Source organism: Apium graveolens, chromosome 4 (assembly GCF_009905375.1).
Source record: "Apium graveolens cultivar Ventura chromosome 4, ASM990537v1, whole genome shotgun sequence".
Taxonomy (NCBI): Eukaryota; Viridiplantae; Streptophyta; class Magnoliopsida; order Apiales; family Apiaceae; genus Apium; species Apium graveolens.
In genome coordinates this window covers 243,534,891-243,606,979 of record NC_133650.1, presented here as the reverse complement: position 1 = coordinate 243,606,979, position 72,089 = coordinate 243,534,891, and the positions used below count along the sequence as shown (strand labels likewise).

Here is a 72,089-nt window from a genome sequence, read left to right as displayed (position 1 = left end):
AGTATTAAAATTTATACTTGAAACGAGTATTAAATAACCAAAGATATACTTATGTGAAAGTATTATCTTTATTTGAATAATCGAAAATAAGTTTGATTATTTACACCTTATTCTTTAATAAAATAAAGAATATATCTCAGCAAATAATCGGAGTCATAGATCCTCAAATGAATATTCAAATAATATTCAATAAATAATATAAACTGAGTCATAATACCTCGAATGAATATTATAAATAATATTCATTAAATAAAATAAAGGAGTCATACATCCTCAAATGAATATTCAAATAATATTCATTAAATAATATAAACTGAGTCATAAGCCCTCGAATGAATATTCAAATAATATTCAATAAATAATAAAAGGAGTCATACGCCTTCGAATAATATTCGAAATAATATTCAATAATAAATAAAGTTTAAAGTTATCGAATAAACCTTATTCGATTAATAGTTTTGAAAACTATGACCATATATATGTATATATATATAAATATATATATATATATCCATATCCATATATATACAAAATCTACTCGGGATCCTCGACTCCCGGTTTTAGAAAATATTTTCACCTTTGGGTCCCTATACTAAGGGTATAAGCAAGTTACCGCTATCCTCTAGCATAGGTATTATCAAATGAACCAACAGATATATATTTCAAGAATATGAAACAGGCATGCATATATACCATATCACATGCTACAATATATCGCAAGAATTTGCTAAATAACCAACATGCATCTATCGCAAGATAATGCATATACATATATACATCACAACAACAGTATAACGGGTAGAAAACTTGCCTGAGTGCTCCCGGATAGACTTACGCTTAGAGTGGGTCCGATAACCTATGAACAACAACATAAGTCGGAATTAAACCCCGGTCGCTTAAGAAACTAGACTTTAACCATTTAGAGTCCTAATGTTCGCTTTCGCGCTTAACGGTTTACTTAAGTCGCTCGAGTACTCTCGGCTCCACCATTTTTAATAAATTAACCATTAAGGGTTTTATGGAGATTCTTTCGCGAGTACCTTACCAACTACCTAATCCACCTTACATAATTGTTTCATATTCCAATTAGTCCTTTAAGGTCTTTAACCAAGGTTTCAAAGTAAGGCGAGGGGAAATGTTTCGTTCGCGAAACGCCGTTACTTAAAACGGTCGTTTTTCCTAAACCGTACATCGGAATCAAACGAACTACATATCAAAACGAAGCTCGTAACATGAGCTATCTAAACATGGCAGTGGTAATAATCTAGAAGTGGGTTCTCGGGTCCTAATGTTATGCACAAAAACAGTCCAAAGAAAATCGGACATTACGACGGCTATGTTTACGCGATTTCCCAAAATTTTACCAACCAATTCAACCACCAATCAATCCCAATTCACAACCCAATCAAAACTCCATCCATACTTTATCATAACAGCCCCAACAACTCAACATTAACAATTTATACTATTCTTTATCATGAATTTAAACTACACTTAAGTTCATTAATCAACAACCAAGATTTACAACTCCAAAAACAACCCAAAACCAACTAATCTCTACATACACAACCATCAAGCCTCTCATGAACTATATTACCCATATTATGCTCTTAACATCAAATAACAAATCTTGGTTAAGAGATTATACCTTCCTTGAAGCTTTTAATCCATGAAAGATCCTTGGAATGTCCATGGAAGCCTTAATATATGCTTAAGCTACCTTGACCTTGCAAATAAAATCAAGAATCACAAATTTGTTCTTGAAAGTTACTATTCACCCTAAACTAAAATGATTTGTTTGAGATAGAAAACCTTTGATTCAAGCACTCAAACTACTTGCTCTTCTTAGTTATGAAATATAGGATCCAAAGAAACAAACCTTATAATTTTCCATGGAGTATAGCTTGTGTTTTGAATTTCTAATTCACCATTTTGGTGAAAAATTCGAAATGAAGAAGATGAAAAGGGGGGGAGAGAGAAGCTTGCTTTGTTTTCTTGATCTTTGTGCATAAAAAGCTTGGTTGATATCCTTTTGTTTTGTTAATTACCTTTTAACCATGGTAAAATTTGTGTGGCTTGAAATCAACCAACAATACCTTCCCTTTGGTCATGCTTATGTCATCCTCCTATGTCATCTTCCCACACTTGTCATCTTCTTGTTGGTGTGGTGACATCATCATCACTAACCTCTTTGATTAGCTCTTAATTACTTGGCTAATGACCGCTGATCTGTTATACGGTTCACTTAACTTTCGTTCTCGTTTATCGTTTGAGGGATCATACCCGGGATCTTATTACTTGGGTTCCCTTAACCTTTCTCAATACATTATATTCCTTTTTATGATCCTCTCTTATAATCCTTGAATTTAAATCCTTTTAATCATGTTACCTTATACTCAATTCTTTCCGTATCTAGTGGATTTTCGGGAAAAATCAAAGTGTTCGGAATTGGATTCTGACGATCTTTACATACACTTATATACCATATAGAGTACTAATAAAATCTCAGAATATCCATAACAGAACCCCTATATAGTGTGGCATGAAAAGTTTTCTCATTCAGAAAAAACACTATTCATAAGGGTTTCAAAAATTTCCAAAAATTGGGGTTATTACAGTCTCCCCTCCTTAAAAGGATTCCGTCCCGGAATCAGATAGAAAACGAATGGGGATACTTTCTTAGCATTACACTTTCTAACTCTCGAGTCAATTTTCCCACATTGTTGTTCTACCACCAAACTCTGCCTAGTTTGATAATCCTTCTCCTAAGCACTTGTTCCTTTTCACTCTATAACCCTTCCTAGTGCTCCATATTGGTTACGTCGGGTTGCATATTTATGCGCTCATATGCCTCTATTTATCTGGCATCTGAATTACACTTCCTTAACATTGATACGTGAAACACGTTACGACCTGCTACATGTTCGGGGTTAGGGCTAGCTCATATGCTAACTTCCCAAACGTCTTAATATATCCAAGGGTCCAACAAATTGTTGACTTAGCTTTCCTTTCTTTCCGAACCTCATCAATCCTTTCCAAGGGATACCTATAACATTACTAGGTCCCCTATTTCATACTCTTTATCCTTTCGTGTCAAATCAACATACTTATCATGTCCATCTTGGGCTACTACCAGCCGTCCTCTGATTAGATCTATCATATCCTTGGTCCTTTGGACTACTGCGGGTCCGAGCATCTTGCGCTCTACAACTTCATCCTAACATAAGGGAGATCGACATTGTCTTCCCTCAAGGATCTCATAAGGCGACATCTCGATAATGACATATGATCTATTGTCGTGATATAACTAAATCCGCGTTAAGTGATCATTCCAAATTCTTTCAAGTCTATTGCACAGACTCTCATTATAGCGTTTAGCATTAGAGCTTTTGCTTCTCAATACCCATTCTTTTCTAGTTCGTAATCGCTACAACCTTCCGTTCCTAATATTATACTAGTTATACTTTTGCTCGTTAGCGTTCTATAACCTTTTAATGACCATGACAACCTTAGTATCACGAATGTGTTCCCATTCTGCATACTACCACCACTTTATTACTCCTTTTTCAGTTGTTTCTATTTTCCAAAATTTGATCAATCAAATAGAAGTAAAGGAATTTGTTGAGAGATCACTAAGATCATGAACACTTGTTATATCGCATAGTTAGTACAGAAGGTGGCCAGCCTTTAGTACTTGACAAACAATTAAACAATAGATGGTATCCTACTAGGCTTCTATCACACAGATAGATAGTCATTCGGCAATACCTCCCCTTCTGGAAGGGTTGTTCTTCTCAGATTACATGAAATGAAAAGAAGAGAAAAGAACGAACTGAAGAGAATTGTATATATATAAAATATATATATATATATATATACTGCCACAAAATATCTGGCTTGGAACCTACCTCTGAATTATAGAGGTTTGTCATAGGAGAACAAAACATAGACGTATTTATATCAGCATCAAGTATTATAGCATCGTATTTCACGTGCCTAAATATTTTCGCTAACCCGTCCATCATTCTATGGACCCATGCCCTTCCTCGAGCTTATACACAATTACCTTTGAAACTCCCTCGACATCGAAAATCGAACCTGGGATCTCATTCTAGACATCATCGTTACTAGAATTCTTATGCTTGCACCGCAACCTTCCTCGTATAATAATACGACTCTCTATTGATAAGAAAGAATAATAATTCACTAGGTAGATACTCTGCTTAATTAGTCTATCAATGATAACTTATACACTACCACGACCCGATTAGTGATACTCAATCTCAACACCCATTCCAATACAACCCTCACGGTTGTAATCAGCTCATTACTCGCAGAATCATTGCTGCCTTACTATGGTCCACCACTGACCTACTGTAGTCATTCATTTCCATAAAGTCTTAATAGCTAACCATACGGAGTCCATACATCTCGTATCTAATTCTCCTAAGGAGTTAACATAACCACCAATCACAATTCATGAAGAACACTCCAAACTCTGACGTACTTTCATGACATGAAGCAGATAAAATTGCAGAAGAGTTTCAATCAAAGCAATGATAGCAGGTTAATACCATTCTTAATCATATGCCTTAAATAGAAGACTTAACTCAAGGGTTCATCTAGTCCTTTTTGAAACATGGTCCTGGCTTATCTCAAGATAGGACCTTCTAAGATAGACAGCCCGTTCATGGCGATTACACGAATTAAACCTTTACCAACTACTATTACGGTTGGGTATTGCACAGTCATCAGAAGGAATGTCAATCTTCCAAACCATAATTCAACCTTCACACATTTTTTTTTAACCATCATCACTGTATTCTTTTGGCACACGCGCCTATAATTATCCACTTACCTTTAAAGTGTCGGCCACCTCTTTGGCCTTTCCTGATAGTACAATTTCCTTATAGTCAATGTCATTTTAACCACCTCCAAATAATTTTCTACCTCATTTCAATCACAGCTTATGTGAAGATGTTTTCCTTAAAATCTGATGAGTAAAAAAAAATCACCATTTTTCCATAAGTTATTGCCTCAGTCTTTAGAGGTTAATCACTGTCATGACTGACTCTCAATTATACTTAGAGCATCTTCTATCTTAAGTCCTAATTGCCCTGAACAATTTCGACCATTACTGGTTCGATCCATACCTTCTCGTGGTTTAACACGTGCCTCACTTGGCATCAATATAATTACGTCATATTTCCTTTATCAACATTTCTATTCTTGAGAATTTTGAATATTACCTTTTTCCTTATAAAACCTCTAGGGTTATCCTTGAATCGTTCCTCCTGTATTCCTTAGATACAGGGCATATCAAAATACCATTTACTACTACTAGAACCATTGTCTATATACTTCTGAAAAAAATTCTCCACTGATTCTTAAAGGTTGTTATTACCTTAATCCTTTCCAATTCATCCTGTCAAAACTCATACTGTCCCTATTAAGGGTGACATGCCAACCTTTATGCAGTCCCCTAGGATTCATTTTAAGTTACCAATGTTCTATCCTTAATTCCACCTTTAAAAGGTACCTGCATCCTTCTATGGATAACCCAAGTCATATATCCCTGATAAGGGTGTCCTATTCAATCATTCCCACCTCGATAGTCTATACCTAACTTCATAATAACATCCTTATTCAAATTGAGGTCAATCCATATGGCCTCCAAAAGATAACAATGGTCATCCGCTTTTCTTTCCTGATTTGGTAATGATAACATGGATGTTCTGGAAGATATTGGTCATGTTCAACGTGAACCTCTTCTTAATAATTCCTTATTTACTTTTGTTGTTTATCTCCACAGTCATCTCAATGTTGGGATATCTCTCATACCTGGCGTCTCCCTTTCTGGGTATCGAGCCACCGGTCTTACATTTCACATTATTGAAGGTCACTTCCTTCATCCAAATTTTTTTTTTTTCCTGATTTCTTACTTTCTTGTCTCCTCAGTCTATCCGTGTCTCAATATTTATCCTTCGAACTATCTCAAGGTTTCCTCGAATCCTCCCAACTTAAAGGGGGTACAATATATGTATCTCTTATGCCTTCAACCATCAATTTTAACTCATGGTGGATCATCATCATCCTGACGATTACATACTTTTCTATTTCTATTGCTATGAGTCTTTAGGGTTTCCTCATACCCGACTCCCTTATCATACCTCAAACTCTTTTGCCTTTATATCCCTTTCCACTTCAGTCCCTTTTTATTTCCCTTTCTCTTATCATTATTTCATGAACCAACACAACATAAGCATTGATTTCAAACATCCCGTCATTCCGGATTCGTGTCCTTAGAACGAATCTTGACAACTTTTACAACTTAAATTCACAATTCATCATACTCGTCTGCCTTTGTTCTGGCTCTAAAGCTTTTACACTCTCTCCATAACCTTGGGAATTACTTTCCCGAAAACAATTGGCTGAACTTTAATCAGTTTATCATAACCTCTGGCTCCGTACATTTCTTGGTCTTTCACCAGCGGGTGGCCTCTCTCTTAGGAGGGTAAGTGACAAAAACAGTCCTTTGTGGTTCGTCAATCATTTAGAATCTCAAATGATTCCTATATTTCCTTTAGCCAGGCTCTTGCCTCGACTAGGTCAACTTGTTCCTTGGAACTCTGAGAGCTTAACGCTTTAAAGGTCATGAAAGAATTTCCTGCCGCATTATCCCCTCAGGGTGGTGGTTGGGGATAATAGTCTAAGTTCTCTTTAGACAGGTCCATGAATTGCCATATTGGAGTACCGTCTCGGGTCTCCTTTCCTTACTCGACTTTCCATTTCCTTAGTATGGAATGTTTCATCCTTCTCCCATACTTGGGGTTATCTTGTACGTTAAAATCCTCATTTTCCACTTCATTATGTTATGGGTTCCTTCTATCTTGATGGCGTCCTCCCTGACTATCACATTCAGGGTTTGCTCTAACTCTTATTCCTCAAACTAGCTTTCATCTAAGATTTCATCTTTAAGCTCTTAAATATTTCGAACCCCAAATTCTATAGGAATACCTCATTATTCCCTTACCATCTTTCTCGATATTAATCTTTTATCTAATTGTTGGCTCTCTGCCTTCATTCATAACTTTTTCTGGCACAATATGATCTTTTTCAATAATTCGGGCTGTATTGCAATCTCAAACAGCTTTTCGGTACCGGCTCCGGTTACCTTCACTTTTATTTCCATTTTCTCAAAATCTCTTATAAACTCTCCAAAATACATTATCATCTTGAGTCTCTCCTTTTTACTAAGGGCATCAACCACCATATTGGCTTTCCCCGAATGATAAAGAATCTCCCAATCATTATTCTTGATTAGCTCTAACTGCCTCCTCTGGCATATATTGAGCTCTTTCTACGTAAAAAGGTACTAGAGCTCCTATGGTTTGTGTAAATCTTGCACTTCTCTCCATACAAGTAGTGCCTCCAATCTTTAGGGTAAAACTATTGCCACGAGCCTAAGCTCATGGGCGGTGATATCAAATTTCATATTACCTTAATTGTCTTGACGCAGACGCGATTATCTTGCTGTGCTAAGAAGCACCCTAATTCCTTATGCGAAGCGTCACTTACAAATCACAAAATCTCCTTTTTCCCTCCGGCAACGCCAACATAGGGGCCGTCACCAACCTTTGCTTCAGTTCTTAAAAGTTGTTCTCGCATTTCTCTGCCTATTCGAACTTCTCAGTCTTATGAGTAAGCCGCGTTAAAGGGGCTACTGTCTTTACAAACTTGAACGAACCTCTGGTAGTGACCGACCAATCCTACCTCTGGTAGTCGACCTAACCATGGTCATCAATTCATCAGTGGTCCTTTATTCATTCTTGTCAGGATCCTCCACAGGATCCTCCTCAGCAACAATCCCTTCTAGGACAACATCCTCAACCGCTACATCCTCAATATCAACATCATCCGGTCCTGCATTAGGACGCTCTATTGGATCCACAATCTGATCTCCAATTAGTAATAAAACATCATCGCGTTGATGTTCCTCAACTTCAGGGTTCGGAGTCCCGCTACCATATACGATAACGAACTACGCTTCTATCGCTACATTTATAAGGGTTCCCATAAGGGTTTTAACTGTCAGTACTACGTTAGGTAGTCCGACTATGAACTTGGCAAGAGTTCTTATTATCTTAGCGAACTTATTATCTTAACGTCCCATCATCTCTGAGGTTTATAACGCTTAGCTCTGATACCACTTCTGTAACACCCCCAGATCCGGGGTCGGGGATCCGGGTCGTCACGGTCTTTCTTTCCACAATATCACTTCACTTAATTAATAATAAATAACCTTATGCTGTGACCCCACACTAACATACACCACAACCCGTTATAGTCTCAGAGATGAAATTTAAATAAGTACAAGTCTTTGAATCCACAATTTAAAAGTTATTACAACCCGAAATGATTACTTGATAAATTTACAGTTAATTGCCATTATCTGCCACAAGTTATAATTATACATAATTGATTCTCAAAAGTAGATGATCTGATCTACAATAGATCTACCTCTGCAGCTATAGCAGCTACAACATCAACGGGAAGACGCGGGACGCTTCCCACGCGCTTGCGCTGGGTCTGCTGGAGTCTGGCCATCTTTCCTAACTGTTGTTGTGTGATGAAGAAATAAAGCAAGGGTGAGCAGCAAGCCCACCAAAATAATATGTATAATGATTTACAATATATGAGCCTACTCATAATACTCATGAAAGTCTTGGTCAAAAGAAATGAACCAAGTTTGATATCTTAATGCGATGAAGTCGCAAAATATTCAGTATATATACATATATACTTTTCAAAATATTGGAAGTCCTCTTCCATGCATAATATACACAAAGTCCCAGTGTATAACTGTAAAAAAAATATCGTTGCAAGGTGATCTCATATATCTAACCTTGTCTCAACGTTTTTCTGAAAATCTTTGTCATTCATAAGACAATTATTAATTAGATATAAGTTTAAAAGATGAGGTTACCAAATACCCCAATATACTTATATCTTTCCCAATACTACTTGAACTACCACCGTTCAAGTTATAACCAGTTTCAAAAGTTCATCACATAGATGAGACTACAAGACAAGATTTGAATAGATTCAATCTTTGAAATATTATTGAATGAAATAAAGTTACGAGATACTTTATTTAGTCCCGATATATATATATATATCCACATATATATATATCTCTTAAACATTTCCTGGAACCTCTGTTATGTAAAGTATGAACAGAGTTTGAAACATCCAATGAATTTTGGAAAGGAAAAGAATTTTGGCATAAACCCGATATCTCGCTGATCAGGCAAAGATACCAATAAGTAACCTTTTCTACTGTAGATGGATGAATTCCTCACCGGTCATCACCCTGGCCGCATTAGGACCTCGCGCTCGACCGTACCCCGGCCCCTCACGCGTTGATGGACTGCCACCCAGCCACTTACACAATAATACACCGTACCCCGGCCTGTCGCTTATGCCGACTCAATGAGATGGGCTTACTTCCCGAACGTTGGGCAAGTAATCAATTCATTTACCAAATCTGCAACCTCGTTGCGAATATAAAATACACCACAGAGCCGGATTCCCCAGGTTTTGAGCGAGTATTTAAATCCCCTTTAAAAAGGAAGATCTTAAATATAAAAATGAGTTTTGGGATCCGCTCTGACTTTTAAAAATCATTTTGAAGACTCGAAAACACTTTAAAGAGTGTTTGGAGTAAGGCTGATTTAATGAAGTAAATCAGTCCCCAGAAAATTAGAAAATATCTGAATATTATTAATTAAATAATATTCCCATAAAGAATAACCTTTATAAAAATAATTGAAGTAGAAGTATTAAAATTTATACTTGAAACGAGTATTAAATAACCAAAGATATACTTATGTGAAAGTATTATCTTTATTTGAATAATCGAAAATAAGTTTGATTATTTACACCTTATTCTTTAATAAAATAAAGAATATATCTCAGCAAATAATCGGAGTCATAGATCCTCAAATGAATATTCAAATAATATTCAATAAATAATATAAACTGAGTCATAATACCTCGAATGAATATTATAAATAATATTCATTAAATAAAATAAAGGAGTCATACATCCTCAAATGAATATTCAAATAATATTCATTAAATAATATAAACTGAGTCATAAGCCCTCGAATGAATATTCAAATAATATTCAATAAATAATAAAAGGAGTCATACGCCTTCGAATAATATTCGAAATAATATTCAATAATAAATAAAGTTTAAAGTTATCGAATAAACCTTATTCGATTAATAGTTTTGAAAACTATGACCATATATATGTATATATATATAAATATATATATATATATATATCCATATCCATATATATACAAAATCTACTCGGGATCCTCGACTCCCGGTTTTAGAAAATATTTTCACCTTTGGGTCCCTATACTAAGGGTATAAGCAAGTTACCGCTATCCTCTAGCATAGGTATTATCAAATGAACCAACAGATATATATTTCAAGAATATGAAACAGGCATGCATATATACCATATCACATGCTACAATATATCGCAAGAATTTGCTAAATAACCAACATGCATCTATCGCAAGATAATGCATATACATATATACATCACAACAACAGTATAACGGGTAGAAAACTTGCCTGAGTGCTCCCGGATAGACTTACGCTTAGAGTGGGTCCGATAACCTATGAACAACAACATAAGTCGGAATTAAACCCCGGTCGCTTAAGAAACTAGACTTTAACCATTTAGAGTCCTAATGTTCGCTTTCGCGCTTAACGGTTTACTTAAGTCGCTCGAGTACTCTCGGCTCCACCATTTTTAATAAATTAACCATTAAGGGTTTTATGGAGATTCTTTCGCGAGTACCTTACCAACTACCTAATCCACCTTACATAATTGTTTCATATTCCAATTAGTCCTTTAAGGTCTTTAACCAAGGTTTCAAAGTAAGGCGAGGGGAAATGTTTCGTTCGCGAAACGCCGTTACTTAAAACGGTCGTTTTTCCTAAACCGTACATCGGAATCAAACGAACTACATATCAAAACGAAGCTCGTAACATGAGCTATCTAAACATGGCAGTGGTAATAATCTAGCAGTGGGTTCTCGGGTCCTAATGTTATGCACAAAAACAGTCCAAAGAAAATCGGACATTACGACGGCTATGTTTACGCGATTTCCCAAAATTTTACCAACCAATTCAACCACCAATCAATCCCAATTCACAACCCAATCAAAACTCCATCCATACTTTATCATAACAGCCCCAACAACTCAACATTAACAATTTATACTATTCTTTATCATGAATTTAAACTACACTTAAGTTCATTAATCAACAACCAAGATTTACAACTCCAAAAACAACCCAAAACCAACTAATCTCTACATACACAACCATCAAGCCTCTCATGAACTATATTACCCATATTATGCTCTTAACATCAAATAACAAATCTTGGTTAAGAGATTATACCTTCCTTGAAGCTTTTAATCCATGAAAGATCCTTGGAATGTCCATGGAAGCCTTAATATATGCTTAAGCTACCTTGACCTTGCAAATAAAATCAAGAATCACAAATTTGTTCTTGAAAGTTACTATTCACCCTAAACTAAAATGATTTGTTTGAGATAGAAAACCTTTGATTCAAGCACTCAAACTACTTGCTCTTCTTAGTTATGAAATATAGGATCCAAAGAAACAAACCTTATAATTTTCCATGGAGTATAGCTTGTGTTTTGAATTTCTAATTCACCATTTTGGTGAAAAATTCGAAATGAAGAAGATGAAAAGGGGGGGAGAGAGAAGCTTGCTTTGTTTTCTTGATCTTTGTGCATAAAAAGCTTGGTTGATATCCTTTTGTTTTGTTAATTACCTTTTAACCATGGTAAAATTTGTGTGGCTTGAAATCAACCAACAATACCTTCCCTTTGGTCATGCTTATGTCATCCTCCTATGTCATCTTCCCACACTTGTCATCTTCTTGTTGGTGTGGTGACATCATCATCACTAACCTCTTTGATTAGCTCTTAATTACTTGGCTAATGACCGCTGATCTGTTATACGGTTCACTTAACTTTCGTTCTCGTTTATCGTTTGAGGGATCATACCCGGGATCTTATTACTTGGGTTCCCTTAACCTTTCTCAATACATTATATTCCTTTTTATGATCCTCTCTTATAATCCTTGAATTTAAATCCTTTTAATCATGTTACCTTATACTCAATTCTTTCCGTATCTAGTGGATTTTCGGGAAAAATCAAAGTGTTCGGAATTGGATTCTGACGATCTTTACATACACTTATATACCATATAGAGTACTAATAAAATCTCAGAATATCCATAACAGAACCCCTATATAGTGTGGCATGAAAAGTTTTCTCATTCAGAAAAAACACTATTCATAAGGGTTTCAAAAATTTCCAAAAATTGGGGTTATTACAGTCACAATGCATTTAGCATGAACCTAAACTATGATTTATATAGAGCACAACCACTAATGTATAAGGAATCCTATTCTATTAACAATAAGGAAACCTATACTATTGCTTCTGAGATAAAGTCCTCCGCCGAATTGAAATTCCTGTTTCATTTTCCTCTTCAAAGATCAACTAATGTGACAAATACTGATTTCTTCATCCGTTGACATCATTCGTCCAATACCGACATCCGTTCATGTCATCATCATCCGTTGATGCTTATACTCATCATCCATTGATGCTTGTAATCATCATCTGTTGATGTTTCTGATAGTTTCTGTTTGATATCATCAGTTGCTTCTAACAATCTCCCCCTACTTGTTCATTATGGAATCATGGACAAGTTCCAGTTGATGATGTCAAAACTATCTAAATGCAGAAACCAAGTATACATATTCAATGTTGCTTCAGTGAATATCAGACTTTAACTCTTCATCCTCAACTGCTTCTTTAACTTGAGCAATGTCAAAGGTTAACTCCACTTCCTCAGCTCAGAATGCTTCCAGAATTCTTCCTTTAATCACCAGCTTGGATGATTTCTGCTTTGATAAGATTTTCTTCAGTATCAAGAGCTTTAACTACTGTATAGATTAAATCTATCAGAGTTTAAGATTTAAATTCTTAGATACTATCTTCAGCTTTAGCTTTTGACTTTGAAATCTTTGACTTTTCTTCTATCTTCTCCTTTCCTTTAAGCTTCATGTCAGCAGTTCCAATAGCTTGCGATATGAGAGATCTTTCATCTTCTGCCTGACTGATTTCCCTTATAACTATACCTTTGGTTGGTCTGTTAGAAGGATCATCTTCATAAAGCACTTGAGAAACAACAACAATATCAGCATTTGTTGTCTTCATAGAATTTTTAAAGTCTTCCTACGTTTGCCTTAGCTATTCAAGATCAACTCCAGGATTTTCCTTTGCAAATATTCTTCTACTTACTTCAGAATCAAATAATTGAATCTTTGGATCTTTGTAGAATAGAGTTGTCTTTCTTCCTTTAACTTTCGGAGTTTGAATATATTGGCTTGCTTCAGCACCAACTTCTTTCTCCAGAATACCTTGGTCTTCATCAGCAACAGTTGTGACGTGAAGATTTTTGCATTTTAGTAGTCACAGTCAATTCTTCAACTCTTCTTTCATTCCTCTTTCTTTCTCTTTTAATCTCCTTCTATTCCTCCTTATTACCTCTGTTGGGTCCCAATGTGTTTGTAGAAGGGGGGTTGAATACAAACAATACCGAATAATCGAATTAAATGCGGAATAAAAAATGTGAAACAAAATTCAAGTTAAATAAAAATATTATTAAACTTGAAAGGTGTTACAACAACTGTATCGATTACAAGGAATTAATCTCAAATTAATTATCACAAATCTAGAATAAATTCGACATGAACTTTTTCTATTTTTGTAATAAAAAGATTCAAATGCTAAACGCAATTTGAGATTAAGTTCTAGGGATTTTAATCCGCTAGATTGTTACACAAGAACAAGATAAATAATTCTAGTGGTTTGGATTTAACATTAACAAACTAGAAATTGATCTTGAATTTCTGCAGATGAAGAATGTTATATTTCAAAGGCGGCTGCTTTCTTTTTTTTCTTGACTTGTGTGTATATTGATTGAGTTTTTTAAAGAAAAGTCTTCTGCTTCTTTTTAAATCAGCAAAACAATAGAATTGAATTGGCATGACAATCCTATAGCTTGTATGACTTTCGGTAGGACAATTGAATGAACTAGCAAGACAATCTGAATGAACTAGCAAGACAATCAGAATGAACTAGCAAGACAATCACCCTCCTGATGTAACTTTCGGTATGACAATGTAAAATGGCCTAGCATGACAATCGGTATGACAATCCTGATTGTCATGCTAGTTCATTTTCAATTGTCTTGCTGATTTAAGCCTTGAATTTAATCCAATTAAACTTCTGAAAATTCCTAAAATTCCTAGAATTAATTCAGAATTAATTAATCAATTAATTCAATTAATAAATAAATTATTCTTCGCAGATATAATTTATTTTCTTAATTAAATTAGATGACTTTAATTAATTAATAGAGAATTAATTCTAGTCTTGAGCAGCAACCATTCTTCTGCAAATCTTCTGAAAATCACTGAAAATTATGAATCAATTCCACCACTTCAACGTTGACACTCGATGTACTGTCTGGTTCATGAGTGACTAACTTCCGTGACGTTTCTTCATGTCTTGACTCTGACACTTTGATTTTCTTCAGATTAAATCCTTGTAATTAATTGATACTCTGACGAGATCTCTGTCACTTGATTAAATCCACGATCTTGATTTATATCACTGAGGCATGATCAACTTCTTGAACTTCTTCCAGTGAATTAACTCCTCAAGTCTGTAGATGAACATTGTCTCTGAATCCTTTGACAGATATTACTTTGCGAGATCTCTTTGACGGTCGATCCACTATTTACTTATTACATTCTTATTTGAGTTGAGTTGAATCCTCGAATATACAAATAGGTCTATGACATATGACTTACAATCTCCCCCTATTTGTTTGTTAGACAATAACACACAAATACCTAGAGGATAACTCAACTAACAAATAAGAAAAAGATATAAACATACATGCAAAGTAAATAGCAGAAAAGTTCTGGATGAGATTTAACATTTTCCAGATTCCAAGTAGATGTTCCTCTAGACTGAACATATCTTCAAGTAGTTCCATCTTCATTTGTACAACCACATTTCCTGTTGAGAAGCCCATATCTCTTGCTTCTCCCCCTATGAGAATCAACTGATTAAAGAAGATCACCTTCGTTTTACCACCTCTCCCGTACAATAGGATCCGCAGATAAAAATCAATGGTACTCCCCAAACAGCTTCTTCCCTTACTAGAAAATCACCTTGTGTTTACCACCTCTCCCGTACAATAGGATCCGTAGTTACAAACAACAATGGTGTGGTGTAGTGTACATATGATCTTTTTCTTACTCCCTGCTATTTCTCCCCCTTAGTTGAGGAATCCTCCAAACTATTACTTAAGCTTTTATCTCCCTGTTCCATCTTCATTTGTACAACCACATTTCCTGTTGAGAAGCCCATATCTCTTGCTTCTCCCCCTATGAGAATCAACTGATTAAAGAAGATCACCTTCGTTTTACCACCTCTCCCGTACAATAGGATCCGCAGATAAAAATCAATGGTACTCCCCAAACAGCTTCTTCCCTTACTAGAAAATCACCTTGTGTTTACCACCTCTCCCGTACAATAGGATCCGTAGTTACAAACAACAATGGTGTGGTGTAGTGTACATATGATCTTTTTCTTACTCCCTGCTATTTCTCCCCCTTAGTTGAGGAATCCTCCAAACTATTACTTAAGCTTTTATCTCCCCCTTAAAGAAGGAATGTATGCCGTCGTCTGAAGGAGTTCTCATATTTCACTTGGTTGGAAAAGAAATAACAAGTAGTTTCTCTTTCTTCCTCACTGTGAGTGTGTGATTCTATTTTAGTGTACCTCACATGTGTTTCACTCTTCTCTCCACTCGTGTTTACACTCATTCTCACAAGTGTATCACTCTTCTCTCATAGCTCCATAATCCAGCTGTACCTGCAAGGAAAATCACCTTAGCCATCCTTAAGGAGGTCATAGGTGGTGCAATGGGAGTTCGCAAATCCCCATCCTTGTTAAACTCGTCAGATGAATCTGAGTCATAATTTACAAGTTGCTAGTTTCCCTTTTAGGGTTCCAGATTTGAATTCTGGGAAGGTAAACAATGATCCAAAGAATTTAGCATAAAGATCAAAGTTCCCTTCTAATGTCTGTGAAGACACTTCCTTGTGACTTATCAGGTAATATCTGAATCATTGTCAACAAGTTGCCGATCTGCACCTATGTCAGATCCACTATCCGCAGATGCATCCAGGGGATTTAAGCCTGGGGAGGTAGACACTGACCACTGACATATGGCTTTTGGATCAGTATCCTCTCCTAACACCTGTAAAGGCAATTGGTCCACTAACGAACCTTGAACAATCGAATCTGACCTTAAAATGGTCGAAACTCTTGTTTCCGTCAACTCATCCTTTGTGTGTGTAACCTCTCCTTGTGCATCAAGAATTGTTTATGTTTGAAGTGGTGACACTACATCGGATACCTTGGCCGACAGGCAAAATTCAATAGACTCACCCTGTTGAGAGAATGAATCTAGTAACTGTTTTTGTGCCTTTTCAGCCATTACATCTTTTTGAGAAGATGTATGGGGGCTAGCAGTTGTCTCGGTTTAAATACTACTCATCTATGTAGGAGACAGAGCTACTGGGTTGACTACAGAACCTTCCTTATGTGGTGCACTAAGGCACTATCTCCCTCACGCTCATTCATACTATATTTAGTGGTAAGAGAGTGTTGGTTGGTTCTGTTTTTGTGTTTGTCTTTACAGTCTGGGATAGACGTTGTGGATTTTCAACCTCATGACTGTCAATGAAAGAAAGTCATTGGAGACTGAACCTGTAACACAGAATATATGGTAATAGAGAGAAAATGATTTACAATAGTGATTTCAAAATATTTTACATGAAATAAGAAATCACTAATGTAGAAAGAAGTTTAATTTTTGTTTTTCAAAATGAATGAGTTTTTGATAAAACATTGATCACTTAGGGTAAAGTCTAAGTAATTCTCATTCATGTCAAAAGCTTACAAATATCTGCAACATAATGTTAACAAGATATCATTGACCGATACTTGTCAAGTACTTTAGATACTAATTGTTATGTTGCATAATCAATATACCACTGTACATATAAAATAATATGATTGTGCTTAGTGATAAGATAGTTATTAATATGACGACTCTACTTATTCATATAAAATTATAACTTCTGTTAGAGTGCCATACCATGTCCTTGACGATTGCTTGAGCAGTATACTAGTTCATACCAACCTGAAGTGAGATTGTGAAGAAGAGATTGCATAGTCCAATAGATCTGCAGCTGCAAAGTCCATGAACTGTGGTGCACTGACTTCTTCTTTTAACTCACCAATCAGGAGTACACTTGTACACATCTTACTAGAGTACAATTCCAAGTGTAATGTGCAGCAGGTGTCTGATATGTCGTAATATTCTCAAGTCTCGTCACTGGTGCTATATGTTAGATACTGCTTCCTGATAATAACCTAGCACAATATACAAAAATTACAATGATAACATTCCCAGATTGCAAACAGCCATATCCCTCAGATAAACCTTTGCTGTTATCTCCAAAGGTAACCATGGGGCCAGCTTTCTCAACCACATTTGATAGCAGGGCTCTATCTCCGGTCATATGTCTTGATGATCCACTGTCAAGAATCCACACTACCGGTTATACTTGTTTAATGCCCTGCACTTCAAATGGATTAGACCTTCTTCGGAACCCAAACTTGGTTGGGCCCGGCATACTTGTAGAATTGTCCTTTGTCAGGCAAAACAACATTTTTAATTTTAATGGTCTCAACATTCTCAATGACTGAACATTTGACCTTGTAAACAGCCTTAACAAATTTCTGTTTAAGCTTAGGCACAAATGTCTCCTTTCTAGCCTTAGAAGGACTAGCAGTCTTAGACCTATCATGCTTCTTGTTATTCACATGCTGACGAGTAGTACTCTTATCATTAGACACATGCTTACCATTAAAATAAGCATACATCATATTAAAAGCACAAGACACACAATTAGCAACACTACATGCTTTATGAGAGTGATTAACAGCAGGTAATTTATGCATGGTAGACATGGCATTATTGTTATCCAACTCATGTGTGTCTGAGTTAGTCTCAGTTGCTTTCACAACTTTGACTGGAACTTTCGACTCACTTGACTTGGAAACAATCTTCTCATAAGCATGATCCTCAGCACGTATTTCTTCTTGAATAACAGAAGAGGTCGCATCAAATGGTTCAGCAATTGATGCTTTATAGAGGGGTTCATCAACACCCTTAAGCACATGTGGTACTTCCCTCCCTTTAGCATATACATGAGGAGGGGAGTTTATGCCTAATTCTCCAATAGCAGCATTGTAATCATAACCTATTCCAGATGTTTGATTAACAGCTTGCTTACTGTAGAACTCTTTAGCCTTCGAACAAGAATTGAAGTAGGCTCTAACCTTAGTCTCAAGACCGGTGATCTTGTCTTTGAGAATAGTTTCGAGTTTTCTATAACAGTCAACTCTATTCTCTAGAAAAGATACCTGTTCTTTTAATTTGTCTTGATTAATGTGCACAAGTCTTAATTCATTGACCTCTTTCTCAAGGTCTGTGATCTGTAAACTTAACAGTTCATTATCACGACGTGCACAATCTAAGTTACCTCTTAGATGATAAACCATTTCAGCATCAGAAAGTTTTACCTCTATTCTTGACGATGAAGCTTTTCCATCAATAGCCATAAGAGCAAGATTTCCTTCATCTTCATCTTCACTGTCAGTATCATCCCAGCTTCTTCCCTTTGCCAGATAAGCCCTTTCAGAGTTCTTTCTTACTTGCTTTGGCTTCCTACATTCTGTGGCAAAGTGTCCCAACTCATTGCAGTTATAGCATCTAATGGTGCTTCGATCAACCATCCCTGTTTTGTACCCACTACTGCTGGTGTTAGAGGATGAAGATCCACCTTTCTGGAATTTGTTGTAGTTGGACTTGTACTTAAGCTTGGGATTCCTCCTGAATCTGACATGGGAGAATCTCTTGACAATTTGGGCCATTGATTCATCTTCCAATTGCTCCAGCTCTTCCAAGGAATAAAAATCATCACTTGATTGATTTGTAGTAGGAGGATCATATTCTGCTACTAACTCATTTTCCTCACCCTTGGAAAACTGTACCATTCTTTCTAACTGTTGAGATTGTTGTTGTTGTTGACCTTCAGCTACAAGTGCAGTAGATGTGCTGACCATTCTATCCTTCCCGTAGACTTCCTTCTGTTGAATCTGCTCCAACTCATAGGTTTTTAACACTCCATAGAGCCTGTCCAAAGAAATCTCACTCAGATCTCTAGCTTCTCTAATGGCAGTGATTCTATGTTCAAGATGAGCTGGCAGTGTTAAAAGGAACTTTTTGTTGACCTCCCTGATTGAATAATACTTTCCATTGATGTTCAGGTTGTTGATCAACGCATTGTACCTCTCAAACACTTCAGTAATTCCTTCTCCTGGATTTGATTTGAAATGTTCATATTCAGAGGTTAGGATTTCCAACTTGTTCTCCCTAACTTCCTCTGTGCCTTCATTAATCACCTCAATAGTTTCCCACATGTGTTTGGAATTTTTACAGTTCATCACATGTCTGTTCATCAAGGGATCAAGGGAATCAATTAATATTAATTGAAGGCTGGCATCCAAGGAGGCTTCTTCCTTCTCAGCAGGAGTAAAATCTTCAGGCTCTTTTGGATAGGTTCTAGCTTCAGTAGTCACCACACCATCTATTATTACCTCCGGTTCAATAACCATCGGAGTTTTTATACCCTTCTTTAACAAGTTTGAATATTTGGGATTTGCAACTTGTAAAAATAATAGCATCTTCTTCTTCCACATGATATAATTCTCTTTATCAAATTGTGGAATTTTAACGGTTCCAACTTTATGTGAAGTCATTATGAATTTTTGAATAAATAAAAATTCAAGGAGTTGAAAAATCACAAAAGTCTAGGATCTTGATTTGTTCGTTAATCAGAAGGCTCTGATACCAATTGTTGGGTCCCAATGTGTTTGTAGAAGGGGGGTTGAATACAAACAATACCGAATAATCGAATTAAATGCGGAATAAAAAATGTGAAACAAAATTCAAGTTAAATAAAAATATTATTAAACTTGAAAGGTGTTACAACAACTGTATCGATTACAAGGAATTAATCTCAAATTAATTATCACAAATCTAGAATAAATTCGACATGAACTTTTTCTATTTTTGTAATAAAAAGATTCAAATGCTAAACGCAATTTGAGATTAAGTTCTAGGGATTTTAATCCGCTAGATTGTTACACAAGAACAAGATAAATAATTCTAGTGGTTTGGATTTAACATTAACAAACTAGAAATTGATCTTGAATTTCTGCAGATGAAGAATGTTATATTTCAAAGGCGGCTGCTTTCTTTTTTTTCTTGACTTGTGTGTATATTGATTGAGTTTTTTAAAGAAAAGTCTTCTGCTTCTTTTTAAATCAGCAAAACAATAGAATTGAATTGGCATGACAATCCTATAGCTTGTATGACTTTCGGTAGGACAATTGAATGAACTAGCAAGACAATCTGAATGAACTAGCAAGACAATCAGAATGAACTAGCAAGACAATCACCCTCCTGATGTAACTTTCGGTATGACAATGTAAAATGGCCTAGCATGACAATCGGTATGACAATCCTGATTGTCATGCTAGTTCATTTTCAATTGTCTTGCTGATTTAAGCCTTGAATTTAATCCAATTAAACTTCTGAAAATTCCTAAAATTCCTAGAATTAATTCAGAATTAATTAATCAATTAATTCAATTAATAAATAAATTATTCTTCGCAGATATAATTTATTTTCTTAATTAAATTAGATGACTTTAATTAATTAATAGAGAATTAATTCTAGTCTTGAGCAGCAACCATTCTTCTGCAAATCTTCTGAAAATCACTGAAAATTATGAATCAATTCCACCACTTCAACGTTGACACTCGATGTACTGTCTGGTTCATGAGTGACTAACTTCCGTGACGTTTCTTCATGTCTTGACTCTGACACTTTGATTTTCTTCAGATTAAATCCTTGTAATTAATTGATACTCTGACGAGATCTCTGTCACTTGATTAAATCCACGATCTTGATTTATATCACTGAGGCATGATCAACTTCTTGAACTTCTTCCAGTGAATTAACTCCTCAAGTCTGTAGATGAACATTGTCTCTGAATCCTTTGACAGATATTACTTTGCGAGATCTCTTTGACGGTCGATCCACTATTTACTTATTACATTCTTATTTGAGTTGAGTTGAATCCTCGAATATACAAATAGGTCTATGACATATGACTTACAACCTCCATCATGATTTTCATCATCAGTACTTATCAACGACAATTGTTTGCATTTAGATTTAACAATTTTCTCCCCCTTTTTGGCATCATCACAAAGTAGTAAAGAAAGAATCAACTCCATTGAATTATGTACTTCAGTAAGTTGATCAGATATTTGAGCTTGATGAGCTTCCAATCTAGCTTGATTGGCTTCAATTGAAATATGTCTGGTAACTATTGGTGAAATTTGTTTCTGAATTTCCTGATGAGTAAGCAACTTTGAAGCAATCAATGATTCTTTAATCTGATTGATTTGAGTAGTTATTGTTTCATGAGCTATGTGTAAGAATCTGACAACCAAAGTAGATGCTTTCAAATGATCCAGCACATCATGATTTATAATCTTCTGTTCAGCTATTTCCAGAGGTTCAATTGCACGTGTTTTGGAAATAGGATATGTAGTATCTTTCCAATAAGCATTTCAGAGATTATCAGAATAATCCTGCTTCTTCTTAGTATCTAACTCTGTCATTTTCAGTTGTTGAACATGCAAAGGCATATCTTCAGGAAAGAAAAGATCATTATCAAGATCTAACATAGCATTAGATACATGAGTTTCTGTACCATCATTAAATTCTTCAATAGCAGCTGGATCTTGCACTAATTTCTGAATTTTATCTTCAGCTTCAGTATGCAGAATAGAATTAAAAATTGATCCAATGGATTCAGAAGTTTCAACACCTTCAGCAGTTATCTCCACATCTTCAAGTATTGTAGATAAATGAATTGGAGCTTCAATAACTTTCAGAACTTCAGTTTCTGTAAGATGCTGTGGTAATTTTGAAATGGATGAATCTTTATGAATGGACTGTTGTGCTACTACATCTTCAGCAATAACAGGGATGATCTCATTTGATGGAATAGAAGAATAAATGGACTGTTTTTCAACAAAAATAGGGATTATCTCATGTGATGGAATGGTAGAATGTATGGACTGCAAGAAAGTATCAGTACTTAGACTTGCAGGGAGATTAATAGCCTTTGATACATCATAATGTTTCTGAGATACAACAGACTGATGTTCAACATCTGTTCCTTGAGTACTCTGAGCATTTGCAAACATGTAGCAATTTAAACTTAATCTCTTTATTCCCTTAAAGTAGTCTCACTACTCCTCATACCACACATCTCATGACATTTAATAGTCAGAGCTTCCTCACAAGGATTACTAAATTCTATCTCTCATCTACCTCTCCTTTTTCCCGGAAGGATCCTGCCTCTCTTAAATTTTATTTTTCTCTCAATCTATTCACACGTCTCACAGAAAAAGGCTCAGAAAGATTGTCCTACAGAAATAAGAGGTGGCTAAAGAAGGGTGATATGTGATTATACAACTAGAGGTAGTCCTTAGTAAGGTCTAGATGTAATCATATCAACAAGATTTATATCATGAAAAATATACTATAAATGCTGAAAGAACTAAATCAGTATTTAAATTAAATGCTGATAAATTAACACCAGTATTTATACCTTGTGAATCTGAAGATGCATATTCCGTGCGAATATTCAGTTGTGGTACTGAGAGAATATCAGTAGACATTTGAGATATGTGGACTCTGCCTTCAGCATCAATAATAAGAGTCACAATAGCAGGAGTAAGGCTTTCATTGCAACTTTTATGCAATGGTTCTTGTGTAGCTGGAGAATTAGGAGTTGTTGGATGACTTTGACAACCAGATTCTTGTGTACTTTTCTCCGCAATTGCAGTAATAGACTCCTGAGTAGGTTTAACCAGAGGCTCTTGTGCTTTAATATCTGCTACACCACTTTGAGATGTGATACATGACTAATTTATAGTTCTTTTATGTCATGTGAAAGGATATCTTCGATATATTATTTATTTTGGTATTTATACGATTAAACATAAAATTAAGAATATGTAGATCCTCTCCATTAGGACATGAATTTAATTGATCCAAATCAGAGTCAAAAAGTCAAACTAGCAAAATCATGTCTTTTAAACAGATAAAAGAGATATTCCATTTTTGCAAAATATCAAAACTATATCTTTATGGAATGTATCTCTAAAGGCAATATGATCAAAGAAGAAACATCAAGATATGAAATTTCTTAGATCTGTGTTGCAACAGGAATATGGCAGCAAGCTTGAATAAGGAATATATCGGAAATATTCTTTAAAGGTCTCGTGCTATATCAAAAATATTTAACTCTTCGCTCCAAAATATATCTCTACATATATCAACAGAGTTTTTATTCAAATATTATTAATATTCATGATTGGAATATTAATATCCAGTTCTGCAACTCATTCCTGTATACTTACAGTAATTTTCTCTCGTTTCGTAAAATCAGCATTTCTCGGAGAAAATTGTTCAAAAATACTCAAACACATTTCTTATCATCCAAATATATTTTATATATTAGGAAATATATTTTAAGTATTTATACAAGTCAAAATTTTGGTCAAAATATCCATCTCCTTCATTTCAAGACCAACGATATTTTTATTCGGAAGAAAGGCTGACAGAACAGTTTCATTTTTAGATAAAATACTTCCACATGCTAGAATAACTTGAAATTTTATATGGATCATTTAAATGTTATTTTCTAAGTATGGTAAAAAATTTGTAGCATTCAGAGAATTTTTGTCCGGGCACAAAAATCGAGGTAGTTGGTCCCACAGTTGACCATGTTTGACCTAGTTTCCATTGACTAAAATTGACCAAAACTTGCAGGACATCATTTTATATTATTTAAGTATTTATCATATTTTTTATGGTATTTATTTAGGAGTTTTTTAAGGTGGTCATAATTAATGATGTTTAATCCTTAATTAAAATGATTAAACAATGATTAAAAGAAAAGGAAAATATATATTTAATATATATATATATATATCAGCTGAGATTTGAATGAATACTAGCTTGTGTTTCCTTCCCACTTGCAAAAAAACACAACCTACTTGCCATGTCATCAATCCATGTGATACACTCCATCCACCATTCATGTCTTCTCAAATCTCAACCATTCAATCCACCCAACTCCTCCTATAAATAAACCCCCACCCTAACCCATTTTCAAAAAGCTAAAGAGCCACAAAGTTTCTGGGATTTTTTTTTCAAGAAGTGCTTCTCTCCATCTCTTTCAAATTCTATACAGACACTTCTTCTCAAAAACCTTCTCTCTCTCTTCTATATACTTACATATATACAAGGTTTTTGAAACCCAAGCTTAGCTTCACCCAACCAAGCTTTATCCCACCAAGTGTGCTCATCCACTACCACTTTCCGGCCTCTCGAAGGGCTGCCCAAGTTCGACCAAAGTGCAAAAATCCGGCAGAACCTCCGGCTAATTGTTCCGGCGAACTTTTCCGACAGTTTTCCAAAAGTGGTTAGTTTTAGCTTCTTATTTGAGTTCTTTGTATTTAATCTTTGTACTTAACTTCTCTACTACATCTTAAGCTCTAATACAAGCTCTCTTATAAAGGAATTTCTCGGGGAGAACTTAGATTCGAACTCGGAATTCGAATAAGTACTTGATCTTTGTAAAAAATATTCCAACGAGAAGATCTAAAAAGAAAAGTACTTTATCTCCAAGGGGGAGATTATATTTGACACAAGTATGAGTTAGCCAATTATTTCTTGTACTTTAATTGGATCTTGGCTAACATTCATTCGTGCTCATAAAATAATTACGAAGTAAAAGTGTAATCCCTTCTATCATCTTTAGTGTTCTGGGGGATTATTACTTGTCTCATATAAACACTTCGTAATTTGTTAAATCTTAAAACGGATCATACGGGTAGACAATTACTTAACGCTCTTTAATTGGATCTTGTCTAACTAATAACGTACATATAAAATATTACGAAGTAAAAGTGTAATCCCTTCTAACATCTTTAGTCTTCCGGGGGATTATAGCTTGTTCCATATAAACTACTTCGTAATCATCCGTTAAAATTAAGGACGAATTAAATCCACGAGTTAGCCAATTAATTTACGCTATTTAATTGGATCTTGGCTAACACATATCGTGTATATAAACAATTACGAGTCATATCGTATAAGCCCCTTCTAACATCTTTCAGTGTTAAAATACTCGTAATTATTCGTCCAAACTTCAAAAGCACAATCTTAAGCCAATTAATTGCACTTATTTAATTGGATCTTGGCTAAGACTCATAAATCTTATAAACGTGCTTGAAGTTAAGAGAGTATACTTTGACCTTATAATCATCAACATACAAGTGTACCTTAAAACCTTAAGTTGATATACTTAAAGGTAAAATTACAACTCCGAGGTTGTAATTAAAGTATTCTTTGATCTATAAATATATAATCGAAAAAAGAAGAATACTAAAGAAGTCATAAGCCATAAGTGCTTAATATAAAAAGACTTCTTATATTACTCCACCTATCTATTTAATCTATAAAGGAGTAATCATAAAAATACTTGGACTACTATTTATTATCTTAAGTCAAGTATTCTTATTTTGTTTAATATTCTAATTTGAATATTATACTATTTGTGGGCTAGTACAGTAACATACTAGTTCAAAACAAATCTTTTCCTAATTGTTTTATTTCTTGGATTGTCTTATTAGTTTTGTAGTGAGGTGAAGTGACGTGAGGTGATTCTCGTTCTAAAACCCAAGTCCTAGACGTACTAACGGGGAGTTAGTAGTCTTTGCACCGTGAAGAAGAGGAAAGACCCAAGACCGGCAAAAGCTAAGGAAGCCAAGTCCACACAAAGGCTCTACAACAACTTTGAAGAAATAGCGAGGAGTTATTGTCTAAGATAAGTTGTGTAGGTATTACATCTATTTTGAGGTGGTGACCCTTGTGTTACGCACCAAGACAAATACTTGTAAAGGGTATAAAGGCTTCTCCGCCTACTAAAGGAGCGAGTTTATTATAAGGGAAAATCCCGAGTCCGGGAGAGGAGCTCGGGGACTGGACTAGGGGTGAGCGAATCTATTAGAGGTTGCGCTATCGCGAACCAGGATAAAATCACCGTGTGGTATTTTCTTTCCTTGCACTTTATTTTCCCCACATATAAACTGCATAACCACTCGGTAAAGTTTTAAAAAGGGATAAAATATTTTTAAAATGCCACAACAATTTTTTAAATTGGTAATTACGCTATTCAACCCCCCCCCCTTCTAGCTTAAAATAGCCCTCTTACGGGACCTTACATCATGTTATGCTTCTTTTAACCTTGTTTTGTGATGCTTTAGTCCTAAATAATTACTATTAGTTGTTATTTAACTTAGATGGATGCTAAGACTTAATTTTCTATGTTTATAGGGTATTATGGAAGAAGAAGGTGCAAAAGAGAGGAGTACATGATAAAAGAAGAAATTAAGGGAGTTCAGGACCTGAGCTTGGAGATTCAGGGCCTGAAGGAATCTGTGGAGAAAATGCACTTACCTCAGGGCCTGAGCTTGTGAGTTCAGGGCCTGAGAGAAGCAGATTTGAAGAATAAGGAGTTCAAGGCATGAGCTCTTCTGAAGAGGCCCTGAGGACATCATTCAGGACCTGATGATGCTGAAGTTTAGGGCCTGAGCCTGACGAAAATTGTAATTCAAATAGATTTCTACTTTATTTTAAAATCTCTTTTAGTTACCTTGTATGATTGGAAAAAGGTACCATCTGAGTATAAAAACAATTAGTTAGGGTTTATAGAGGGGGGATGTATTGAGAGTGGCTAGAGAGAACTTGAGCAAGGATTGAAGGGATTCACTCCAAGTTTGAGATATTTCATCAAGTTGTATCTTTCTTAACTCTATACTCTTGTAATCATGATTTTGGATATTAATATATGTTTGTTTTCTTCCTTAATTATGAGTAGCTAATTCTTAAATTCGAGAATTAGGTAGTACTCGTTGGTAATATATGTTTGTTTGATTGTAGTGCAAATTCTCTACTTTGCTAATCTATCATTGAGGGCTTAACCCAATTAAAGGAGTCATGAACCTTTAATTGTATCTCTAGGAGTTGTGACGAATTGGGAGATGAGTCATAATTCTTGTTCATGATATGATAGACATAGTTTAATTATTGATTAGGAGATTAATATGCGAGCTATGAAACTTATAATTCTTAGGTCTTAATAGTTTATAGTTATATTTCAATTGGTCATGGGAGTGACATTGGGATATAGTTGTAGGCATTATTTTGTATCTTGGGAGAGAACAATATAAACTTTGGAAGAATTGTTTTTAGCAAAGTAAGAGAAGTAGAGATCGCAATACATCACAATCATTGAACCAATTGAAGAACCCTAGTTCTCAGGTTGTTTTTCCTTATTTATAATCTTTGGTTTGATTACTTGATAGTTTAATTTAGTTAGTAACAAACACCAATTATTTCTATACACATCTAGGCATTAAGAGATCGTATACTTGAATTAATATTGATTTAGTCCTTCCCTGAGAACGAACTTTACAAAAATACACAACAATAAATTGGCGCCACTGCCGGGGAAGGCAGCAATATTAAGTTTAGGTTAATATTTCTTATTGTTTAGATTTTATCATATTTGTTTCTAAGATCTATCTTATTGGTTTTCTCTTTTCAGGTGTTATAACTCTTATATGCGACGTTCTATAAGTGCGGGAAATTTGGAGTTCTATCCAGAAATCGAACGCACTTTTCGAGCTTTAAGGAGAAAGGCAAAGCAAAGAAAAGAAAAAGACAAGATGGGTGAACGCGCACTTATTATTGATAATCAGGATAAACCTTCTATTCGAGATCATGAGACTCCTAATCTTGCAAACTGCATTTATAAGACTCCAGCGATTGGTGCTGCTCAATTTACTATTAATCCGAGCTTGATACAAATGGTGAGCAACTCTGCTTTTGAAGGAGATATTGAGCGATAGGATCCACACCGTCATCTAGAGCACTTTGTGGAGATGTGTGGTTCATTCAAATTCACTGGAGTGATTGCAGATCAAATTCGTCTTCACATGTTCCCTTACTCTATAAAGGGAAGAGCTTTGGAATGGTTTCAACAACTTCCAGATACTATAGTTGCTACTTTGGAAAGTCTCTCGACTGAGTTTTTGTCAAAATATTATCCTTCAGACAAGACTCAACAGATGAGGGCAATCATTATAAGTTTCAAGACTAAACCAGGGTAAGGCTTATATCAGGCATGGGAGAGATACAAGTCATTGTTAAGAAAATGTCCACATTATGGATATTCATAATGGATGCTTCTGAGTACTTTTTATGGGTCTTTGAATAAAGAAGTTCGTTTGAGCTTGGATGTGGCAGCTGGAGGAGACTTTAAAAAATCACCAGTCACCAAGGAAAAAGCACTTCTCGAGGAGTTGGCAGCAAATAACTATGAATGGACACCTAATGGTGCAAACTCGGTAAAGTCAGCACAAGATACTGAGATGATGAACTTGCTCACTCTTAAATTGGATGCTCTGACTCAAGAAGTACGTAGACAAAGGGCTAATGTTAATGCTATCTCTGCTCCAATGAGAGGGTACAATGATTATGGCATTGATCAGTATTCATATGCTCCCCAATTCTCTGAGGAAGCATCTTTTATTCAAGGGAGGCAATCATGGCCAGTGCAAAATAATTTTTATTACAATCCAGATCAGAGGCTGAACAATAATCTCTCTTACAATAATAACCATGCTCAAAATCCAACATATGTTGCACCAAGACAGAACCCACCTCCGAGTTTTTAGCAGCAACAACAATATCAACTTCCACCTAAAGAAAAGAAGGAACCAATTGATTGGGAAGTTGCATTGAACAAGATGATACAAGGAACTATTGGGGCCTTCGCCAATATAGAAACCAAATTTGAAAAGGTCGAGTCAAGGCTTGATCAGATGGCATCATCTCAAAAGATGTTGGAATCGCAAATTGGCCAAATTGCAAATAAGATTGGTATGCGTGAACAAGGAGCACTTCCTAGTCAACCCGATGTGAATATCAAAGAGCAGTGCAAGGCTATCACTTTGAGGAATGGAAGAGAACTACCGGAAATTGTGGCTCCGGCACTTAAAGATGAGAATCTTCCTCCAAAGAAAAGAAAAACACGTCAAGTTAATATGGAGATTTCTGACAGTGTTGACGATGAACCCAACAAGGAGAGGCTCACACATCATGCTCCTATAAAACCATACATCCCTCTAATTCCTTTTCCACAGAGGTTGAAAAATAGCAAGTTAGAGAAGCAGTATGAAAAGTTTTTGAAGATGTTTCTTGAGATTCATATTAGCATTCCGTTTGCTGATGCATTGGCTCAAATGCCCCTTTACGTGAAATTTATGAATGAGGTGTTGTCTAACAGGAAGAAGTTGAAGGAGGTAGAAACAATCACTCTTACCGAAGAGTGCAGTGCTGTTATTCAATGTAAGATTCCTCCTAAACTCAAGGATCCTGGAAGTTTTTCTTTACAATGCACCATTGGTGAATTGGGAATAAGAAAGACCTTGTGTGATCTTGGAGCTAGTGTAAGTTTAATGCCGCACTCTATGTACAAAAGACTTGGCTTTGGAGAGTTAAAGAAGACAAGGATTTCCCTTCAACTCACAGATAGATCAATAAAGTATCCACTAGGTGTACTTGAAGATGTTTTGGTAAAGGTGGATAAATTTGTTATTCCGTGTGATTTTGTTGTGTTGGAGATGAATGAGGATGTTGATATTCCAATTATTTTGGGAAGACCATTCTTGGCGACTGCGGGAACCAACATGAAAGAGATATGTCCTAAGTCCAATCATGTATGAGGATTTAGGAATAACTTTTATGTAATCTGTTTTGATTTCATTGATATTAATAAAAGATTTGTTTTGTTTTTATTGTGGGCTCTATCTATTTAAATGTTTAAATAAGATGTACCACAGTTTAGAGTAAAGCTTTTTATGGATTGTGATGAGATCATAATAATGAGATTTAAAAGATGATAACTCTAAACTTAAATAGTTCCTGGTCGTAGGATTAATAACTGGTAATTAATAATCCGCAAAGATCGGTACATACTATGTTTGCTTCATTATGAAGGATGTTTGTTCTCATAGACATTTGTGTGGTGACACTGTAACACCCCCAAATCCGGGGTCGGGGATCCGGGTTGTCACGAGTTCCAATTTCCTTAACAACTCTTAATCTTAATAAACAACCAACCACTGTGTACCGTGACCCCACAATATACACACACACACACACACCACAAGTTATAGTCTCAGAGATGAATACCAAAAATAACACAAGTCATTTTATTCCACAATTATAAGTCATTACGCCTCAAAAGGGTTTCTGAATAAATTTACATATTCTTTACCATTATTACAATTCATAAATATACATAAGTCTGGTACAACAAAAGTTGAAAGCCTAGCCTATTGGTAGTTCCTACCTCAGCTACAACGGCATCAACGCCTACAGGAAACTGCGGAATGTTTCCTAACTGCTCATGAATTGGGAGCTTGATCCTGTTCATCTTGTCTATCTGTTGTTGTGTGATGAAAGAAGAAAGCAAGGGTGAGCAACAAGCCCACCGAAATAATATGTATTATAATTAACAATATATGAGCATTCTCATAGTACTCATAAAAGTCTTGGTCAAGAAGAAATGAACCAAGTTTGTTATTTTAATGCGACGAAGTCACAAAATATTCAGTATATATATACATATATACTTTTCACAATCTTTGAAATCCTCTGACATGTATAATATACACAGAGTTCCAGTTCATAACTGTATAAAATATCGTTGCAAGGTGATCTCATATATCTAACCTTGTCTCAACGTTTTTCTGAAAATCTTTGTCATGCATAAGATAATCATTTACTAGATATAAGTTGAAAAGAGAAGTTACAAGATACTCCAATATACTTATATCTTTTCCGAATACTACTTGAACTACCACCGTTCAAGTTATAATTAGTTTCGAAAGTTCATCACACAGATGAGACTACAAGATAAGACTTGAATAGATTCAATCTTTGAAATATTATTGAATGAAATAAAGTTACGAGATACTTCATTAAGTCCCGATATATATATATATCCATATATATCTCTCATACATTTCCTGAAAACCTTTGTCATGTAAAGTATGAACAGAGTTGCAATATCCAATGAATTTAGAAAGAAAAGAATTTTGGCATAAACCCGATATCTTGCTGATCAGGCAAAGATACCAATAAGTAACCTTTTCTACTATAGATGGATGAATTCCTCGCCGGTCATCACCCTGGCCGCATTAGGACCTCACGCTAGACCGTTACCCGGCCACTCACGCGTGGATGGACTGTCACCCAGCCTCTTTCACCTTCATAGACCGTACCCCGGCCTGTCGCTTATGCCGACTGAATTAGATGGACTTACTTTTAGAACATTGGGCAAGTAATCAAATTGTTTTCTCAAAACAGCAACCACGTTGCGAATATAAAATACACCACAGAGCCGGATCCCTTAGATTTTTGAGCGAGTATTCAAGTCCCCTTCGAAAGGAAGATCTTAAATTTGAAAACGAGTTTTGGGATCCGCTCTAACTTTAAAAATCATTTTGAAGACTCGAAAACATTTTTAAGAATGTTTGGAGTAATGCTGATTTAACGAAATAAATCAGTCCCGATATATTAGAAAATATCTGAATATTATTATTTAAATAATATTCCCATAAGGAATAATCTTTATAAAAATAATTGAAGTAGAAGTTTTAAAACTCATACTTGAAATGAATAATAAATAACCAAAAATATACTTATGCGAAAGTACGATCTTTATTTGAATAATCGAAAATAAGTTTGATTATCGAAACATTATTCTTTAATAAAATAAAGAATATTATTTAATAAATAAGCGGAGTCATAAGTCCACGAATGAATATTCAAAATAATATTCATTAAATAAAATAAACGGAGTCATAAGTCCTCGAATGAATATTCAACTAATAATATTCATTAAATAAAATAAACAGAGTCATAAGTCCTCGAATGAATATTCAACTAATATTCATTATTTAAAATAAAGTTATCGAATAAACCTTATTCGATTAATAGTTTTGAAAACTATATCTATTTATATATATAATATATTCGGGAACATCGACTCCCGGTTTAGAAAATGTTCACCTTTAGGTCCCCTATACTAAGGGTGTACGCAACTACTGCTTATCTCTATCATAGGTATTATGCAACTTATAAGATTTTGAATCAACAATTAGATATCAAGATTACAAAACAGGCATGCATATAAATATCATATCACATGCTCCAATATATCGCAAGACTTCGCTAATAATAATCATGCACTTATCACAAGATAATGCATATACATATATACATCACAACAACAGTATAACGGGTAGAAAACTTGCCTGAGTGTTCCGGGGTAGACTTAAGCTTAGAGTGGGTTCGGTAACCTATGAACAACAACATAAGCCGGAATTAAACCACGGTCACTTAAGAAACTAGACTTTAACCATTTAGAGCCCTAACGTTCGCTTTCGCGCTTAACGATTCACTTAAGTCGCTCGAGTACCCTCGGCTCCACCATTTTTAATTGGTTTGAAGAACGTCTCGAGATTCAGGCCCATTAAGAGTTTTAAGGCGATTCTTTCGCGAGTACCCTACCAACTGTCTAACCCATTTTACATAATTGTTTCATACCCCAATTAGTCATTTAAAGTCCTTAACCAAGGTTTCAAAGTAAGGCGAGGGGTAATGGTTCGGTCACGAAATGCCGTTACTTAAAACGGTCGTTTCTCCTAAACCGTACATCGGATTCAAGCGAACCACATATCAAAACGAAGCTTGTAACATGAACTATCTAAACATGTCAATGGTCAGAATCTAACAGTGAGTGCACGGGTCCTTAAGTTAAGAACAAAAACAGTCTAAGGAAAATTGGGCATTACGACGGCTATAACTTAGCAATTCCCAAATTTTTACCCAATCAATTCAATATTAAACCACCACCAATCAACACCATTCCACCATGATTCAACCACAAATCAACCATACAACCAAACTTCATCCAAATCCTATTGAATTAGTCCATTACTTCATATTTTATCTATCTTATTCAATCACAACAAGAGCTACTAACTATACTTAAGGTTCATCAACCAACAACCAAGATTTATAACCCAAAATCATTATAATTCCAACCAAACTCTAAACATACAAGAATCATGCTCTCATGAACTATAACAAACAAAACCAAACCTAATATTCAAAGTAAAGTTAGGGTTTGGAGGGGTTATACCTTCTTTGGAGAGTGGAGAATCACTTAGGAAGCCTTAAATAACCACTAACTATCTCTACTAAGCTTGGATCTTGAAGAAAACATAAGAAAACATAAAGTTAGTTTCTTGAAAACACTATTCACCAAGAACTTTAATGAATTCATTAGCTATGCTAAACATGGAATCTTGAGCTTAAACTTATGGCACATCTAAGTTATGAATTATGGAAGTTAAAGAAACAAACCTCTTGATTTTTGAAGGTGTGTAGCTTGAGTTTTGAAAATTTTCCTTTGCTTTTCATGGAAAAGCCGAGAGCAAGAATGAGGGGGGAGAAAAAATGCTTCTTTTTTTGTTGCCTAGGTATTTGTGTGATGATTTGCTTGTTAATTAGGTTATTACCATGGTAAATTTTGTGTGGTTCACAATCAACCAACAACACACTTCTTTTTGTCATGCTTAGGTCATCATTCTTATGTCATCTTCCCATGCTTGTCCTCTTCTTATTGGTTGATGACATCATCATCCCTAACCTCCTTGATTAACTCCTAATTGCTTGCCTAATGACCGCTGATCTGGTATACGGTTCGCTTAACTTACATTCTCATTTTTCGTTTGAGGGATCATACCCGGGATCTTATTACTTGGGTTTCCTTAACCTTTCTCAATACATTATATTCCTTTTATGATCCTCTCTTATAATCCTTGAATTTAAATCCTTTTCATCCTGTTACCTTATACTCAATTCTTTCGGTATCTGGTGGATTTTCGGGAAAAAATCAAAGTGTTCGAATTTGGATTCTGACGATCTTTGCATACACTTATATACCATATAGAGTACAAATAAGATCTCAAAATAACAATATGAGAACCCCCGCATAGTGTGGCATGAAAAGTTTTCTTTTTTTTTCCAACAAAATCAGCAAAAACACTATTCATAAGGGTTACAAAAAGTCCAAATTTTTTGGGGATATTACAGTCTCCCCTCCTTAAAAGGATTCCGTCCCGAAATCAGATAGAAAACAAAATGGGGGTACTTTTCTAGCATTGTGCCTTCTAACTCTCAAGTCAATTTTCCCACATTGTGGTTCTGCCACAAAACTCTGCCTAGTTTGATAACACTTCTCCTAAGCACTTGTTCCTTTTCGATCTATAACCCTTCCCAGTTGCTCCATATAGGTTACGTCTGGTTGCATGTCTATGCGCTCATATGCCCCTATTTGTCTGGCATCCGAATTACACTTCCTTAACATTGATACGTGGAACACGTTATGAATTTGCTACATGTTCGGGGGTAGGGCTAGCTCATATGCTAACTTCCAAATACGTCTTAATATATCCAAGGGTCCAACAATTCGTGGGCTTAACTTTCTTTTCTTTCCGAACCTCATCCATCCTTTCCAAGGGAATACCTATAACAGCACTAGGTCCCCTACTTCCTATTCTTTGTCCTTTCGTGTCAAATCAACATACTTCTTATGTCCATCTTGGGCTACTACCAGCCGTCCTCTTATTAGATCTATTATATCCTTGGTCCTTTGGACTACTGCGGGTCCGAGCATCTTGCGCTCTACAATCTTCATCCTAACATAAGGGAAATCGATATTGTCTTCCCTCAAGGATCTCATAAGGCGATATCCCGAAACTGACAAATGATCTATTGTCGTAAGAAAACTCAATCCTTGCTAAGTGACCATTCCAAATTCTTTCAAGTCTATTGCACAAACTCTCATCATAGCTTTTAGCATTATAGCTTTTGCTTCTCAATACCCATTCTTTTCCAGTTCGTAGTCGTTACTATCTTCCGTACATAATACTATACTGGTTACACTTTTGCTCGTTAGCGTTCTATAACCTTTTAATAACCACGTCAACCTTGGTATCACGAACGTGTTTCCATTCCGAATACCACCATAACTTTACTACTCCTTTTTTAGCTGTTTCTATTTTCCAAAGTTTGATCAATCCTATAGAAGTAAAGGAATTTATTGAGAGATCACTATGATCATGAACACTTGTTCTATTGCATAGTTAGTACAGAAGGTGGCCAGCCTTTAGTACTTGACAAGCAATTAAACAATAGATGGTATCCTACTAGGCTTCTATCACACAGATAGATAGTCATTCGGCAATACCTCCCCTTCTGGAAGGGTTGTTCTTCTCAGCTTATATGAAATGAAAAGGAGAGAAAAGAACGAATTGAAGAGAATTGTATATGTATAAAATATACTGCCACAAAATATCTGGCTTGGAATCTACCTCTGAACTATAGAGGTTTGTCATAGGAGAACAAAACATATATATATATATATATATATCAACATTAAGTATTATAGCATCGTATTTCACGTGTCTGAATATTTACTATTCCGTCCATCATTCTATGGACCCATGTTCTTGCTCGATGTAAGGCATATGTCATAGCCTATTTGTATATTCGAGGATTCAACTCAACTTAAATAAGAATGTAATAAGTAAATAGTGGATCTACCGTCAGAGAGATCTCACAAAGTAACATCTGTCAGAGGATTCAGAAACAAGGTTCATCTACAGACTTGAGGAGTTAATTCACTGGAAGAAGCTCAAGGAATTGATCAAGCCTCAGTGATACAAATCAAGATTGTGGATTTAATCAAGTGACAGAGATCTCGTCAGAGTATCATTAATTACAAGGATTTAATCTAAAGAAAATCAAAGTGTTAAAGTCAAGACATGAAGAAACGTCACGGAAGTTAGTCACTCATGAACCAGACAGTACATCGAGTGTCAACACTGAAGTGGTGGAATTGATTCATATATTTCAGTGATTTTCAGAAGATATACAGAAGAATAGATGCTACTCAAGATTAGTATTAATTCTTTATTAATTAATTAAGTCATATAATTTAATTAAGAGAATAAATTATATCTGTAAAGATTAATTTATTTGATTAATTGAATTAATTGATTAATTAATTCTGAATTAATATTAAGAATTTTCAGAATTTAAATTGGTTTAAAAATCTGTTTTAATTCAACAAGACAACTGATTGTATTAGTATGACAATCGGTATGACAATTAATAGTCATACCGAAAGTCATGCTAATTCAAAAGGATTGTCTTACCAGAATTATTATAGGATTTAAATCTATTTATTTTCAGCAAAAACAATCTGTTTGAACTACTATGACAATCGGTATGACAATTGATTGTCATACCGAAAGTCTTGCTAGTTCATTCTGATTGTCTTGCTAGTTCTAAACAATAGTCCTACCGAAAGTTCTACTGGAATTTGATAGTCCTACCGATAGTCTTGCTGAGCCAAAGAGATCGTCATTCTAGTTCATTTCAGTTCGGCTGTTGATTAAAAAGAAGCAGACAAGCAGCAGTTCATATTATTCAATCAACAATACAGAACCCGAGAACAAAAGAAAAAGAAGCAGAACAATATTTCATCTTCTCTGCAAAACTTCAAGATCAATTTCTAGATTGTAAAGTTAAATCCAATCAACTAGAAATCTTTATCTTGTTCTTGTGTAACAATCTAGTGGATCAAAATCCCTAGAACTTAATCTCAAATCGCCTTTAGCATTTGATTCTAATTATTGCAAAAATAGAAAAAGTTCATGTCGAATTTATTCTAAATTTGTGATAATTAATTTGAGATTAATTCCTTGTAATCGATACAGTTGTTGTAACACCTTTCAAGTTTAATAATATTCTTATTTAACTTGAATTTTGTTTCACATTTTTTATTCCGCATTTATTCGATTATTCGGTACCGTTTGTATTCAACCCCCCTTCTACAAACGCATTGGGACCTAACAATTGGTATCAGTGCCTTCTGATTAACGAACAAATCAAAATCCTAGACTTTTGTGATTTTTCAACTCCTTGAAGTTTTATTCATTCAAAAATTCATAATGACTTCACAAAAAGTTGGAACCGTTAAAATTCCACAATTTGATAAAGAGAATTATATTATGTGAAAGAAGAAGATGCTCTTGTTTTTACAAGTGGCAAATCCCAAATATTCAAACTTGTTAAAGAAGGGGATAAAAACTCCGATGGTTATTGAACCGGAGGTGATAGTAGATGATGTTGTGATCACCAAAGCGAGAACCTATCCTAAAGATCCTGAAGATTTTACTCCTGATGAAAAGGAAGAAGCCTCCTTGGATGCCAGCCTTCAATTAATTTTAATTGATTCCCTTGATCCCTTGATGAACAGACATGTGATGAACTGTAAAAATTCCAAACACATGTGGGAAACTATTGAGGTGATCAATGAAGGCACAGAGGAAGTTAGGGAGAACAAGTTGGAGATCCTAACCTCTGAATATGAACATTTTAAATCAAATCCAGGAGAAGGAATTACTGAAGTGTTTGAGAGGTACAATGCGTTGATCAACAACCTGAACATCAATGGAAAATTTTATTCAATCAGGGAGGTCAACAAAAAGTTCCTTTTAACACTGCCAACTCATCTTGAACATAGAATCACTGCCATTAGAGAAGCTAGAGATCTGAGTGAGATTTCTTTGGACAGGCTCTATGGAGTGTTAAAAACCTATGAGTAGGAGCAGATTCAACAGAAGGAAGTCTACGGGAAGGATAGAATGGTCAGCACATCTACTGCACTTGTAGCTGAAGGTCAACAACAACAACAATCTCAATAATTGGAGAGAATGGTACAGTGTTCCAAGGCTCAGGAAAATATGTTAGTAGCAGAATATGATCCTCCTACTACAAATCAATCAAGTGAAGATTTTTATTCCTTGGAAGAGCTGGAGCAATTGGAAGACGAGTCAATGGCCCAAATTGTCAAGAGATTCTCCCATGTCAGATTCAAGAGGAATCCCAAGTTTAAGTACAAGTCCAACTACAACAAATTCCAGAAAGGTGGATCTTCATCCTCTAACACCAGCAGTGGTGGATACAAAACAGGGATGGTTGATCGGAGCACCATCAGATGCTATAACTGCAATGAGTTGGGACACTTTGCCACAGAATATAGGAAGCCAAAGCAAGTAAGAAAGAACTCTGAAAGGGCTTATCTGGCAAAGGGAAGAAGCTGAGATGATACTGACAGTGAAGATGAAGAAGAAGGAAATCTTGCTCTTATGGCTATTGATGGAAAAGCTTCATCGTCAAGAATAGAGGTAAAACTTTCTGATGCTGAAATGGTTTATCATCTAAGAGGCAACTTAAATAATGCACGTCGTGATAATGAACTGTTAAGTTTACAGATCAAAGACCTTGAGAAAGAGGTCAATGAATTAAGACTTGTGCATATTAATCAAGATAAATTAAAAAAACAAGTATCTTTTCTAGATAATAGAGTTGACTGTTATAGAAAACTCGAAACTATTCTCAAAGACAAGATCACCGGTCTTGAGACTAAGGTTAGAGCCTACTTCAATTCTTGTTCGAAGGCTAAAGAGTTCTACAGTAAGCAAGCTGTTAATCAAACATCTGGAATAGGTTATGATTACAATGCTGCTATTGGAGAATTAGGCATAAACTCCCCTCCTCATGTCTGTGCTAAAGGGAGGGAAGTACCACATGTGTTTAAGGGTGTTGATGAACCCCTCTATAAACCATCAATTGTTGAAGCATTTGATGCGACCTCTTCTATTATCCAGGAAGAAATACGTGCTGAAGATCATGCTAATGAGAAGGTTGTTTCCAAGTCAAGTGTGTCGAAAGTTCCTGTCAAAGTTGTGAAATCAACTGAGACTAACTCAGACACACATGAGTTGGATTACAAAAATGCCATGTCTGCCATGCATAAATTGCCTGCTATTAATTACTCTCATAAAGCATGTGGTGTTTCTAATTGTATGTCTTGTGCTTTTAATATGATGTATGCTTATTTTAATGGTAAGCATGTTTCTAATGATAAGACTACTCCTCGTCAGTATGTGAATAACAAGAAGCATGATAGGTCTAAGACTGCTAGTCCTTCTATGGCTAGAAAGGAGACATTTATGCCTAAGCTTAAACAGAAATTTGTTAAGGCTGTTTACAAGGTCAAATGTTCAGTCATTGAGAAAGTTGAGACAATTAAAATTAAAAATGTTGTTTTGCCTGACAAAGGACAGTTCTACAAGAATGCCGGGCCCAACCAAGTTTGGGTTCCGAAGAAGGGTTAATCCATTTGTGTTGCAGGGCATTAAAACAGGTGAAACCGGGAGTGTGGATTCTTGACAGTGGATCATCAAGACATATGACCGGAGATAGAGCCCTGCTATCAAATGTGGATTGAGAAAGCTGGCCCCCTGGTTACCTTTGGAGATAACAGCAAAGGTTTATCCGAGGGATATGGCTGTTTTCAAGTTGGTAATGTTATCATTAAACTTGTAAATAGTTTCTATATTTTTGCTATATTTATATAAGTTTTTATTTATATTTTCTGTAATTGTAAATATTGTATGATATATGAAATTGAATGTTGATATCTTGTTGATAGATATTTGGTATTTAATTCATTGATATTTATTTTTATTATTATTATTTGTATTGTATTTTTTTTATTTTATTTTAAATTTTATGCAACATAACAATTAGTATCTAAAGTACTTGACAAGTATCGGTCAATGATATGTTGTTAACACTATGTTGCAGATATTTGTAAGCTTTTGACATGAATGAGAATTACTTAGACTTTACCCTAAGTGATCAATGTTTTATCAAAAACTCATTCATATTAAAAAAAACAAAATCAAACTTCTTTCTACATTAGTGATTTTTTTTTATATTTCATGTAAAATCCTTTGAAATCACTATTGTACATCATTTCTCTCAAAAGATTAAATGTATAATTTTCATTCATTATAGATCTTAAGTACATTTTTTTCTCTCTATTACCATATGTTCTGTGATACAGGTTCAGTCTCCAATGACTTTCTTTCATTGACAGTCATGAGGTTGAAAACCCACAACATCTATCCCAGACTGTAAAGACAAACACAGATCAGAACCAACCAACACTCTCTTACCACTAAATGTAGTATGAATGAGCGTGAGGGAGATAGTGCCTTAGTGCACCACATAAGGAAGATTCTGTAGTCAACCCAGTAGCTCTGTCTCCTACAAAGATGAGTAGTATTTAAACCGAGACAACTGCTAACCCCCATACATCTTCTCAAAAAGATGTAATGGTTGAAAAAGCACAAAAACAGTTACTAGATTCATTCTCTCAACAGGGTGCGTCTATTGAAATTTGCCTGTCGGCCAAGGTATCCTATGTAGTGTCACCACCTCAAATATAAACAATTCTTAATGCACAAGGAAAGGTTACACACACAAAGGATGAGTTGATGGAAACAAGAGTTTCGACCATTTTAAGGTCAGATTCGATTGTTCAAGGTTCGTTAATGGACCAATTGCCTTTACAGGTGTTAGGAGAGGATACTGATCCAAAAGCCATATGTCAGTGGTCAGTGTCTACCTCCCCAGGCTTAAATCCCCTGGATGCATCTGCGGATAGTGGATCTGACATAGGCACAGATCGACAACTTGTTGACAATGATTCAGATATTACCTGATGAGTCACAAGGAAATGTCTTCACAGACATTAGAAGGGAACTTTGATCTTTATGCTAAATTCGTTGGATCATTGTTTACCTTCCCAGAATTCAAATCTGGAACCCTAAAAGGGAAACTAACAACTTGTAGATTATGACTCAGATTCATCTGACGAGTTTAACAAGGATGGGGATTTGCGAACTCCCATTGCACCACCTGTGACCTCCTTAAGGATGGCTAAGGTGATTTTCCTTGCAAGTACAGCTGGATTATGGAGCTATGAGAGAAGAGTGATACACTTGTGAGAATGAGTGTAAACACGAGTGGAGAGAAGAGTGAAACACATGTGAGGTACACTAAACAGAATCACACACTCACAGTGAGGAAGAAAGAGAAACTTCTTGTTATTTCTTTTCCAACCAAGTGAAATATGAGAACTCCTTCAGACGACGGCATACATTCCTTCTTTAAGGGGGAGATAAAAGCTTAAGTAATAGTTTGGAGGATTCCTCAACTAAGGGGGAGAAATAACAGGGAGGAAGAAAAAGATCATATGTACACTACACCACACCATTGTTGTTTGTAACTATGGATCCTATTGTACGGGAGAGGTGGTAAACACAAGGTGATTTTCTAGTAAGGGAAGAAGCTGTTTTCAAAAGGAGAGTACCATTGGTTTTTATCTGCGGATCCTATTGTACGGGAGAGGTGGTAAACGAAGGTGATCTTCTTTAATCAGTTGATTCTCATAGGGGAGAAGCAAGTGAGATATGGGCTTATCAATAGGAAATGTGGTTGTACAAAAGAAGATGAAGCTACTTGAAGATATGTTCAGTCTAGAGGAACATCTATTTGGAATCTGGAAAAGGTTAAATGTTATCCAGAACTTTTCTGCTATTTACTTTGCATTTCTGTTTATATCTTTTTCTTATTTGTTAGTTGAGTTATCCTCTAGATATTTGTGTGTTATTATCTAACAAACAAATAGGGGGAGATTGTAAGGCATATGTCATAGCCTATTTGTATATTCGAGGATTCAACTCAACTCAAATAAGAATGTAATAAGTAAATAGTGGATCTACCGTCAGAGAGATCTCGCAAAGTAACATCTGTCAGAGGATTCAGAAACAAGGTTCATCTACATACTTGAGGAGTTAATTCACTGGAAGAAGCTCAAGGAATTGATCAAGCCTCAGTGATACAAATCAAGATTGTGGATTTAATCAAGTGACAGAGATCTCGTCAGAGTATCATTAATTACAGGGATTTAATCTGAAGAAAATCAAAGTGTCGAAGTCAAGACATGAAGAAACGTCACGGAAGTTAGTCACTCATGAACCAGACAGTGCATCGAGTGTCAACATTGAAGTGGTGGAATTGATTCGTATATTTCAGTGATTTTCAGAAGATATACAGAAGAATAGATGTTGCTCAAGATTAGTATTAATTCTCTATTAATTAATTAAGTCATATAATTTAATTAAGAGAATAAATTATATCTGCATAGATTAATTTATTTGATTAATTGAATTAATTGATTAATTAATTCTGAATTAATATTAAGAATTTTCAAAATTTAAATTGGTTTAAAAATCTGTTTTAATTCAACAAGACAACTGATTGTATTAGTATGACAATCGGTATGACAATCAATAGTCATACCGAAAGTCATGCTAATTCAAAAGGATTGTCTTACCAGAATTATTATAGGATTTAAATCTATTTATTTTCAGCAAAAACAATCTGTTTGAACTACTATGACAATCGGTATGACAATTGATTGTCATACCGAAAATCTTGCTAGTTCATTCTGATTGTCTTGCTAGTTCTAAACAATAGTCCTACCGAAAGTTCTAATGGAATTTGATAGTCCTACCGATAGTCTTGCTGAGCCAAAGAGATTGTCATTCTAGTTCATTTCAGTTCGGCTGTTGATTAAAAAGAAGCAGACAATCAGCAGTTCATATTATTCAATCAACAATACAGAACCCGAGAACAAAAGAAAAAGAAGCAGAACAATATTTCATCTTCTCTGCAAAACTTCAAGATCAATTTCTAGATTGTAAAGTTAAATCCAATCAACTAGAAATCTTTATCTTGTTCTTGTGTAACAATCTAGCGGATCAAAATCCCTAGACTTAATCTCAAATCGCGTTTAGCATTTGATTCTAATTATTGCAAAAATAGAAAAAGTTCATGTCGAATTTATTCTAAATTTGTGATAATTAATTTGAGATGAATTCCTTGTAATCGATACAGTTGTTGTAACACCTTTCAAGTTTAATAATATTCTTATTTAACTTGAATTTTGTTTCATATTTTTTATTCCACATTTATTCGATTATTCGGTACTGTTCGTATTCAACCCCCCTTCTACAAACGCATTGGGACCTAACACTCGAGATTATAAACAATCACCTTTGAAACTCCCTCGACATCGAAAATTGAATCTGGGATTTCATTCTAGACGTCATCGTTATTAGAATTCTATGCTTGCATCGCAACCTTCCTCGTATAGTAATACGGCTCTCTATTGATAAGAAGGAATAAGTATTCAATAGGTAGATAATCGACTTAATTAGCCTATCAATGATAACTTATACACCACCATGGCCCGATTAGTGGTACTCACTCTCAACATCCATTCCAATACAACTCTCACGGTTATAAGTAATCGGCTCATTATTCGCAGAATCATTCCTGCATTACTATGGCCCACCGTTGACCTACTGTAGTCATTCATTTTCCATGAAGTTTTAATAGCTAACCATACGGAGCCCATTCATATCAAATCGAATCCTTCTAAGGAGGTAACATAATCACCATTCATGATCCGTGAAGAACATTCATGATCCTGACGTACATACATGACATGAAGCAGATAAAATTGCAGAAGAGTTTCAATCAAAGCAACAATAGCAGGCTAATACCATTATTAACCATATTTCTTTACTGGGAGACATGAATCTCAAAGGTTCATTTAGTCATTTTGTAACATGGTCCTGGCTTATCTTAAGATAGTACATTCTAAGATAGATAGCCCGCTCATGGTGATTTCACGAATTAAACCTTTACCAAACTACTATTACGGTTGAGTATTGCACAGTCATCAGAAGGAATGTCAATCTTCCAAACCATAATACAACCTTCACGAGTTTAACCATCATCACTGTATTCCTCTGGCACGAGCACCTATAATTATCCTCTTATATTTAAAGTGTCGGCCACCTCTTTGGCCTTTCCTGATAGTAAAATTTCCTTACAATCAATGTCATTTTAACCACCTCTAACTAAATTTTCTACCTCATTTCAATCACTGCTTATGTGAAAATGCTTTTCTTAAATCCTGGTGAGAAAAAAAATCACCATTTTTCCATAAGTCATTGCCTTAGTCTTTAAATGTGAACATTGTCATGACTGACTCTCAATCATACTTAGGACGTCTCTTATCTTGGGTCCTTCTCATTTTCACCAATATCGACCTTCATTGGGTCGATCTATACTTTATTATGGTTCAACACGTGCCCACCAGGCATTATTATAATTATGTCATATTTTCTTTATCAAAATTTCTATTCTTGAGAAATTTGAATATTACCCTTTTCCTTGTAAAACCTTCAAGGTTATCCTTAAATTCTTCATCCGGTACTCCATAGGTACATGGCATATCAAGATACCATTTACTAATACTAGAACCATTATTTAAGTACTTTTGAAAAAAATTTCTACTGATCTTTAAAGGTTGTTGTTACCTTAATCATTTCCAATTCATACTGTCAAAACTCATACTGTCCCTATTAAGGGTGAAATGCCAACCTTTATGCATTCCCCTATGGTTCATCTTAAGTTATCGAAGTTATATCCTTAATTCCACCGTTAAAAAGGTACTTGCATCCTTCCATGGATAAATCAAGTCATATATCTTTGATAGATTATCTTATTCAATCATTCCCACCTCGATAGTCTATACCAATTTTACAATAGCATCCTTATTCAAACTGAGGTCAACCCTTTTGGCCTTCAAAAGATAACAATGGTTACCCGCTTTTCTTTCCTAATTTGGTAATGACAACAGGGATGTTCTAGAAGATATTGGTCATGTTCAACGTGAACTTCTTCTTAATAATTCCTCATTTACTTTTGTTGTTTATCTCAACAGTCATCTCAATGTTGGGATATCTTTCATACCTGGCATCTCCCTTTCTGGGTATCATGCCCCCGGTCTTACACTTCACATTTTTGAAGGTCACTTCCTTCATTCAATTTTACTAATTTCTTACTTTCTTACCTCCTCAGTCTATCTGCATCTCATTATTTATCCTTCAAACTATCTCAAGGTTTCCTCGAATCCTCCCAACTTACAGGGGATAAACTATATGTATCTCTTAAGCCTTCAACCATCAACTTTAACTCATGGTGAATTACCCTCATCCTAACGATTACATACTTTTCTATTTCTATTGCTACGAGTCTTTAGGGTTTCCTCATACCCAACTCCCTTATCATTCCTCAAACTCTATTGTCTTTATTTTCCTTTCCACTTCAGTTTCTTTTTTTTTCTTTTTTTTTCTTTTCTATTATAATCATTTCATGAACCCACTACTCATTGACTTCAAACATCACGTCATTCTGGGATTTTTGTTATCAGAACGAATCTTGACAACTTTTACAACTTAGCTTCATAATTCATTATACTCGTCCGCCTTTGTTCTGGCTCTAAAGCTTTTACACTATCTCCATAACCTTGGGAATTACTTTCCCAAAAACAATTGACTGAACTTTAATCAGTTTATTCTAACCTCTGGCTCCGTGCCTTTCTTGGTCTTTTACCAACGGGTGGCCTCTCTCTTAGGAGGGTAAGTGACAAAAACAGTCTTTTGTGATTCGTCCATCATTTAGAATCTCAAATGATTCCTATATTTCCTTTAGCCAGGCTCTCGCCTCTACTGGGTTCGCTTGTTCCTTGGAACTCTGAGAGCTTAGCGACTTAAAGGTCCTGAAAGAATTTCCCACCGCACTGTCTCGTCAGGGTGGTGGTTGGGGATAATAGTCTAAGTTCTTTTTAGACAGGTCCATGAATTGCCGTATAGGAGTACCGTCTCGGGTCTCCTTTCCTTACTCGACTTTCTGTTTCCTTAGTATGAAATGTTTCATCCTTCTCCCATACTTGGCGTTTTCTTATACGTTAAAATCCTTATTTTCCACTTCATTATGTTATGGGCTCCTTCTTTTTTAATGGCAACCTCCCTGACTATCACATTCGGGGTTTGCCCTAAATCTTATTCCTCGAGCTATGGATTTCATCTAAGATCCAATCCTTAAGCTCTTAAACGTTTGGAACCCAAATTCTGTAGGAATACCTCGTTATTCCCTTATCATCTTTCTTGGTATTAATCTCTTCTCCAATCATTGATTCTCTGCCTTCATTCATCACTTTTTCTTGGCACAATATGATCTATTTCGATAATTCGGGCTGTATTGCAATCTCAAACAGTGTTTAGGTACCGGCTCCGGTTACCTTCACTTCTATTTCTATTTTCTCAAAATCTCTTATCAACTCTCCCAAAGACATTTTCATCTTGAGTTTCTCCTTTATACTAAGAGCATTAGCCACCATTTTGGCTTTCCCTGGATGATAAAGAATCTCATAATCGTAATCCTTGATTAGCTCTGACCACCTCCTCTGGCACATGTTGAGCTCTTTCTGTGTGAACATGCACTAGAGCACTTATGGCTTGTGTAAATCTCGCACTTCTCTCCATACAAGTAGTGCCTCCAATCTTTAGGGCAAAACTATTGCCACGAGCCCAAGCTCATGGGTGGGGATGTCGAATTTTATATTCTCTTAATTATCTTGACGCGTACGTGATTACCTTGTTGTGCTGTATAAGAAGCACCCTAATTCCTTATGTGAAGCATCACTATAAATCATAAAATATCCTTTTCCATCCGGAAACGCCAACATAGGAGCCGTCACCAACCTTTGCTTCAGTTTTTGAAAGCTGCTCTCGCATTTCTCTCTCCATTCGAACTTCTCAGTCTTATGAGTAAGCCGCGTTAAAGGGGCTACTATCTTTACGAACTTGAACGAACCTCCGGTAGTGACCGACCAATCCTACCTCTGGTAGTTTCCCTAACCATGGTTATCAATTCCTCACTGGTCCTTTATTCATTCTTGTCAGGATCCCCCACGGGATCCTCCTCAGCACCAATCCCTTCTTGGACAACATCCTCAAATGCTACATCCTCAATATGAACATCATCCGGTCCCTCGTTAGGACGTTCTATCGGATCCATAATCTGATCTCCAATAAGTAATAAAACATCATCGTGTTATTGCTCCTCAACCTCAGGGTTCGGAGTCCCGCTACCATATACGATAACGAACTATGCTTCTATCACGATATTTATAAGGGTTCCTATAAGGGTTTTAACTGTCAGTACTACGTTAGGTAGTCCGACTATGAACTTGGCAAGAGTTCTTATTATCTTAGTGAAATTATTATTTTAACGTCATATCATCTCTGAGGTTTATAACGCTTAGCTCTGATACCATTTCTGTAAAACCCCCAAATCCGGGGTCGGGGATCCGGGTTATCACGAGTTCCAATTCCCTTAACAACTCTTAATCTTAATAAACAACCAACCACTGCGTACCGTGACCCCACAATATACACACACACCACAAGTTATAGTCTCAGAGATTAATACCAAAAATATAAAAAGTTATTTTATTCCACAATTATAAGTCATTACGCCTCAAAAGGGTTTCTGAATAAATTTACATATTCTTTGCCATTATTACAATTCATAAATATACATAAGTCTGGTACAACAAAAGTTGAAAGCCTAGCCTATTGGTAGTTCCTACCTCAGCTACAACGGCATCAACGCCTAGAGGAAACTGCAGAATGTTTCCTAACCGCTCACGAATTGGGAGCCTGATCTTGTTCATCTTGTCTATCTATTGTTGTATGATGAAAGAAGAAAGCAAGGGTGAGCAACAAGCCCACCGAAATAATATGTATTATAATTAACAATATATGAGCATTCTCATTGTACTCATGAAAGTCTTGGTCAAGAAGAAATGAACCAAGTTTGTTATTTTAATGCGACGAAGTCGCAAAATATTCAGTATATATATACATATATACATTTCACAATCTTTGAAATCCTCTGACATGTATAATATACACAGAGTTCCAGTTCATAACTGTATAAAATATCGTTGCAAGGTGATCTCATATATCTAACCTTGTCTCAACGTTTTTCTGAAAATCTTTGTCATGCATAAGATAATCACTTACTAGATATAAGTTGAAAAGAGAAGTTACAAGATACTCCAATATACTTATATCTTTTTCGAATACTACTTGAACTACCACCGTTCAAGTTATAATTAGTTTCGAAAGTTCATCACACAGATGAGACTACAAGATAAGACTTCATTAGATTCAATCTTTGAAATATTATTGAATGAAATGAAGTTACGATATACTTCGTTAAGTCCTGATATATATATATATATATATATCCATATATATCTCTCATGCATTTCCTGAAAACCTCTGTCATGTAAAGTATGAACAGAGTTGCCATATCCAATGAATTTGGAAAGAAAAGAATTTTGGCATAAACCCGATATCTTGCTGATCAGGGAAAGATACGAATAAGTAACCTTTTCTACTGTAGATGGATGAATTCCTCGCCGGTCATCACCCTGGCCGCATTAGGACCTTACGCTAGACCGTTACTCGGCCACTCACGCGTGGATGGACTGTCACCCAGCCTCTTAGACCTTCATAGACCGTACCCCGGCCTGTCGCTTATGCCGACTCAATTAGATGGACTTACTTCTCGAACATTGGGCAAGTAATCAAATTGTTTTCTCAAAACAGCAACCACGTTGCGAATATAAAATACACCACAGAGCCGGATCCCTTAGATTTTTGAGCGAGTATTCAAGTCCCCTTCGAAAGAAAGATCTTAAATTTGAACACGAGTTTTAAAATCATTTTGAAGACTCGAAAACATTTTTAAGAATGTTTGGAGTAATGCTGATTTAACGAAATAAATCAGTCCCAATATATTAGAAAATATCTGAATATTATTATTTAAATAATATTCCCATAAGGAATAATCTTTATAAAAATAATTGAAGTAGAAGTTTTAAAATTCATACTTGAAATGAATAATAAATAACCAAAGATATACTTGTGCGAAAGTACGATCTTTATTTGAATAATCGAAAATAAGTTTGATTATCGAAACATTATTCTTTAATAAAATAAAGAATATTATTTAATAAATAAGCGGAGTCATAAGTCCACGAATGAATATTCAAAATAATGTTCATTAAATAAAATAAACGGAGTCATAAGTCCTCGAATGAATATTCAACTAATAATATTCATTAAATAAAATAAACAGAGTCATAAGTCCTCGAATAAATATTCAACTAATATTCATTATTTAAAATAAAGTTATCGAATAAACCTTATTCGATTAATAGTTTTGAAAACTATATCTATATATATATATATAAATATATATATAATATACCCGGGAACATCGACTCCCGGTTTAGAAAATGTTCACCTTTGGGTCCCCTATACTATGGGTGTACGCAACTACTGGTTATCTCTAGCATAGGTATTATGCAACTTATAAGATTTGGAATCAACAATTAGATATCAAGATTACAAAACAGGCATGCATATAAATATCATATCACATGCTCCAATATATCGCAAGACTTTGCTAATAATAATCATGCACTTATCACAAGATAATGCATATACATATATACATCACAATAACAGTATAACGGGTAGAAAACTTGCCTGAGTATTCCGGGGTAGACTTAAGCTTAGAGTGGGTCCGGTAACCTATGAACAACAATATAAGCCGGAATTAAACCACGATCGATTAAGAAACTAGACTTTAACCATTTAGAGCCCTAACGTTCGCTTTCGCGCTTAACGATTCACTTAAGTCGCTCGAGTACCCTCGGCTCCACCATTTTTAATAAATTAACCATTAAGAGTTTTAAGGCGATTCTTTCGCGAGTACCCTACCAACTGTCTAATACATTTCACATAATTGTTTCATACCCCAATTAGTCATTTAAAGTCCTTAACCAAGGTTTCAAAGTAAGGCGAGGGGTAATGGTTCGGTCGCGAAACACCGTTACTTAAAACGGTCGTTTCTCCTAAACCGTACATCGGATTCAAGCGAACCACATATCAAAACGAAGCTCGTAACATGAACTATCTAAACATGGCAATGGTAAGAATCTACCGGTGAGTGCACGGGTCCTTAAGTTAAGAACAAAAACAGTCTAAGGAAAATTGGGCATTATGACGGCTATAACTTAGCAATTCCCAAATTTTTACCCAATCAATTCAATATTAAACCACCACCAATCAACACCATTCCACCATCATTCAACTACAAATCAACCATACAACCAAACTTCATCCAAATCCTATTGAATTAGTCCATTACTTCATATTTTATCCATCTTATTCAATCACAACAAGAGCTACTAACTATACTTAAGGTTCATCAACCAACAACCAAGATTTATAACCCAAAATCATTATAATTCCAACCAAACTCTAATTTTACAAGAATCATGCTCTCATGAAATATACAAACAAAACCAAACCTAATATTTAAAGTAAAGTTAGGGTTTGGAGGGGTTATACCTTCCTTGGAGAGTGGAGAATCACTTAGGAAGCCTTAAATAACCACTAACTATCTCTACTAAGCTTGGATCTTGAAGAAAACATAAGAAAACACAAAGTTAGTTTCTTGAAAATACTATTCACCAAGAACTTTGATGAATTGATTAGCTATGCTAAACATGGAATCTTGAGCTTAAACTTGTGGCCCATCTAAGTTATGAATTATGGAAGCTAAAGAAACAAACCTCTTGATTTTTGAAGGTGTGTAGCTTGAGTTTTGAAAATTTTCCTTTGCTTTTCATGGAAAAGCCGAGAGCAAGAATGAGGGGGGAGAAGAAATGCTTCTTGTTTTGTTGCCTAGGTATTTGTGTGATGATTTGATTGTTAATTAGGTTATTACCATGATAAATGTTATGTGGTTCACAATCAACCAACAACACACTTCTTTTTATCATGCTTAGGTCATCATTCTTATGTCATCTTCCCATGCTTGTCCTCTTCTTATTGGTTTGATGACATCATCATCCCTAACCTCCTTGATTAACTCCTAATTGCTTGCCTAATGACAGCTGATCTGTTATACGTCTCGCTTAACTTTCGTTCTCGTTTCCCATTTGAGGGATCATACCCGGGATCTTATTACTTGGGTTTCCTTAACCTTTCTCAAAAAGTCCAAAAATTTTGGGGTTATTACAGACACTATAGCTAGTATGTAGGTGCTTATTATAGAATAAGTTCACTGAACATGACTCACACAGCTGAACAACTGATGGAGTTCACTCACATGTCAGCAGTTGTTCACATAGTGATAGTTGTACAAGTATCCTTAGACTTGAGGTCATCATAGTCATCTTGTGTACACTAAACTATGCTTTGGTTTAGTTCTTAGTCTCAAGGGACAATTATAAGGGCTCTACTGGGTATAGGAATATGTACACGAAGATAGTGTATGATCAATAAAGGATCTACCCCTTCCAGTGTAGGAAGAGAATGTTCAATGCTGATATACTTATGTTAGTTCAGGAATCTCTGGCCAGAGTGAATGAAATTAGAAAGGAGTTTCTAATTTACATTAAATAGAACTAAGCATAGTAAATAGGAAAGCAAGTGATTAAATAAGATAGGCTTGACACAAGTTCCATACCTTGTATTTAATCGTGACATTGCAGGGTAGAAGGAATTAATTGTACGGTAACTACTCACTGAATAGGTTCTTGGTATTCTAAGCAGTGAATTCGTATTATCCGGATAGTCGCGATATGCTGAGAAGTATCCCTCACGATGTAGAATAAATATGATTAATTAATTAATCATATTTAATGAATTAGATAATTTATATAAATAATGATAAAATAGTTTTATTATTATTTATTTCTACTACCGGCTTAATATTGAACATACAGGGTCACACCATAAAAGAGAATGATTTAATGGTGGAGAAATTAATTAATAATGGCTGATAATTATTTATTTATGAAATAAATAATTAATTGGAAAATTTAATAATTGATTAAATGAGATTTAATTGATTATAAATTAATTAAGAAAAAGTTCTTAATATTATTAATTAAGAATTTAATTTTTGGAAATTAAATCAAGTAAGAGAATTATTTCTAAAGTGTTTAGAAAAAGGATTAATAATTGAAAGGTGTTTTAATTATTAGTGAGAATAATAAAGGGTTAATAATAATAATATTTTATGGGAAAATTTTCAGCTGAAAATTTTGCCTATAAATATACTATTATAGACCCTATTTTTGCCTCAACCAAAAAAATTTACAAAACCCTAATTCTCTCCATCTCCTCCTCCTTCATTACATCGTTCTTTTGGTGGATACCGGTGGAGTACTTCACACTTGAGGAGCAGCTGCTAAGGATCTCTGTTCATCATTTTTGGATCGCCATTAAAGACCTCCATCTTTCCATTAACGTAAAGCTTCTTAAGGTAAACATACTGAACTACAAATTAAATATTATTTTTCGCATGGATCCTGTGGAGGGTTTCTGTTTTTTTTAAAATTTAAATTTACGTTTTTGCTGCGTTTATGTGCTAAAAACCCTTCAATGACATCAGAGCTACTTGCGAAAAGTTTTTAATTCGTTTATGTGTTTAACTGTTTTCGATATATGAGCATATACGTGATTCGCCATGATTTGATGTTGATATAATATGCTTATATATGTATGGTTTTGAATATATGATATTCATGTGAATTGTATAATCATAAGATGATTATGTAATCTTTATATATACTGATATATACATGATTTATGTTTGTTCTAATTATGAGAATCATATTAGATACGGATTCTGAATTGGCTGCTACAGATTTGCTGAAATCTGGGTCTGGTGTCTGATTTACGCAAACAAATACCCTATTCCATAGGTAAACGAGAGGCTGAACAAAACTGATAGTTGAAGCTATCAGCGACTCGTCTGTAAGGCGTTTGACGTCGTTTACTGCCCGTAAACAGTGATTCTTGGTTTTCTAATTTGATTCTGATTTTTCAGATTTTTGTCATATTTTCTTTTTATGATTAGATCATGGATAATATGATATGTTAAGATCAGATTATGTGTTTTAACATGCTTTTATGTGTTGTATGAGCATGGTGGATGGTTATGGCCTTTCGACCTTAGTGTAATGGTTTTGGTTTTGGTTTTAAATACGACTTGCATGTCGTCAATCTTTGTAATCATAAATCTCGAATGTAACTCGAGTTATTCTTGTAAGTTCATTAGATTAGTTTTACTTTCAATCATGTAATGTAATTGAAGACTCAAGAAGGCTATCCAATAAAGGTGATACAAAGAAGAAGATGAGGCATACAAGAAGTCTAAACAAAGAAGAAGACTTATATAATAAGTAGTTGTATTTATTTCCATCACCATATTAGATTGACCTTGATCTTTATCATGAGCTTGATAAAGATCACATAGGATGGGGCCATAACCAAACACATTTACTTTATTGCACTTTACATTTACTTGTTTATTTAATTTTATATATGAGATATATGCCTATGTTTACCATGCGATGATAGATTTATGTGAACTTAAATCAATATAAGGCGTGCTCTAGAAAATCTAGAATATGAATCATTTCTTGTCTTAACAATAAATATTATGAATAAGATCATGAGATTCTTGTGTTTATGAAACACGTAATTGAATATGAATTTTCAATATTGAGAGAAAGGATGATTTTGTCAACAACAGATTTCTATCTTTAAGAAAGGGTTATTAAGTGACGCCTCTTGACAATGCTCCACCCGATCTAAGAATCATCTGATTATCGATTATTGATTTGAAATATTTAATTTAAAAGGAAGAATCTCTTTATAATATGATAATGATTGTAACGTAATATAAATCCTCTAAAATTAAATAATATCAAGTAGTAATTGGCCAATGACACAACGGGCTTGTGTCGGTCATAGCCTTCCAACATGGTAGAAAGTGGTTCTTATTTTTAAATCATTGTCGTTTCGTGCTATAGCCGAGGGCTTGATTTCGAAATAAGAAATACTTGTCTATTACATAGAAATGTGTACATTGAATTAGAATTTAAAGGTCGGTAAGTGCTACAGCCGTGGGTCGTTGGAGACTGATTCAATTGTACGAAATGTTGGGCTAGACTTGACTTAGAATATTGAGTTTGTCGTGCCACAGTCGTGACTCAATTATTCAAGAGGCTAAACTTATATTAGGGAATAACATAAGATGTAATTGACAAGAGTTGTCTGCTTATTGAACATCACATGACGTTTCGTGCCACAGCCGAGGTTGTGTGATGGAATGTAGGATCCCTATTCCCACTAGCATTGTGAATGCTTAATTTTCACTTAGGGGTTAAAAAAAATTAGATAAACTAGTGGGAGACACTTATGAATAAAGATCCAATTCATATAGTGTTTTGAAATGAAATTGAATATTTGCTAAGTGTTGTTATGTGTTTATCATTTACAGATTTACTATATTCGTCATGTCTTCTGCACTATCACTCCGGAGCATACTAGATGCTCACAAGTTGACTGGTCCTAATTTAGCTGTTTGTTTTCACTGTAACAAGTTGGGGCACTAGAAGAGGAACTGCAAGGTTTAACTTGCAGAATTGAAGAAGAAGAAGGGCAGTAAGACTACCGCTTCTGATTCAGGCATGTTCATGATCGAAGTTAATATGTCACTAGGTCAAATTTCTACTTGGGTATTAGATACCGCCTGTGGTTCTCATATTTGCAATTCGTTGCAAGGACTAAAGGGAAGTAGGACTCTTGAAAAAGATGAGGTGATTCTACGTATGGGCAATGGAGCAAGGGTTCCGGCCATATCTGTAGGATCATTTAGTTTACATATGCCTACGGGCAAGACTATTATTTTGAATAATTGTTATTATGTTCCCTCTATTGTGAGGAATATTGTTTCTATTCCTATGTTGGATATAGATGGTTTTTCATTTGTTATTAAGAATAATGAATGTTCTATCCTTACAGATAATGTTCTTTTTGGACGTGGCATTTTAAACAATGGTCTGTATATATGTGACGTAGAGCATGATTTACTTCAGATTGAACAAACTAATAAAAGAAAACGAGATGATGAAAATCTGACCTATTTATGGCACTGTAGGCTAGGTCATATTAGTGAAAATAGACTGCGGACATTACATAAGGAAGGGTTACTTGACCCCTTTGATTTTGAATCATATCCTACATGTGAGTCTTGTCTATTGGGTAAAATGACCAAATCTCCATTTAGTGGACATGGAGAGAGGGCTGCAGATTTGCTAGGATTGGTACATACAGATGTATGTGGACCAATGTCTACGCAAGCCATGGGTGGATTTACGTTCTTCATTACTTTCATAGATGATAGATATAGATTCGGATATGTGTATTTGATGAAACACAAGTCTGAAGCCTTTGAAAAGTTCAAAGAATATAAACATGAAGTGGAGAAACAAACCAAACACAGTATTATAACTCTTCGATCAGATCGAGGTGATGAATACTTGAATGGAGAGTTTCTAGATTATCTCAAAGAAAATGGTATAGTCTTCCAGTGGACTCCTCCATATACTCCACAGTTAAATGGGGTATCTGAAAGGAGAAATCGAACTTTGTTAGACATGGTTCGGTCCATGATGAGCTATGCGAATCTTCCAGTATTCCTATGAGGTTATGCATTGGAAACCTCAGCATATTTACTAAATAAGGTGCCTTCCAAATCTGTTCCTCAAACACCATATGAGATATGGAAAGAAAGGAAACCAAGTCTTAAACACGTTAAGATTTGGGGATGTCCAGCTTATGTCAAGAAAGTTGACCCAGATAAGCTGGAATCTCAATCCGTAAAATGTAATTTTGTGGGATATCCTAAAGAGACTTTGGGGTATTACTTTTACACCGATCATCGGGTGTTTGTCTCCAGACATGCTACCTTCTTGGAAAAGGAGTTTATCCTTGAAGGAAACAGTGGGAGCAAAATTGAACTTGATGAAGTTCAAGAAGCAGAAACTACTACGGATCAAGTGGAAACACCTGTTCAGACTGAACAACCTTCTGTGGAACAGCCCATTCGTAGGACAGGGAGAGTGTCTCGCCAACCTGAGAGGTATTATGGCCTTATCATTGAGAATGACAATGAGTTGTCAATCATTGATGATGACGACCGTGTGACCTATAATGAGGCTATGAGTAGTGTTAACTCAGAGAAATGGCATAGTGCCATGAAATCCGAAATGGAATCTATGTATACCAACCAAGTATGGACTCTGGTTGAGGCGCCTGAAGGTGTTAAGCCTATTGGGTGCAAGTGGGTATACAAAAGAAAGATTGGGGCAGATGGCCAGGTGGAGACCTATAAGACCAGGCTCGTGGCAAAATGATTCAAACAAAGGCAAGGGATTGACTTTGATGAAACTTTTTCGCCTGTAGCCCTGTTAAAATCAATTCAGATTTTGCTTGCGATTGCTGCTTACTACGACTATGAGATCTGGCAAATGGACGTGAAAACGGCCTTCCTCAATGGGAAACTTGAAGAGGAAGTGTATATGACACAGCCAGAGGGTTTCCTTTCCAAGGGAAATGAACACCTAGTGTGTAAGCTGCTGCGAACCATATATGGTTTAAGGCAAGCTTCTCGTAGATAGAACATCCGTTTTGATGAGACAATCAAAGAGTTTGGTTTTATCAAAAACATAGATGAACCATGTGTCTACAAGAAGGTTAGTGGGAGCACGGTAACATTTCTTGTATTGTATGTGGATGACATACTTCTTATAGGAAATGATATACCGATGCTACAGTCAATCAAAGTATGGTTATCAAAGAACTTCACCATGAAGGACTTGGGAGAAGCATCCTATATTCTCGGTATGAAGATCTATAGAGATAGATCTAGAAGAATGATAGGTCTTACCCAGGGTACATACATCCAGAAAGTGCTTAAAAGGTTTAGCATGGAAAACTCCAAAAGAGGTCTTATACCGATGAGCCATGGAGTGTCCCTTTCCGAAAAATGTCTCCTAAGACACCTGAGGAAAGAGAGCGTATGAGTAAGATTCCATATGCTTCAGCAATAGGATCTATCATGTACGCAATGTTGTGTACAAGGCCTGATGTTGCTTATTCAATTAGTGTGACGAGCAGATATCAGTTCAATCCAGGTGAAGACCAGTGGAAAGCAGTGAAAAATATCCTTAAGTACTTGCGAAGGACTCAGGACATTTTTCTTGTTTTTGGTGGTGAATCTGAGTTGAAAATAGAGGAGATGTTAACGTCAAGAGAGTCGACACACATAACAACGTAGCAGACCCACTCACAAAGCCACTTTCTCAGAGTCACTTTGATCGTCATAAAGACAAGATGGGTATTAGATACCAGAGTGATTGGCTTTAGTACAAGTGGGAGATTGAAAGAGATATGTCCTAAGTCCAATCATGTATGAGGATTTAGGAATAACTTTTATGTAATCTGTTTTGATTTCATTGATATTAATAAAAGACTTGTTTTGTTTTTATTGCGGTCTCTATCTATTTAAATGTTTAAATAAGATATACCACAGTTTAGAGTAAAGCTTTTTATGGATTGTGATGAGATCATAATAATGAGACCTAAAAGATGATAACTCTAAACTTATATAGTTCCTGGTCGTAGGATTACTAACTGGTAATTAATAATCCGTAAAGATCGGTACATACTATGTTTGCTTCATTATGAATGATGTTTATTCTCATAGACATTTGTGTGGTGACAATATAGCTAGTATGTAGGTGCTTATTATAGAATAAGTTCACTGAACATGACTCACACAGCTGAACAACTGATGGAGTTCACTCACGTGTCAGCAGTTGTTCACATAGTGATAGTTGTACAAGTATCCTTAGACTTGAGGTCATCATAGTCATCTTGTGTACACTGAACTATGCTTTGGTTTAGTTCTTAGTCTCAAGGGACAATTATAAGGGCTCTACTGGGTATAGGAATGTGTACACGAAGATAGTGTATGATCAATAAAGGATTTACCCCTTCCAGTGTAGGAAGAGAATGTTCAATACTGATCCACTTATGTTAGTTCAGGAATCTCTGGCCAGAGTGAATGAAATTAGAAAGGAGTTTCTAATTTACATTAAATAGAACTAAGCATAGTGAATAGGAAAGCAAGTGATTAAATAAGATAGGCTTGACACAAGTTCCATGCCTTGTATTTAATCATGACAATGCAGGGTAGAAGGAATTAATTGTACGATAACTACTCACTGAATAGGTTCTTGGTATTCTAAGCAGTGAATTCGTATTATCCGGATAGTCGCGATATGCTGAGAATTATCCCTCAAGATGTAGAATAAATATGATTAATTAATTAATCATATTTAATGAATTAGAGAATTTATATAAATAATGATAAAATAGTTTTATTATTATTTATTTCTACTATCGGCTTAATATTGAACCTACAGGGTCACACCATAAAAGAGAATGATTTAATGGTGGAGAAATTAATTAATAATGGATAATAATTATTTATTTATGAAATAAATAATTAATTGGAAAATTTAATAATTCATTAAATGAGATTTAATTGATTATAAATTAATTAAGAAAAAGTTCTTAATATTATTAATTAAGAATTTAATTTTTGGAAATTAAATCAATTGAGAGAATAATTTCTAAAGTGTTTAGAAAAAGGATTAATAATGAAAAGGTGTTTTAATTATTAGTGAGAATAATAAAGGGTTAATAATAATAATATTTTATGGGAAAATTTTCAGCTGAAAATTTTGCCTATAAATATACTATCATAGACCCTATTTTTGTCTCAACCAAAAAGATTTACAAAACCCTAATTCTCTCCATCTCCTCCTCCTTCATTACATCGTTCTCTTGGTGGATACCGGTGGAGTGCTTCACACTTGAGGAGCAGCTGCTAAGGATCTCCGTTAATCATTTTTGGATCGCCATTAAAGACCTCCATCTTTCCATTAACGTAAAGCTTCTTAAGGTAAACATACTGAACTACAAATTAAATATTATTTTTCGCATGGATCCTGCGGAGGGTTTCATTTTTTTTTAAGATTTAAATTTACGTTTTCGCTGCATTTATGTGCTAAAAACCCTTCACAACATTGATGTGAAAGCCGGTAAGCTTACATTGAACGTAGGGGAAGAAAGAGTTGACTTTGATCTTGATCAATCTATGAAATAGTTATCAGTAAAAACCGAGTGTTATGTGGTGAATGTTGTGAAAGAAGTCAATGATCTTGCCTTTGAGGTGGAAGCTGAAATTGACGAGAATTCTTCTTTTACACGTGAGTTTTAAGGTGTGAATAAAGTGGAGGTTATACTTGGGCCATATGAAGCGGTCTTAAAATTTCCACCATAAAAATCAAAAGATTAAAAAGCGTCAAGCTAATGACGTTAAACAAGCGCTGTTTGGGAGGCAACCCAAGAAATGTCATCATTATTAGTATTATGTTAGATTTAACCATGTGTATAAGACTTAAGTGTGCATGAACTATGCAGGCGAAGGATAACAATTTCGATAAATGCAAGGGGCTTGATTTCAATTTCAAGGGTCTCCATGGAGCAAGTGTTTAGGGGAGCTTTTCTTCTTCTCCTTTTGTCTTATTAGTTCACTATATAGTATATTATTTGGATGTTATTGGTTAGTGATTGTTGTTCCTTGGGAACAAGTAACATGCTAAGTTGGGGGGTATGTTATGTGTGTATGAGTTATATGGTGGTGTATAAGTAGTAAAAAAAATATATAAAAAAATCAAACAAAATGAAAACATAAAAAAAATTGCATTGTACCATGTAGTTGCATTCCATTGCATATCATATATTGATCTCATATTCGTAGTAGTCCAAGTCAGTGACCGATGATGATAATATGTGTAGCTTGTTTTTGACTAATTCTTGCTAAGATCATGTTTTAATGATGTTACATGCGTAGTGTCACAAGTGCAAAAATTATTTCTTGACATGACTTTATTATGCTCTTGAACTAATACTTAGATATCCTTGTTTCTTGAGGGGTAGCAACTTGTTGATTATTAGAATTTTGACTATTCCTTTTTAAGCTTAGTACGTAAACGCTTAAGTTTGGGGGAAGCAGTGGGGTGTAAATGTCTTTAAAAAAAGAAAAAAATATATAGATGTGTGAATAGTAGCAATAAAGTACACGCAAAAAAAAGTTGTATGATTGACTAGGTTGAGCTCATTAATACTCGAGAAATTAAGTCTGAGGGGACTTTGTGCCTAGTAACCTAAAGCCTTTTACGGTTTGGGATTGCTGACCCAACGCTCGCTACATGGGTATTAGTGCATAAATCTTTAGGGATCTCGACCATTGCACAGTTAAATAATCCACTTATATATATGTGTATACAGTAAGTTTGTGAAGTCTTATGGCGATCGTAACTCACTTGCACTGAGGAGCCACCTAACCTTAGACCGAGCATATATAAAAACCATATATAGTTATAAAGTATAATTGTATCAATAAAGAAGACATAAAATTCCTTTGTTCACCCTGAATGATAGCTAGTGCTAAGTAACGAAGTGTTTAAGATCTATTATAGTTCTTAACTTGGGAGCTATTAACTTGCATGACTTGTCATGTTGAAACTTGTATGTATTTGTTCTTGGTTCAGTAGAGAGCATGTTGTTAATCTAGGAGCACACACACATATGTACTTGTGTTCGCTATGTAGTGATATTGTGGTGTGAGCTTGATGTGTCTAAACTTGTTGCATGTTCTGAAGGTAATATCTGATTTGGCATATACTATTATATTTGAGATCTTTTGTATTGTCGATCATTTAGGTGCATTCATGTAGTTGCATATTGCATGGCTAAAATGGATTTTGTGGGTACATTCACTATAGGCCCTCACGAGGCCTTACTCGTCCACTAGGGCTACCTTGGGGTTTAAAGGGCTTGTTGCATATGCCAAATGCAACCATGATCACCTTACAAAATTGGTATTAGATAATAATACATAGTAATCATATTACTCGAGGACGAGCAAAGGTTAAGTTGGGGGTATTTGATGCATGACTAATTTATAGTTCTTTTATGTCATGTTATGCTTCTTTTAACCTTGTTTTGTGATGCTTAAGTCCTAAATAATTAGTATTAGTTGTTATTTAACTTAGATAGATGCTAAGACTTAATTTTCTATGTTTATAGGGAATTATGGAAGAAGAAGGTGCAAAAGAGAGGAGTACATGATAAAAGAAGAAATTAAGGGAGTTCTGGACCTGAGCTTGGAGATTCAGGGCCTGAAGGAATCAGTGGAGAAAATGCACTTACCTCAGGGCCTGAGTTTGTGAGTTCAGGGCCTGAGAGAAGTAGATTTGAAGAATAAGGAGTTCAGGGCCTGAGCTCTTCTGAAGAGGCCCTGAGGACATCATTCAGGACCTGATGATGCTGAGGTTCAGGGCCTTAGCCTACAAAAATTATAATTCAAATAGATTTCTACTTTATTTTAAAATCTCTTTTAGTTACCTTGTATGATTGGAAAAAGGTACCATCTGAGTATAAAAACAATTAGTTAGGGTTTTATAGAGGGGGGGTGTATTGAGAGTGACTAGAGAGAACTTGAGCAAGGATTGAAGGGATTCACTCCAAGTTTGAGATATTTCATCAAGTTGTATCTTTCTTAACTCTATACTCTTGTAATCATGATTTTGGATATTAATATATGTTTGTTTTCTTCCTTAATTATGAGTAGCTAATTCTTAAATTCGAGAATTAGGTAGTACTCGTTTGTAATATATATTTGTTTAATTGTAGTGCAAATTTTCTACTTTGCTAATCTATCATTGAGGGCTTAACTCAATTAAAGGAGTCATGAACCTTTAATTGTATCTCTAGGAGTTGTGACGAATTGGGAGATGAGTCATAATTCTTGTTCATGATATGATATATATAGTTTAATTATTGATTGGGAGATTAATATGCGAGCTATGAAACTTATAATTCTTGGGTCTTAATAGTTTATAGTTATATTTCAATTGATCATGGGAGTGACATTGGGATATAGTTGTAGGCATTATTTTGTTTCTTGGGAGAGAACAATATAAACTTTGGAAGAATTGTTTTTAGCAAAGTAAGAGAAGTATAGATCGCAATACATCAACAATCATTGAACCAATTGAAGAACCCTAGTTCTCGGATTGTTTTTTCTTATTTATAAATCTTTGATTTGATTACTTGATAGTTTAATTTAGTTAGTAACAAACACCAATTATTTCTACACATGTCTAGGCATTAAGAGATCGTATACTTGAATTAATATTGATTTAGTCCTTCCCTGAGAACGAACTTTACAAAAATACACAAAAACAAGGTGCAGGTTCTTGTGTGATTGGATTATAATATGTAGATGTTGTACCCCTTTGAGATACAAGTTCTTGTGTGCTTGATCCAGGAAAAAGTCATTTTCCTTGCATCCTCTTGACACTAACTTCTACTTGCTCATGAAAGACTTTCCTCGCTCTCTTGTGATATTACATGATTGGAGTTTTAGATAGTTCTACAAGCGCCTCAGCAGTAGACTGGATATCAGAATTTAGATTTGATGCACTCTGTGTCTCCTCAACAATTTCATGTTTAAGTTTGAGCAAGTGCCGATTGTAATAAGCTTTGACCAATCTTCTTCTCTTTGGTCTTGAATTTGTATGAGAATCAGCAGCTGTGTCCTTTCCAGTTGATGAAACAATTAGTTTTGGAGAAGAACCAGATAAAAGGTTTGGAAATCTTGAAGATAAAGTAGAATTGTCCTCATCTGAATCTGATTCTAATCCAGTAAGTACAAGTTTCCTCTTTACAATTTCTGAAGGTTTTGAAGAATGAGGAACTAGAGATGTTTCGAGTGTTGTCTTAGTTACAACAGGATTTGTAGCTTTTTATATCAAGTCTTTCTGTCTTTACAACAAGTGTCTTTTGAGAGACACTTGAGGTGGCTTCTGTTTGAGATGGTTGTAGTGTTTGAGTTGTTGTGCTGAGGTGAGCTACAGGGGGGTTTCCAATGATTATTTCATGCAGCTTAGCACTTTGACTGTTAAGTAAACCATAAGTCTCAGGAAGTCTTGCTAAGAGCAAGTTTCTTGCAACTAAAGGTAACCTCAAATTAGCTAAATGCAACCTCTTTTCATCTTGTAAAATTAAGTGAGAAAAATCCCTTTTTTTCAACTTAAACATATACACTATTTGATTAGAGACGATAGGGGTATTAGGAAAACAAGCATTGAAAATCAACTAACAGAATCTAGCATAGCATACTATATTTCTATCAGCATTTATCCTATCACCAATAAAAGATAGAACTACTCCACCATAATCATAATGTGAACCGTGAATTAGAGAGTACCCTATCTGTTGTGTCATAATGGGCAAGGCATTAAAATTTGAGGATTTTTTGTTGTACGCCTTTGTGATGCAATCAAAGAGGAAATTCCATTCCTTCCTTAGCCCATTCCTTTTTAATTGACCAAGGTTCTTCAAATCCTTGTCATAACCAATCTCAGTAAAGAATCTCCTCATCTCAGTATCTCCTACCAAACTTGAGTAGGAGGTATGAGTAGGCAACTGCAATGCACCTCGTACAGTTTGAAGAATTACTATCCTTGTTGTATTGTCAAATTCAAAAACAAGGCTTGGAGATCCATCAGCTCCTCCATCATCAAATACGCCAGTTCTCTAGATAGCAAGCACCTGGTCACCAGAGATTGTGGGTGGAGCTGTGAGAGAAAACCCAATATCACTGGATCTAAGAAAGTCCTGAAAAATGTGAAAATCAACTTTCAGGTTGTTGTTAGACAAGATAGCTGGATAGTTGTTAGTCACAAACTTGGCACCACCATAATCAAATGGTTTAGAAGCAGCAGGTGAAGTCATAGTTAATTTTTCAATAAGAATTTAAGAACATTAGTTAGGGTTTCATAGTTTACAATTTTGAGAAAGGTAAAGTAGCGGAGATATAATTGCACAGATAAGCAAAGTATCATCTAGAATCAAAAACTGATTTTATAATACTTTTCTCCACTAATTTAGTCACATTCAATTTAATAGGACATGTGGCAACATACGATTGACTTAAAAAGTAATCAACCTTGTAATTACAATGTTGATTTAAACATTATTCTCATCAAAAACAGTCAATCAAAGTTTGACCATTAACAACAGGTAATCAAAATTATCAGGATTTATCAACTACTGATATAAACTATTAGTCAAAACAAGTTTAACTAAAAACAGAGTTTATAAGCAAATCAGTAGTTCAACATGCAATTTTCACATAAGATCATTTAGCACAGTTCGCATGTTATCATGGTATCAAGCATTTAGCATTAGAATCAGTATCTAACAAGTACTGACAAATAATAAGATACCATGTTTCAATAAATATCAACAGACTTAATTATCAGAGTTTGAGAACTACCCTGAAATCATTCCCAATTCATTCACCAGTCTTGTGAATGTGGCTTCACAGAGAGGCTTGGTGAATATATCTGCTACTTGTTGATCTGTTGGAACAAAGATCAATTCCACTATACCAGCTTCCACATTTTCTTTTATAAAATGGTATCTGATATTAATGTGCTTAGTCATAGAATCCTACACTGGATTTCCTTTCATTGCAATAGCACTTTAATTATCACAATATATAGGAATAGAAGAATAGTCTAACCCATAATCCAATAGTTGATTCTTCATCCATAGAATCTGAGCACAACAGCTTCCTGCAGCAATGTATTCTGCTTCTGCAGTTGAAGTAGAAATTGACTTTTGTTTCTTTCCGTACCAAGAAACCAATCTGCCTCCAAGAAATTGGCAGCTTCCAGAAGTACATTTCCTGTCTATTTTGCATCCTGCAAAATCAGCATCTAAATATCCAATTAGCTTAAAGTATGAATCTCTAGGATACCATAATCCCAGATTCATAGTGCCTTTGAGATACTTGAAGATTCTCTTTACAGCTAATAGATAAAGTTCTCTAGGGTCAGCTTGGAACCTTGCACAGAGACAGCTAGCATACATGATATCAGGTCTACTAGCAGTCAAATATAGGAGTGAGCCAATCATACCTCTGTAGTTAGTTATATCTACTAAAGAACAAGTATTTAAATCCAACTTGGTTGCAATAGCCATAGGAATTGATGCAGTTGAGCAGTCTTGCATTCCAAATCTTTTGAGTAAGTTCCTGGTGTATTTGGATTGATTTATAAAGATTCCTTCATTAGTCTGTTTGACTTGTAACCCCAGAAAGTAACTCAATTCTCCCATCATACTCATTTGATACCTGGACTGCATTAGCTTAGCAAATCTCTCACAGAGTTTATCATTAGTAGATCCAAGAATGATATAATCAACATACATCTGTACTAATAACAAGTCCTTACCATGGTATTTATAAAAGAGATTTTTATCAGTTGTATCTGTTGTGAAACACTCTCTAGCAGAAATAGAGCAAGTGTTTCATACAAGGCCCTTGGAGCTTGCTTCAATCCATAGAGTGCTTTATCCAGTAAGTGGACATGATCTGGATACTTTGGATCAATGAACCTTGGAGATTGTTCAACATAAACTTCCTCTTCGAGTTATCCATTTAAGAATGCACTCTTCACATCCATTTGGAACACCTTAAACTTCTTGTAAGCAGCATAGGATAGAAAGATCCTTATTTCCTCTAGCCTTGCAACTTGAGCAAATGTCTCATCATAATCAATGCCTTCTTGTTGTGAGCAACCCTTTGCAACCAGTCTTGCTTTATTCCTTGTAAAAATTCCCTCACTGTCAGTTTTATTTCTGAACATTCATTTTGTGCTAACTACAGATCTGTTCTTTGGTCTTGGCACAAGAGTCCAGACTTTGTTCCTTTCAAATTCATTATGCTCTTTTTGCATTTCTATGACCCAGTCAGCATCTTGTACAGTTTCTTCAACCTTCTTAAATTCAGTTTAAGATAGAAAAGACTGGTAGAGACATTCATTATGAGTGGCTTTTCTTGTTCTTACACCACTGTCAGGGTTTCCAATGATCAAGCCAGGTGTGTATTACTTAGACCATTTTCTTGATAATGGAAGTTGATTCCTAGAAGAAGAACCTCCCTCTTGATCCATGAATTCTATGTTATTTCTTTGAGTAGTACCACTGTTGTTTCCTGATACTCCCCCTGAATCGGTGTTCCCATAGTTATCAGTATTTGACTCTTCAGAGTTTGAGGAAGATGAGTCTGATGATCTTTCTACTGATGTTTCTTGAGTTGTATCACTTGCAGTAGTCTCTGAATTTGAGTCATGTTGCTCCCCCTCAATGTATGCTTCAGTGTCAGAAGAATTTCCATTATTTTGTGAAACTTCAGAGCTTTGAGTGATATCAGGACTTACTGTATCAGAGTTAGGATTTAAAAGTTCAGCATAAGGTACTTCATTTTCAAATCTCAACTTGTCATGGTCATCTGCATCTTCTAGACCTGTTATCTTCTTGTCATCAAAAGATACATATATAGACTCCATGACTGTTCTTGTTCTCAGATTGTAAACTCTGAAGGCTTTTGTACTCAATGGATATCCTACAAATATTCCTTCATAAGCTTTCAGATCAAACTTGGTAAGCTGCTCCGGATAAGTTTTGTGTACAAAACACTTATAACCAAATATATGAAAGTATTTCAAATTTGGCTTCTTCCCTTTCACCATCTCAAATGGTGTCTTTCCATGCTTGTTGATCAATGTTGCATTTTATGTAAAGCAAGCAGTTTGCACAGCCTCAGCCCAGAAGTAGGTAGATAATCTTGCTTCTTCTATCATGGTTCTTGCGGCTTCTATCAGAGTTCTATTCCTTCTTTCAACAACTCCATTTTGTTTTGGAGTTCCAAGAGCAGAAAACTCTTGTTTTATCCCCTTGAGTTTGCAGAACTCTTCCATAGAGCTATTCTTGAATTCAGTTCCATTATCACTTTTGATGATCTTCACTTTGTATGTTGATCATTTCTTCAGCTCCCTCACATGATCAAAAAGAATGGATGGAGTTTCATCTTTGGTGTGCAGAAAATACACCCATGTGTATCTTGTATATTCATCAACAATCACAAATGCATACCTCTTCTTGGCAATAGATATAACATTCACTGGACCAAATAGATCAACATGAAGTAGATGATATGGTTCAAGAATTGAGGATTCAGTTTTACTCTTGAAAGATGTCTTCTTTTATTTGGCTTTCTAGCATAAATCACATAAGCCGTCAGGAGTAAATACTGCATTGGGTAATCCTTGTAACACCCCCAAATCTGGGGTCGGGGATCCGGGTTGTCACGAGTTCCATTTTCCTTAATAACACTTAATCTTAATAAACAACCAACTAATGCACACTGTGACCCCACAATATACACACACACCACAAGTTATAGTCTCAGAGATGAATACCAAAAATAACACAAGTCATTTTATTCCATAATTATAAACCATTACACCTTAAAAGGGTTTCTGAATAAATTTACATATTCTTTGCCATTAGTACAATTAATAATATACATAATTCTGGTACATTAACAGGTGAAAACCTAGCCTATTGGTAGTTCCTACCTCAGCTATAGTGGCATCAATGCCTACAGGAAACTGCGGAACATTTCCTATCCGCTTGCAAATTGGGAGCTTGGTCATGTTCATCTTGTCTATCTGTTGTTGTGTGACGAAAGAAGAAAGCAAGGGTGAGCAACAAGCCCACCAAAATAATATGTATAATGATTAACAATATATGAGCATTCTCCACATAATACTCATGAAAGTCTTGGTCAAGAAGAAATGAACCAAATATGATATCTTAACGCGACCAAGTCACAAAATATTCAGAATATATGTATATATATACTTTTCAAAATCTTGGAAGTCCTCTTCCATGAATAATATACACAGAGTTCCAGTTTATAATTGTATAAATATATCGTTGCAAGGTGATCTCATATATCTAACCTTGTCTCAACGTTTTTCTGAAAATCTTTGTCATGTATTAGATAATCATTTACTAGATATGAGTTGAAAAGATGAAGTTACAAGATACTCCAATATACTTATATATTTTCCGAATACTACTCGAACTACCACCGTTCAAGCTATAATCAGTTTCAAAAGTTCATCACATAGATGAGACTAAAAGATAAGACTTGAATAGATTCAATCTTTGAAATATCATTCAAAAGAAATGAAGTTACGAGATACTTCATTGAGTCCCGATATATATATACACCTATATATATATCATAATTTCCTTGAAAACCTCTGTTATGAAAAGTATAACAGAGTTATAATATCCAATGAATTTGGAAAGAAGAAAACCTTGGCATAAACCTGATATCTTGGTGATCAGGAAAAGATACTAATTAATTCACCTTTTCTACTAGTAGATTGATGAATCCCCCACTGGTCATCACCCTAGCCGCATTAGGACCTTATGCTGGACTGCCACTCAGCCACTTACGCATTGATGGACTCCCACTGAGCCACTTACACTTTTATGGACTCTCACTGATCCCATGTCGCCTATGCCGATGCATTTTGATTGGGCTTACTTTCCGAACCTTGGGCAAGTAATCAAATTCTTTTATCAAATTAGCAACTTTGTTGCGCCAAAAATACACCACGGAGCCGGATCCCTTAGGTTTTGAGCGAGTATTTAAATCCCCTTCGAAAGGAAGATCTTAAATCTGAAAATGAGTTTTGGGATCTGCTCTAATTTTTAAAATCATTTTACAGACTCGAAAACATTTTAAATAATGTTTAGAGTAATGATGATTTAATAAAATAAATCATTCCCGATATGTTAGAAAATATCTAAATATTATTATTTAAATAATATTCCCATAAGGATAATCTTTATAAAAATAATTGAAGTAGAAGTTTTAAAACTCATACTTGAAATGAATAATAAATAACAAAAGATATACTTATACGAAAGTACGATCTTTATTTGAATAATCGAAAATAAGTTTGATTATTATTCAAAACTATTAAATATACCTTATCCGATTAATAGTTATAGAAAACTATATGTATATATATATAATATATATATTATACTCGGGAACATCGAATCCCGGTTTAGAAAAATGTTCACCTTCGAGTCCCCAATACTAAGGGTATACGCAACTACTGCTTATCTCTAGCATAGGTATTATGCAGTTTATAAGCATTTGAATTAATAATAGAATATCAATATTACGAAACATGTATGCATATAAATATCATATCAACATGCTCCAATATATCGCAAGACTTTGCTAATAATAACCATGCACTTCTCTCAAGATAATGCATATGCACATATACATCACAACAACAGTTATACGGGTAGAAAACTTGCCTGAGTGTTCCAAGATAGACTTAAGCTTAGAGTGGGTCTAGTAACCTATGAAAAACAACATAATCCGGAATTAGACCATGGTCGCTCAAGAAACTAGTCAAAACTCACGCATACCCTAACGGTCGCTTATACGCTTAACGATTTACGTTAATCGCTTGCGTACCCTCGGCTCCACCAATTTTAATACATTAACCGTTATGAATTTTAATGCGACTCTTTTGAGAATACTCTACCAACTTCCTAACCCACCTTATATAATTGTTTTGTAATCCAATTAGTCTTTTAAGGGCCTTAAACATGGTCTCAAAGTAAAGCGAGGGGTAAAGGTTCGTTCGCAAAATGCCGTTACTTAAAATGGTCATTTCTCCTAAACCGTACATCGGAACCAAGAGAACCACATATCAAAACGAAGCTTACGACACGCTCTAGATAAAAATGGAAATATTACAGATTGGTTGTTGAGTTTTCTGTCCTGAAAACTAAGAACAAGCAGTTGAATAAAAATGGACATTACGACGGCTATGTTTATGCGATTACCAATGTTTAAACTACTCCAATCCACCACAAACCAACTCATAACCATCAATACAACCAAACTTCATCTAAAACTTACTACATCAGTCCCAAACCTCAAGATTTTTCCAACTCATTCAATCACAAACAAGAGCTACTAACTATATTTAAGATTCATTAACCAATAACCAAGATTCAATCATCAAAATCACTACAAACCCAACCAAACTTTAAACATACAAGAATCATGCTTCTCATGAACTATATTAATCAAAACCACTCCTAAACATTCAAAGTAAAGCTTAGGGTATGAGGTTTTACCTTCCTTAGTGAGTAGTAGTAACTAAGAAGCTTGAAATAGCCCTTGAAAGTCCTTACCAAAGCTTAATCTAACCAAAAACACAAGATCAAACAATTTAAAATTCTTGAAAACATTATTCACTCTCTTCTTAAATGATTTATTGAAAAATATTGTGAAGGAGTTGGGAGCTTAAACTCCTAGGATAGCCATAACTAATCATAAGGAACCTTGGATAATTACCTTGCAATTTAACAAAGCTTGGATCTTGAATTTTTGGATTTGTTCTTTCTTAAAACAAGAAAAGCGGAGAGCTTCTCTTCTTGAAAGAAAAGTCAACTTTTTAATTTTTGTGTTATAATATTTTGCTTGGTTGATTTCCTTTTTGTCTTGGCAATTTTTTGATCTTTTACCATGGTAACTTTTACATGGCCCATAATCAACCAACAAAGCAAAACCCCTTGTCATGCTTATGTCATCATGCTTGTGTCATCTTTTTAACACTTTTCTTCCCTTTGTGGTGTGATGACATCATCATCCACTAAACGCTTTAATTAACCCTTAATTACTTGGCTAATGACCGCTTATCTGTTATACGGTTCGCTTAACTTTCGTTCTCGTTTGTCATTTGAGGGATCATATCCGGGATCTTATTACTTGGGTTCCCCTAAACCTTTCTCAATATTTTATATTCCTTTTATGATCCTCTCATATAATCATTGAATTAAAATCCTTTTAATCATGTTACCTTATACTCAATTCTTTCGGTATCTGGTGAATTTTCCGGAAAAATTAAAGTGTTCGAATTTGGATTCTGACGATCTTTACATACACTTACATACCATATGGAGTACTCATAAGATCTCAGAATATCTATAAAAAAACTCCTACATAGTGTGGCATGAAAAGTTTTCTTAATCAGCATAATCAGCAAAATTACTATTCATAAGGGTTACAAAAAAGTCCAAAATTTTTAGGGTATTACAATCCTCTTACAAGATCTTTTCTCACAAGTTCATTGATATTGTTGAAGTTGAGGTGAGAAAGTCTTTTATTCCAGTTCCAACTGTCTTTCGCAAATGCTCTACTTAGTATACAAACTTCTGAGTTATTAATTCTTGTGGAGACCCTGGCTTCATACAAACTACCATGTCTCACACCAGTCAATATGATCTTGCCATCAGACTTACTGACAATTTCACAATGCTCCTTATAAAAATTGACATAATAATCTCTGTCACAAATTTGACTTACACTGATCAGATTATCCTTGAGTCCTACAAGCAGAGCTACATTTTCAATGATGACATTTCCAACTTTGATTTTCCGTATACCAAGATTTTTCCTAAGTTGCCATCTCCATAAGAAACGCTTGGGCCAACCTTCTCCTCAAATTCTGATAGCAGGGATTTATAACCAGTCATATGTCCTGAACATCCACTATCCAAGA

General features: G+C 35.1%; 1 protein-coding gene across 1 annotated transcript; it reads left to right on the top strand.

Annotated features, from left to right (window-relative positions):
* Positions 1-29,313: 29,313 nt before the first annotated feature.
* LOC141719468 (uncharacterized) lies at positions 29,314-61,793 on the top strand. Its single transcript, XM_074521850.1, has 2 exons — positions 29,314-30,268; positions 61,651-61,793. Exons 1-2 carry the CDS (start codon positions 29,314-29,316, stop codon positions 61,791-61,793), a joined length of 1,098 nt encoding a protein of 365 aa, XP_074377951.1.
* Positions 61,794-72,089: the final 10,296 nt, after the last annotated feature.

What these genes read in the sequence shown, in the direction of transcription:
- LOC141719468 (XM_074521850.1), top strand. Translation starts at nt 29,314, where the DNA reads ATGATACAAGGAACTATTGGGGCCTTCGCCAATATAGAAACCAAATTT. An exon ending in AACCAACATGAAAGAGATAT is followed by an intron (nt 30,269 to 61,650) that starts GTCCTAAGTCCA and finishes CTATGTTTATAG; the next exon opens with GGAATTATGGAAGAAGAAGG.